Source organism: Thalassophryne amazonica, chromosome 11 (assembly GCF_902500255.1).
Source record: "Thalassophryne amazonica chromosome 11, fThaAma1.1, whole genome shotgun sequence".
NCBI lineage: Eukaryota > Metazoa > Chordata > Actinopteri > Batrachoidiformes > Batrachoididae > Thalassophryne > Thalassophryne amazonica.
The window spans coordinates 116,054,026-116,126,114 of NC_047113.1; the positions used below are offsets into that span (position 1 = coordinate 116,054,026).

A 72,089-nucleotide genomic window follows, 5' to 3' on the forward strand; every position below is an offset into this window, starting at 1 on the left:
ACGTGGCGCCTGAACAGGGACTTGACAAAGAGTTGTTGGGTCCGAGGAAGAATCCTGGCCAAAGGCTTAATCATCCCAGAGATGTAAAACAAGGAAGAGAAGCACACGTGTGGCTGCTGGATCATTAAAATTAGGATGAGAAGCAGATGAGTAAGCCTGCTGGATCATATCATCAAGAAAGCAGGTATGAGAGCTATACCATGCTAAATCGTGATCTGCAAGAGAATGTAGAGTCACCACCCCGTGAGGATTCCTGAGGGAAGATGCAGGAAAAGGACTGATTGAAGAGGAGCAGTTAAGCTGAGTCCCGAAGTCAGCGTTGAATAGCCAGTTAGTCTGTCACTTATCCCTGACTCAAAGCGATTAAAGAGGCTTTAAGAGGCAGATGACTCGAGACGACAAAGACCATAGCTGCAAAGGTCAAGGAAGACAGCAGTGGCAGAATCGACAATCTCAGCAACTGAGAGACAAAAAAGAGAGAAGATTATAATCGCTGAATAACAAGTTTAGTATTGAAGACAAGCAGTAAAACATGGCTGAACAAGAGTTAATTAACATACCAACCCCTGATGAGCCAATTGTAAATGGGGGCAAGACTGAAAATTCAGAAGAGTCCTTAACAGACCCTCATCTACCTCATGGGGTAGTGTTATATGGTCAAGGATATGATACATGGGCCGACTCCATCCAAACATATGTTCAAGACCGAAGTGTGGAACCGAATGAAGACCTTTTTAAGGAAGAGATGGACACGGCCATGAGCAATACAGGGGTGTACTATCCAGGTCTCCAGGAGGAAGGACAAGTGCTGGTGGTTCTGGCATGCCCGCCGGTTCCGAGAAACAAGAAAGAAGTCAAAATGAGGCTTGAGTGGTGGTATGATTCCCTGGAAAGTACAGTAGTGTTCAGAATAATAGTAGTGCTATGTGACTAAAAAGATTAATCCAGGTTTTGAGTATATTTCTTATTGTTACATGGGAAACAAGGTACCAGTAGATTCAGTAGATTCTCACAAATCCAACAAGACCAAGCATTCATGATATGCACACTCTTAAGGCTATGAAATTGGGCTATTAGTAAAAAAAAAAAAGTAGAAAAGGGGTTGTTCACAATAATAGTAGCATCTGCTGTTGACGCTACAAACTCAAAACTGTTATGTTCAAACTGCTTTTTTTATCAAGCCTGTGAATCACTAAACTAGTATTTATATTCAACAAAAATATAAACGCAACACTTTTGGTTTTGCTCCCATTTTGTATGAGATGAACTCAAAGATCTAAAACTTTTTCCACACACACAATATCACCATTTCCCTCAAATATTGTTCACAAACCAGTCGAAATCTGTGATAGTGAGCACTTCTCCTTTGCTGAGATAATCCATCCCACCTCACAGGTGTGCCATATCAAGATGCTGATTAGACACCATGATTAGTGCACAGGTGTGCCTTAGACTGCCCACAATAAAAGGCCACTCTGAAAGGTGCAGTTTTGTTTTATTGGGGGGGGATACCAGTCAGTATCTGGTGTGACCACCATTTGCCTCATGCAGTGCAACACATCTCCTTCGCATCATCCGTGAAGAGAACACCTCTCCAACGTGCCAAACGCCAGCGAATGTGAGCATTTGCCCACTCAAGTCGGTTACGACGACGAACTGGAGTCGGGTCGAGACCCCAATGAGGACGACGAGCATGCAGATGAGCTTCCCTGAGACGGTTTCTGACAGTTTGTGCAGAAATTCTTTGGTTATGCAAACCGATTGTTTCAGCAGCTGTCCGAGTGGCTGGTCTCAGACGATCTTGGAGGTGAACATGCTGGATGTGGAGGTCCTGGGCTGCTGTGGTTACACGTGGTCTGCGGTTGTGAGGCTGGTTGGATGTACTGCAAAATTCTCTGAAACGACTTTGGAGACGGCTTATGGTAGAGACATGAACATTCAATACAGGAGCAACAGCTCTGGTTGACATTCCTGCTGTCAGCATGCCAACTGCATGCTCCCTGAAATCTTGCGACATCTGTGGCATTGTGCTGTGTGATAAAACTGCACCTTTCAGAGTGGCCTTTTATTGTGGGCAGTCTAAGGCACACCTGTGCACTAATCATGGTGTCTAATCAGCATCTTGATATGGCACACCTGTGAGGTGGGATGGATTATCTCAGCAAAGGAGAAGTGCTCACTATCACAGATTTAGACTGGTTTGTGAACAATATTTGAGAGAAATGGTGATATTGTGTATGTGGAAAAAGATTTAGATCTTTGAGTTCATCTCATACAAAATGGGAGCAAAACCAAAAGTGTTGCGTTTATATTTTTGTTGAGTGTAGTTGTATAACCACAGTTTTTCATGATTTCTTCACATCTGCGAGGCATTAATTTTGTTGGTTTGGAACCAAGATTTTGCTGGTTTACTAGTGTGCTTGGGGTCATTGTCTTGTTGAAACACCCATTTCAAGGGCATGTCCTCTTCAGCATAAGGCAACATGACCTCTTCAAGTATTCTGACATATCCAAACTGATCCATGATACCTGGTATGTGATATATAGGCCCAACACCATAGTAGGAGAAAAATGCCCATATCATGATGCTTGCACCACCATGCTTCACTGTCTTCACTGTGAACTGTGGCTTGAATTCAGAGTTTGGGGGTCGTCTCACAAACTGTCTGCGGCCCTTGGACCAAAAAAGAACAATTTTACTCTCATCAGTCCACAAAATATTCCTCCATTTCTCTTTAGGCCAGTTGATGTGTTATTTGGCAAATTGTAACCTCTTCTGCACATGTCTTTTATTTAACAGAGGGACTTTGCGGGGGATTCTTGCAGATAAATTAGCTTCACACAGGTGTCTTCTAACTGTCACAGCACTTAAGGTAACTCCAGACTGTCTTTGATCATCCTGGAGCTGATCAATGGGTGAGCCTTTGCCATTCTGGTTATTCTTCTTTCCATTTTGATGGTTGTTTTCCATTTTCTTCCATGCGTCTCTGTTTTTTTTTTTTGTTTGTTTGTCCATTTTAAAGCATTGGAGATCATTGTCGATGAACAGCATGTTCAACAGGTGCTGGCTTCATCCTTAAATAGGGGACACCTGATTCACACCTGTTTGTTCCACAAAATTGACAAACTCACTGACTGAATGCCACACTACTATTATTGTGAACACCCCCTTTTCTACTTTTTTACCTCCGCCAAGGAGGTTATGTTTTCGGTCGAGTTTGTTTGTTTGTTTGTTTGTTTGTTTGTTTGTCTGTCTGTCTGTCTGTCTGTCAGCAGGATAACTCAAAAAGTTTTGAACGGATTTTGATGAAATTTTGTGGAGTGGTTGGAAATGACAAGAGGAACAAGTGATTAAATTTTAGTGGTGATCCGGACGATCCGCATCCAGGAATTTTTTAAAGGATTCTTCACCATTGCGGGATAGGGGGAATTTTGACATTCTAGTTTCTAACTCCACAAAAACAAGGCAGAAAGGCTTGAAAAAAAATTAGGGTGTAACATAGTCAAATGTTCTATCAAACAACAAAGTTTGGTGATGATCGGATCCGGATTCCAGATCTGGTGATCCAGAATATGCAAAAATATAGGGAAAATAGAAAATGTGTCAGTGTGAGGTGACAAATGAAGCTAGAGATGCACAACTAACACCAAATTGTAGCTGAATCTGTACTGATTCAGTAAGGTGTCATCAGATTTAATGTAGCTTCAAATGTTATGGAGCTAGATCCAGAAGAAAACCGCCATTACCAAAAAATCGTTTTTATACAATGACTTTTGAACTAATAAAGACATAAAAGTGATTCCAAGTTCTAGTGGTATGTTTTCATGGTAAAGTATGTCAAATATAAAGAAAAGAAAAGTGTATGTATCATAATTTTGGTTGTAACACTGAATTGTTGAATAGATCACTGTGCCAAGGAGGGAATCTCTTTAGGGTCAGTGACCCTATGGCCTTGTGTAGCACATGCAACACTTAAAAAAATAGTTCTATTTCAGAATGTACTGTTATTTATTTTGAGAAGTGTTTCATAAATGTTAAAAAATTCCTATATTTGCAGTTTAGTTGAATAATAAATTGAATTTTGTCTCTTATTTGTTTTTGTCTATAAGCACATGCAATATCAATATCAATGCTCAGATGACAGTAGATTCTGGGAAAGGTGCAAGTTGCAATAAACTGTGATGCCAAGCGCTAAGGATACATGCTATCCAGTCACAGCAGATGAAACTTTTTTTACTACTGCACTGTAAAAAAAAAGTTGAGAATACTTCAAATTTGCAGGCAACAGTCTGCACTAAGACTTTTATGTTGTGCCAATGATGAACCATATACTATAACATATATTTCATCATCGGCAAGTCGCCAGTCAACCCATCAGTTTGGGCGAACCAGCAAGGGACCACTACGCCAGGTTGGTGCTGGAGGACCCAAAGGATGAAGATTCTTACATTGCCAGGGCATGAGCCGGGCTGGACAAAGGCCAAACGTTGGTTCAGGTGAGGCATGCTGAAGCAGACAATCTCACCGCAATGTTAAGTCAGGGTATTGAGGGAGGTTAATAAAGGTAGAAGAGGAGAGATAACCTTCATAAAGATGCCAATAGATGGAATGACAGTCCCACAGATGGATGCGGTAGTAAAGAGCTGGGACCTGGAACAACAGTTCTATGAAGAAAAAAAGGAAGAAGGAAAGCACACCAAAAGCAGGACAAAGACCGGGAGGGGGGGGGGGGGATCCCACACCTAGACCGCCCCAGTCTCAACAGTATCAAGCTTCACCTCAGCAATATCAAACGCCGCAGAAGAATAATCAAAGACCAACATCTGGACAGTGGAACTCCCGACCGAGAAATCCACCAAATCCATCACAGCAACCACGACCTGACAATGACCCTGAAATTGACTGTTCAGCCAGCTCCCATCTCCCTCACTCACTACCCCCCACTCTCAGTATCACTCCACCCTGTTTCATGGACATGGACATTACATCCCCCCATCCCCCAGCTCTGCCTATGGTCTCCACTCCCATCATCCAGCGCACCGCCACCACATCTCCACTGATGGACACAGCTGGCTCACCAACCCCCACTGCCTCTATCCCTCACCCCACCCCCTCACCTCTGCTACTGGAAACAACTTACCCACCTACAATCACCGCAGACCAAGTGAGAGGGGCACTAAAAAGACTCAAATCCAAGGCGGCTGGCCCTGATGGCATCTGTGCAAGACTGCTAAAGACATGTACAGAGGCATTAGCTGCGTCACTTCATCACCTGTTCAATAGGAGTCTGCAGGAAGGCAAGGTCCATACACTGTGGAAAACTTCATGCCTGATACCAGTTCCGATGAAAGCACACCCTAAAGAACCCAATGATTACAGACCGGTTGCCCTCACCTCACACCTAATGAAAACATTCGAACGTGTGCTGCTGCATAACCTTCTCAAAACCCAGGTATGTCACACACTGGATCCTCTGCAGTTTGCCTACCAAGAGAACGTGGGAGTGGAGGATGCTATCCTGTATCTTCTTCACAGGGTACACTCTCACTTGGACAAGGGTGGCTGTGCTGTGAGAATCATGTTTTTTGATTTCTCCAGTGCTTTCAACACTATCCAACCACTGCTGCTGAGAGATAAACTGGTGCGGATGGGAGTGGAGCCTGGCCTGGTAACCTGGATCACAGATTACCTCACCGAGCGGCCCCAGTTTGTAAGACTGGGAGACCTTATATCTGAGATGGTGGTCAGCAGCACAGGAGTGCCACAAGGAACGGTGCTCTCCCCGGTGCTGTTCACTCTGTACATGACTGACTTCAGCTACAATTCTGTGACATGCCACATGCAGAAGTTCTCGGACGACACTGCAATTGTGGGGTGTATCAAGGACGGTCAGGAAGAGGAGTACAGGGGACTGGTGGAGGACTTTGCGGGATGGTGCCGAACCAATCAGCTGCACCTGAACACCACCAAAACCAAGGAAATGGTGGTTGACTTCAGGAGATCCACCCCGCCTTCGGTGCCTGTTTCTATTGAGGGAGAGAATGTGGAGACAGTCTGCACTTACAAGTACTTAGGGGTGCACCTCAACAATAAACTGGACTGGTCTACAAACTCAGATGCACTCTACAAGAAGGACCAAAGCAGGCTCTACTTCCTCAGAAAGCTGAGGTCCTTCAATGTCTGCAACCGACTCCTGCTGATGTTCTAGCAGTCTGTCATAGCCAGCGTGCTCTTCTATGCTGTGCCGTGCTGGGGTGGTAGCATTAGGAAGAGAGATGCTGGACATCTGGACAGACTGGTGAGGAAGGCAGGTTCGGTGGTGGGCATGGAGCTTGAGACTCTCACTTCAACAGCTGAGAACAGAACCCTGAACAGACTGGACTCTATAATGGACAATCAGAAACACCCCCTTCACACCATCTTCACTAACCAGCTGAGTCTGTTTAGCCACAGACTCCGTGCCCTCTCCTGCAGGACAGACAGGCTATGAAGGTTCTTTGTCCCATGGGCCATTCAACTGTTTAACAACACACAGAAGGACACTAAGAAGGACATCATCATTGGGGACTGGACTGCCGAAGACCCCATGTCCTCCAGTTATTCAAGGATGCTAAGTTTTCACTACAAGACACTAGAACAGTTTTTACCCCACTATTTTTCACCACCAGGGACGGTTGCACTGCACTATCTAGGATAATCACTGCACTATGGAACTCTCATGAACATTGGACATACTTCTTCCTTGCTTATCAAAAACAAAGACTGCGAGATGCCTGAGCTGGCCCAGTCCCGGGATACCTCTAGGCATGTGTGTGTGTCTGTGTGTGTGTGTGGGGACTGTGCAATACCCTTTTTACTTTTTACTGGACTGTGAAGTTGTGACTATTGAGAAATCTTCACTCCTATCATTGCTTAGTACACTTAACACTGCTTTTTGATCACTTTAACTTTTTGCTGAATGTCTTCATGCCCCTTACCAGGATTTTTGTTCTTTGTTGAATACTATTTATGTCTTAGTTCTTATTTAGTTATTTCCCCAAAGAGGAGTATGACAGATTGAAGTCCGCCAAGCATCAGCGGCAGCTGGAGGGCAGAAGAAGTAATGGCTTCAGCGGCGTGGGTTATGCTAGACCATGCCTACTGGGTATGAGATGCTATCTACACTAATGTTGATAGAGAACCATACCTAGTGGACACGGGAGCAGAAGTGTCCATGACCCGCAAAAGCCTCGAAACTAAAGGACACCTGCAGATTCAGTTTGCAAATGGAGCCATGGAGAAAAGACCATTCAGAATATGGAAGGGGGTAATTTGGGTGAAAGGCCCCTTTAATTTAATAACAATCAAGGATTTGAGAGAATTACATCTGCCCAGAAGATTACAACAATCATTGAGGCAGCAAGTTCAGAAAATGCAAGCACGAGTTGTACGAATAAAGACAACTCCGAATGAAATAACTCAGATTAACTGGTATAAGCAAGTGGATGTACCAGCCGTCACAGAAGAAAAGATTGAGGAAAGTGATTTCACTGAAGTAGGAAAAGGAAAGCTGAGAGGAATTATCGCCAGAGCAAATGTAGCACGATTCAAGAATGATTGTGGGGATTTGGGAACCAAATATGTTCACACCATTGAAGGAGGAGTACATCCACCTGTGCGACAATATCGCTTGAACCCAGAAGTGGTTGAAGAGATGCACAAAACAGTGAAAGAATTGGAAGCTCTTGGGATTATTCAAGAAGAATTGAATCCAATCACTAATAGCCCCATACAAGTAGTCAAGAAGCCAGAGTTGGCAGGAGGAGGTTGGAGACCAGTAATCAATTTCAAAGCACTTAACTGATGAACAATAGCCAACAGAGCTAGTTTAATAAATCCCCAAGGCGCCCTAAAAACCCTTCAGATCAAAAAATATAAGTCCTGCATTGACTTAGCAAATGGATTATTTTCACTTTGATTAGCAAAACAGTCACAGGGGAAACTGCATTCACACACAAAGGCAAAAGTTATGTGTGGCAACGACTCCCTCAAGGTTATCGAAATTCACCAAATGTGTTTCAAGCGGCAGTGATGGATATCCTAAAAGACCTGGGAGTGACAGTTTACTTCGATGATGTGTTCATTGCTGCTGATGATGAAGAGGAACACCTGATGCGACTGCAAAAGGTGATTGAGAAGCTTACAGAAGCTGGACTAAAACTCAACCTGAAGAAATGTCAGTTTGAAGAGTTCAAGGTAAACTATTTGGGGTTCCACGTATCTTCAGATCTGGGACTCTCAGAAGGATATCGAGAGAAACTACGTCAGATTAGCCCTTTAAAAACCCCACCAAGAAAAAAAATCAGTGAAATTTTTTTCTTTGCATTTCTTTTACCCTTGGGTGACTCATAAACATAATCAATATTTTTTTCTTCAACAGACCCTGTGGTTTTTAAAATATTGATCTCTACCAAACATTTGAGATGTCACTTAATGGTTTAGGTACATAACTTCATAAAAATACCAGGTACAGCAGATAAATTAAAATAAAATGCTAATTTATAAAGAAAGAAACTACAAAAAATTGTCTGGGGCATTAGATACAGTTTATTTCTGTCTGTATGCCACAAAACACTGCTGGTTTTTATTTCAGCCAATGAAAATATTGCTTCGAACAAGGAAATATTGCATTTTTCTAATTTTCCCATCTTGACTGTATCAGTGTTAAAGTGCAACAGCACAAAATTCTCACATTCAAGGCACTTCTGCTAATATGTAACAGTGCAAAACTCATTTTTACATTCAAAAGAAAAAGAAAATACTGCAGAACAATGGAAACATTTGTTGTTTTTATATCACCACACCTACTCTCTTTTGGTCATGTTTTTGGGGAGTCACGTTTCTGGTGGATTGATTGAACTAATGTTACTTGTTCCCATTTAAACTTTGAAAAAGCATTTACCATAAAACGACAAATTAACCGTTTGGTTAAACATATTTTAAAAAAATTATTAGACGTTTAAGTTTCTGTGTAGGCTCTCAGTTGTCCAGGTGGTTTACCTATCATTCACCTATTGTGCTCTAGTTAGCACTCTCCTAATGACAGGACGGAAGCCTCCCCGGGTCTCAGACACGCTTTGTACCCTGTTTACAATGTGGTACTCAGGTCAAAGCAGTTTCAGTCTTTTGTTCATGGTAATGAGTCATTCACATCATCACGAGAGAGTCGTCAAGGGAGCCATCAGGGGAGGCTTCCGTCCTGTCATTAGGAGAGTGCTAACTAGAGCACAATAGGTGCTAATTAGAGCTATTGTTTAGTCACTAGCCTATAGCACTCAGCCTCTCGGTAGGTGGGGTCTGGTTAGGTTAAAAAACTCCAGCTTTTGTTGGCTTCTGGTTTATTCTTCTCTAAAAGAGTCAAGACAGAAGTCAGACTACCAGAACAAGAATTTTAGCTGAGGAAGCTTCTGTGATTTGAAGCGAAACGTCCTCACGTCAAGCAACCCAGTCCAGTCGAAGATTCCAGCTTCTCTACTATTAGACATTTAATTTAGCTTTTTAGGTGGTATCAAGTAACATAATTCGGTTTAGTAAGGTCTATATATAACACTACCATATGTCAGGAAACTATTCCTGCCTTTCAAAGTTTTACTACAAACAGTCAATATTTCTGAAGGATTTTTGTGTTTCTGACTTCCTGCTTGGAGAGGCAAAGAAGAATACTATTTAGAGAAACAGTGCCCTCTAGTGGATTTCTTTAGCATAACATACGTCAACCAAGTACAAGAGATGGCTCAATCAGGTTAACCTAAGTTAGGCACTTCTCATATTGAGATATAGTGACCCAAAATGTGCTCAACCATATGGTTGAGACGGCCGTTAAAGGGCTAGACCACCTCAATCTGAAAATGACCTACAGAAAATATTGGGGTTATGTAATTACATGAGAGATCATGTTCCACACTATCAGAAATTTGCTAAACCCCTTTATGCTCGTCTCAAGAAGAAACCTGGTAAACAACCAAACAGCAAAGAACCAATGGATCTGGACAGCTACGGACCAAGATCATTTGGAGAAACTAAAGAAAGTTGTCCAAGATGTAGTCAGGCTGGAACCACGTAGCCTGATCACCAGGCTGGTAGCTGAAATAAGCTGTGAGGATGAAGATTCAGTGGTGAAAGTGAGCAATGAAGGAGGGGGCATGGTGACTCTATGGAGCTACACTCTGTCCTTGATAGAAAGAAAGTATCCACCAGAAGAGAAAGAGCTGGTAGTTCTAGCCAGATACTGGAGCGCACTGAAGGAACTCGCTGAAGGCCAAGGGATAAAAGTCATCACCCAAAGCCAAGTTCATCGGTTCCTGAGAAAAGGGACCATTGAGAGTAACAAAGCCACAAATGCCAGGTGGGGAATGTGGGAAGACATCCTGCTAGACCCTGCGCTGAAAAATGGGCCAAAACAACCGGCGACAAAGAAACTGCAGAAGGAACAGCAACCCAAAAACAGCCATATGACTGGACTTTGTTCACCGATGGGTCAAAGAAAGGTACAGACAATATGGCTTATTGGGGCTACATCCTAAAGTACCAAGATAAAGAGAAATATTGACAGAAAGGCTGAACTACAGGCAGTGCACAAGCTGGAGAAGTCACTGCAATACTGGAAGGACTTCTGGAGTTAAACAAGCGAAAAGTAAAAATGGCTAAAGTGATTAAGGACTGTCATGACTATGCACAAGCCGTTAAAGAAGACATCCATTTGGGAGGAAAATGGATTTGAAGGGGCCAAGGGGAAGCCAGTGGCTCATATGGATTTGTGGAGAAAAATAGCAGAGCTGAGGCTAACAATGGACCTAGATGTGGTGCATCAAAAGGCCCATGTGAAAGAAGGAGCACATTGGAGTAGGAACGAAGAAGTGGACCACTATGTGCAGCTGAGAAAGGTGGTCTTTGTCAGGATTGAGAAGTGGGAACAAACCTCGAGAGGAAGGGTAGTTCCAAAAGAGTCCGTGAAAGGAGTGGTGCAGGCTATACATGAAGCGCTTGGCCATGCAGGCACCATTCCCACACTGAAGGAGCTGGAGAAGCTGCAACTTTGGATTGCAGGAAACCAAGTCCGCCGAGTCCATAAGGACTGTGAAGTATGTGGTCGATACAATGCAGGACGAAGAGGACAGAGGGTGGATGGTCTCACCATAAAAAGTACTGTTCCATGGGGATCAGTATGCATGGATGTTGCCGGGCCTATGGGGTTGACCGGTAAGAAAAGAGAAAAGTACCTGTTGGTGCTAGTGGACTCTATGCTGGTCTATGTGGTTGTCAAGCCCATGAGGAAAGCAAACGGCAGCAGTGTGGTCAGCATGTTGGACCAAGTGTGTTCTACTCTAGGGATACCTAAGGAGCTGAGAACGGACAATGGGACTCATTTCTGAAATGCTCAGGTTGACCAGTGGTGCCAGAAGAATGCGGTAATGAGAGTCTACTCACTCCCATACACACCGCAAGCGAATGGAGTGGTGGAACAAACTATTGGACTGGTTAAAAACTGGATGGGGAAAAATGCCAACATGAAGGAGTGGAGTACTAAGCCCCTGGAAATTCAGCAGGCCCTGAATGATCGCCCATTTCCGATGCTCGAAGTGGGGTAGGGTCAGACAAAGGAGGACAAAAAGCAGGAACCAAAGGTACCATTTCATGTTGGACAGAAGGTGTGGTAAAAGCTCAAGACCACCAACCAACACTGCAGATAAACCCAAGTAAGAGACCACAGACACAGTAGTGAAAATACTGGACAGTAATACAGTGGAACTGAAGAAGAAAGGAATCCAAGGAGTGGTGCAGCTGAAGCCAACTACATACTAGACGTAACCAGGAGCTAAAAATCTATGAAGAACAAAGACCGACTAAAAATGGGAAACATCACTGAGCACTGTGTGAAGAAGCAACTGCAATATTTGAAAGCATGTTTTTGGAATCGAACTGCTAATTGCACACCTCAGTATTACATGGTGCTCACCCCAGTTAAGGATATGATAAAGAGAATCACCTGAGTGGCTTAACAACACCTTCCCATGGGTATGGGTAGTTTCTTTGCAGCATTTTAAGGGGAACTTCCCAAAAGGTTACCTGTGGACTGTACAAAGTCTTTGGGGACCACATACATCAAAGTTTTATGTGCAAAAACTACCAACACCTGACAATTTTATGTCTGTACCACAAGGAGACTTTCAGAAGATTGATCGATGTGTGGCAAAGAGAATCTATGACACCTTACAAGAGACAGAATATCATAGTAATCTGGCTGAAGGTGCTGGTAAATCTCCACGATGTCCCATAAATCAAATTAAGAAAAGAAACTGGGTAGCATGGCTCCATAATTGTACAGAAGTACAGCAGAATCAAACTATCAAGGGGACTCTTCAAGCCGGGCAAGAAGGAGCTAAGCGACACTGGGATGTCACATGGTGGGGAATAGAGAAATATGAAGTTGAAGTTTGGGTATTTCCCTGCTTGGATCAAAGTCATAATTACTGGGTTAGATATCAATATATTGCCACAGTCTACTCTAGAGACCGATCCACCTGGCATGGCATTATTTGGGGACCAAAACCTTATGTTACACCGCAACCTTGGAGAATGATCTGTGACAAGACCAACTCCTCATGCACGATATGTCTCGCCCGTTAACACTGTAAAGATCTTCCCGGCTGGGAAGGATATTGTGATGCATACTATAGTGGCGAGTATGACACCTATGGACATCAAACAGTTTGGAAAAAGAACAAAGCTGGTGCATAGAGAAGAGCATTTCCACCCAACGTTGGATGTGCCAGAGCTATTCTTGGTCATGGAATGAAGTAGTGGGTGATATAGTGCCATTTGTTGGTGATGCTATAATAATGCTGGCAGAAGGATATTCCTTCAGAAGAAGTCTATGTGAAGGACAAGAACTTGTTGGCTCCAAATGGTTAGGACAAAATTGGATTTACAATAATGGCACTTGTAAATCACCTGCAGAACACTGGATGCGCTGTGGTTCAGGAAGAAGTGAACATAATTGTTCTTGGTGGGAAAAGATACAGATAGTGGTTGAAGGAGCCATCACCACATTCATTGAAGAAACACAAAGACATTTGCTTGGATATCTTTGGCCATATCTGTTAATCATATTGGGAATTATTATTGCCACAGTAATCGGATATGCACTGGGTCTCGCAGCCACCCTACGCTCGTGTGGGAGGTGAGAAGAAGCCCCTCCTCCGCTAGGGGAGTAGGTATGAAGCTTATAAAAGTTGATGCCTGAACACGCCCTACTCATTTCAACCTGGGAGAGTGGAAGAAGAGGAAGCAGCTACATAACAGCCAGACTTCAAGGAAATAAATAAAACATTAGGGAGCACAATGTCCAATGATACTTATGACACGAATGCTACTATCTTCAAAGTGAGTAGAGTGGAATTTATTGACACTTTCACTGGAGCAGTGCAGCGCAAGAAACCCTGGCTCTGCAAACTCGGGCTTGTCATAATGTGGGGCTTAGGATTGGGGAATATTATCAGTGCTATATTGGCTGTCCATGATTAGTCAGTCACTCCCGCTGTTATGGTTTACGACCTATGATGCTTCTCGAGAACAGCTCCCTCAACTATGGCGGGGATGGCAACGCCACCTCAGTCACACCCCTCTATGGTGGTCATGAGACGTCTCTGGCATTCATCTAAATAACCCTGACAACCTCTTCTGCTTGCTTGCATATAAAAGCTCAACAGTAATAGATTAATATCTCCTTTTACTCTATAGGGAGAAATGAGATGTATTCATTGTCAAGCCACCCTGGAATAAGCGCTCTACTTCTGGGAGGTGACGTCGACTCTGTGGTGCCCCAAATGTTATAAAGACAACTTTACGGTTCAAGTGGCTCGGGGAATACTGGGACGGAAGGATACTTCTTCACTTCAAACTCAGTATCTCCAACCCACTCCACACTTTTTCAGATTTCATGGACACCAATCTGACAGAGGTACAGAGGATCATAAAATGCATGAAAACATCTACGCAGATACGTCTCCAGTGGCTTACATGTACATAAACAGGCTTACCGTGAACACCAGAAACAATACTCTAGAGCACTCGCCACAGCCAGGTCCCAATACTTCTCTCATAAAATTTCTAACTGCATGGGTACAAAACAGTTATTTTCATCAATCAACTCTCTCCTCAAACCTCCCACACACTCCGACACCGATAACAGCACAGATCAGTGTAACAGCTTTTTGGACTTTTTCACAACAAAGGTAGCCACAATTCGGTCTCATCTCCCTGCTACAACACCATCTCACTTCAAACTCAGTATCTCCAACCCACTCCACACTTTTTCAGATTTCATGGACACCAATCTGGCAGAGGTAGAGAGGATCAGAAAATGCATGAAAACATCTACTTGTTCATTGGATCCTCTCCCTACACCACTACTAAAGTCAAACATTACAGCTATTAGTCCTCTAATTAAAGAAATTATTAACCAGTCACTCAAATACGGTCAGGTTCCTCCAGCTCTCAAATCAGCCATTATTCGCCCTCATCTCAAAAAACCCTCACTCGACCCGGAAATCCTGGCTCATTACCGCCCTATCTCAAACCTGCAGTTCCTTTCCAAAGTCCTGGAAAAAGTCGTATCAGTTCAACTCCATGATCACCTCCACACCCATAACCTATATGAAATATTTCAGTCTGGTTTCCGTTCAGCACATAGCACAGAAACAGCCCTGGTCCGCATCATGAACGACCTTCTCATGACTGCGGACCAGGGCTCACCATCTCTCCTCCTCCTACTGAATCTATCAGCCGCTTTTTGTTATGAAAGTGTAGGAACACGGACCCACAACAGGGGGCGCAAATGAACGGACAATGGAGGAGTCAAATAACACTGTTTTTACTGTTGTGAAACAGGCACAACAAATACAACCGATTACAATATGGAGATTGAGCTTAATTACAACGGTGTCGTGTGGGCAGGCTCGACGATAGGAGACGTCTGTCCAAGTCGAACCGGAACCAACCCGATTTCCTCTGCCACCGAACCCCGGGAATACTGGAGCCGCCAAGTCCCGAATTCCCAGGTGGCCACTGCCTCCGCTCGTCGGATCCGGTACTGCTGGCAGGAAACAGAAACAGTCAGGTGTGGATGCGGCTGCACCCAGCAACACGGAGGGTGGAGAGTCCACCTCCACCTCTCGTCAACAACAATCAAGAAATGTAGGAAGGTGAGTACTTATCCAAATGCTGTCTGGTAGTCAGCTGTCCTACAGATAATCAACAAGAATACACTTAAAGTCACACGTATGTGTAGGCTGAGATTGTTACCTCTTTGGTAAGGCGATATCTCGGCAAATGAGGTGGAGATGCCGTCCTGCTGATATACCTCCTTATTGATTGGGATCAGCTGTCTCCAGTGATGGGTGACAGCTGTCATCCTGGCTGCTCCTGTAAGGCGGCAGCGCCCTCCGGTGCCTGGAGCCCGCACTCCAGGCAGGGCGCCCTCTAGTGGTGGTGGGCCAGCAGTACCTCCTCTTCAGCGGCCCACACAACAGGACCCCCCCCCTCAACGGGCGCCTCCTGGCGCACGACCGGGTTTGTCAGGGTGGCGACGGTAGAAGTCGGCCAGGAGGGCCGGGTCCAGGATGAAGCCCTTCTTCACCCAGGAGCGTTCTTTGGGGCCGTACCCCTCCCAGTCCACCAGATACTGAAAACCCCGGCCCATCCGTCGGACATCGAGGAGCCGGCGCACAGTCCAAGCCGGCTCACCGTCGATGATCCGGGCAGGAGGTGGCGCCGGACCCGGAGTGCAGAGGGGTGAGGTGTGATGAGGTTTAATCCTAGAGACGTGGAATACTGGATGAATCCGCAGTGAGGCCGGAAGCTGGAGCCTCACTGCGGCGGGATTGATGACCTTGAGTATCTTGTACGGACCGATGTATCGTTCTTGCAGTTTTGGGGAGTCCACTTGAAGGGGAATATCCTTGGTGGACAACCACACTTCCTGCCCAGGATGATACGTGGGAGCCGGGGCCCGCCGCCGGTCTGCATGGTTCTTCGCCCTCGTCCGGGCCCTTAACAAAGCAGAACGGGCGGCACGCCACACCCGACGGCACTTCCGTAGGTGGGCCTGGACCGAGGGCACACCGACCTCCCCCTCAACCACCGGAAACAACGGGGGTTGATACCCCAAGCACACCTCAAAAGGGGAGAGGCCGGTGGCTGATGACACTTGACTGTTGTGGGCGTACTCGATCCAGGCCAGGTGGGTACTCCAGGCCGTCGGGTGCGCGGCTGTCACACAGCGTAGGGTCTGCTCCATCTCCTGGTTGGCCCGTTCTGCTTGTCCGTTGGTCTGGGGGTGATACCCGGACGAGAGACTGACCGTGGCCCCCAGTTCCCGGCAAAAGCTCCTCCAAACATGCGAGGAGAACTGGGGACCGCGATCGGAGACGATGTCTGATGGTATCCCATGCAGACGGACGACGTGGTGGACTAGGAGGTCCGCTGTCTCCTGGGCCGTTGGTAGCTTCGGGAGGGCCACGAAGTGGGCCGCCTTGGAGAATCGGTCCACTATCGTGAGGATGACGGTGTTTCCCTGGGACGGCGGGAGACCCGTGACAAAATCCAGGCCGATGTGAGACCAGGGGCGATGAGGCACGGGCAGCGGCTGTAGCAATCCCGTTGTCTTGCGGTGGTCGGCCTTGCCCCTGGCGCAGGTGGTACAGGCCTGGATGTAACCCCGGATGTCGGCCTCCAGGGACGCCCACCAGAAGCGCTGCCGGACGACTGCCACGGTTCTTCGCACCCCAGGATGACAGGAGAGCTTAGAACCGTGACAGAAGTCCAGAACTGCAGCCCTGGCTTCTGGTGGGACGTAGAGCTTGTTCTTCGGTCCGGTTCCGGGGTCCGGGTCTCGTGTCAGGGCCTCCCGGACGGTCTTCTCCACGTCCCAGGTGAGGGCGGCCACGATAGCGGACTCCGGGATGATGGGATCCGGGGGATCCGACGACTCCGTTTTGACCTCATCTTCATGTACCCGGGACAAAGCATCCGATCTTTGATTTTTGGTCCCGGGACGGTAGGTGATCCGGAAGTCAAAACGGCAGAAGAACAGTGACCAGCGGGCTTGCCTGGGATTCAGCCGCTTGGCGGTCCTGATATACTCCAGGTTTCGGTGGTCAGTGAAAACCGTGAATGGCACGGACGTTCCCTCCAACAGATGTCTCCACTCCTCAAGAGCCTCTTTCACCGCAAGGAGCTCTCAATTGCCGACGTCATAGTTCCGTTCGGCTGGGGTCAACCTGCGGGAAAAATAGGCACACGGTGAAGGACCTTATCGGTCTTCCCGCTCTGGGACAGCACGGCTCATATCCCTGAGTCCGAGGCGTCCACTTCAACCACTAACTGGCGACTAGGATCGGGCTGCACCAGAACAGGTGCAGACGAGAAGCGCCGTTTCAACTCCTTGAACGCGGCATCGCACCGATCCGACCAGGTGAAGGGGACTTTTGGTGAGGTCAGGGCTGTCAGGGGGCTAACTACCTGACTGTAGCCCTTAATGAACCTCCTGTAGAAATTAGAAAAGCAGAGGAACTGTTGCAACTTCCTACGGCTTGTGGGTTGGGGCCAGTCTCTCACCGCCGCAACCTTGGCCGGATCAGGAGCGACGGAGTTGGAGGAGATAATGAACCCCAAGAAGGACAAAGACGTGCGGTGGAACTCACACTTCTCGCCCTTCACAAACAGCCGCTTCTCGCCCTTCACAAACAGCCGGTTCTCCAACAACCGCTGCAGGACCTGACGTACATGCTGGACATGGGTCTCAGGGTCCGGAGAAAAGATGAGTATGTCGTCTAGATATACGAAGACGAACCGGTGCAGGAAATCCCGCAAGACATCGTTAACCAACGCTTGGAAAGTCGCGGGAGCGTTTGTGAGACCGAACGGCATGACCAGGTACTCAAAGTGACCTAAGGGGGTGTTAAATGCCGTCTTCCACTCGTCTCCCTTCCGGATCCGAACCAGGTGGTACGCATTTCTAAGATCGAGCTTGGTGAAAATCTGGGCTCCATGCAGGGGTGTGAACACTGAATCCAACAGGGGCAACGGGTATCGGTTGGGAACCGTGATCTCGTTCAACCCCCTATAATCAATGCATGGACGAAGTCCGCCGTCTTTTTTACCCACAAAAAAGAAACCTGCACCCATCGGGGAGGTGGAATTCCGGATCAACCCGGCAGCTAACGAGTCCCGGATGTAGGTCTCCATTGATTTGCGCTCAGGCCGTGAGAGGTTGTACAGCCTACTGGACGGGAACTCACTGCCCGGAACCAAATCAATGGCACAATCATACGGACGGTGGGGGGGAAGAGTGAGAGCCAGATCCTTGCTGAACACGTCAACAAGGTTGTGGTACTCCACCGGCACCGTCCCCAGACTGGGCGGGACTCTGACCTCCTCCTTAGCTTGGGAGCCGGGAGGAACCGAGAAACCTAGACACACCCGATGGCAGGTCTCGCTCCACTGCACCACTACCCCGGACGGCCAATCAATCCGGGGATTGTGCTTCAACATCCAGGGAAATCCTAAAACCACACGGGAGGTGGCCTGGGTCACAAAAAACTCGATCACCTCCCGATGATTTCCTGACACCACCAGAGTTACAGGAGGTGTCTTATGCGTGATCGGAGGGAGTAGGGAGCCATCTAGCGCCCGAACCTGAACAGGCGAGGTAAGCGCCACCAGAGGGAGCCCTATCTCCCTGGCCCATCTGCTGTCCAACAGATTCCCTTCAGAGCCCGTGTCCACCAGTGCTGGGGCCTTCAGGGTTGAGTCCTCATAATGGATCGTGACTGGGAGTCGTGTGGCAATGTGGGTGTGTCCCACGTGAATGTCTCGGCCCACCCCTAGCCCAGTCTCTAGGGGCGGGCGTTGGAGTTTTAACCGCTCGGGGCAGTCTCTCACATGGTGCTCTATGGCACCACAAACAAAACAAGCTCCATGGGCCCGTCTCCTCTGTGCATCCGGTGCCCTAAATGTTGCCCTACTCGTGTCCATAGCTTCGTCAGTAGGGGGAGCTGTGGTCCCACGGAGCGCAGGGGCCGTGGAGCGTGGGGAGGGCGGAGCGCGGTCGGAACCGGAAGGGAGAGGGACGGCGCGTGCCCGGCCACGCCCTTCATCTCGTTCCCGCCGACGTTCTTCTAACCGGTTGTCTAACCGTATGACGAGATCGATGAGCCCATCTAAATCCCGCGGTTCGTCCTTAGCCACCAGATGCTCCTTAAGAACAAATGACAGTCCGTTTACGAAGGCGGCGCGGAGCGCAGTGCTATTCCAGCCGGACCTCGCAGCCGCGATGCGGAAGTCGACTGCATAGGCAGCTGCGCTCCGACGCCCCTGTCTCATTGACAGTAGCACGGTTGAAGCGGTTTCGCCTCTATTAGGGTGATCGAACACGGTTCTGAGCTCCCTCACAAACCCATCATATGTCAGAAGGAGCCGTGAATTCTGCTCCCAGAGCGCTGTAGCCCAAGCGCGTGCCTCACCGCGAAGCAGGTTTATTACATAAGCTACCTTGCTAGCATCGGTCGCATACATGACTGGACGCTGTGCGAAGACGAGCGAGCACTGCATAAGAAAATCTGCGCACGTCTCCACACAGCCTCCGTACGGCTCTGGGGGGCTTATGTAAGCTTCAGTGGAAGGTGGGGGGGGTCGTTGGACGACCAGTGGAACATCGCTGTTACGCACAGGGTCGACGGGAGGGAGAGCCGCAGCGGCGCCCAGGGGGCGCGCTTCCACTTGTGCGGCGAGAGCCTCCACCCTGCAGTTCAGGAGGATGTTCTGCTCGGTCATTAAATCCATCCGAGTCGTGAAAGCGGCGAGGATCCGCTGCAACTCACCGATCACCCCTCCCGAGGACGCCTGCGCGTCCTGGTCTTCCATTGGCCGTTCAACAGCCGGTTGACGCCCCTCGGGATCCATGACGTGGCCGAGATATCCTGTTGTGAAAGTGTAGGAACACGGACCCACAACAGGGGGCGCAAATGAACGGACAATGGAGGAGTCAAATAACACTGTTTTTACTGTTGTGAAACAGGCACAATAAATACAACCGATTACAATATGGAGATTGAGCTTAATTACAACGGTGTCGTGTGGGCAGGCTCGACAATAGGAGACGTCTGTCCAAGTCGAACCGGAACCAACCCGATTTCCTCTGCCACCGAACCCCGGGAATACTGGAGCCGCCAAGTCCCGAATTCCCAGGTGGCCACTGCCTCTGCTCGTCGGATCCGGTACTGCTGGCAGGAAACAGAAACAGTCAGGTGTGGATGCGGCTGCACCCAGCAACACGGAGGGTGGAGAGTCCACCTCCACCTCTCGTCAACAACAATCAAGAAATGTAGGAAGGTGAGTACTTATCCAAATGCTGTCTGGTAGTCAGCTGTCCTACAGATAATCAACAAGAATACACTTAAAGTCACACGTATGTGTAGGCTGAGATTGTTACCTCTTTGGTAAGGCGATATCTCGGCAAATGAGGTGGAGATGCCGTCCTGCTGATATACCTCCTTATTGATTGGGATCAGCTGTCTCCAGTGATGGGTGACAGCTGTCATCCTGGCTGCTCCTGTAAGGCGGCAGCGCCCTCCGGTGCCTGGAGCCCGCACTCCAGGCAGGGCGCCCTCTAGTGGTGGTGGGCCAGCAGTACCTCCTCTTCAGCGGCCCACACATCACTTTTGACACCATTGACCACACCATCCTGCTCCACCACCTCAACACTGAAATAGGACTCACTGGCACAACTCTCAACTGGTTTCGCTCATATCTCATGAACAGGACAGAATGTGTTACACTCGGACAATCCAAATCCAAAACCCATACTGTCAGCTGTGGAGTGCCACAAGGGTCCGTCCTTGGTCCAACCCTTTTTACCATCTACATGCTCCCCCTTGGTGAACTCATCCGTAAACACGAGATTTCATTTCATTGCTACGCAGACGACACACAGTTATACATCAAAATGGACTCCACACTCCCCTCAGCTCTGCCGTCTGCCTTTCAGGCTTGCCTGGAGGAGATAGAGGCATGGATGACTGATAACTTTCTCAAACTAAACACTGACAAAACTCAAGTCATTCTCATCGGTACCCCACATCAAACCCAGTCCTCCTCCCTCACCAGTATTCCCATTCTCTGCCACAACATTCCCCTGTCCACCTCCGTCACCAACCTTGGAGTCAGATTTGACCCACATCTCACCTTTGACACCCACATCCGTCACCTATGCAATGTCTCCTTCCACCACCTCAAAAACATAGCCAAACTCCGCCCCTCCCTTTCCCAACCGGATGCTGAGAGGTTGGTTCATGCTTTTGTCTTCTCCAGGTTGGACTATTGCAATGCCCTCCTCGTCGGGACCCCTGGTAAAAAGCTGCAAAAGCTGCAGCACATCCAGAACTGTGCTGCCCGGGTCCTGACAAGGAGGTGCAGCAAGTTTGACCACATCACCCCTGTCCTCAGATCCCTCCACTGGCTGCCCATCAAATACAGAATAGAGTACAAACTCTGCCTCCTGACTTATCAGTGCATGCACGGAACCGCCCCTGCCTACCTCAGTGAACTCCTCACCCCACACACCACTTCAAGATCTCTCCGCTCCACCACCTCCTCACACTGCCTTCAGCAACCCAGGATCAGACTCTCCACCATGGGAGACAGGGCCTTCCAGGTAGTGGCCCCTCGGCTCTGGAACTCCCTCCCAGAGACCCTGAGGGCCCCACAAAGTGTGGAGGCCTTTAAAAAAAAGGCCTAAAGACATTGTTATTTCAAAAGGCCTTTTAGATATCTTATTGTTTGAAATGGTTTTTGAAATCTGTTTTAATTCTGTTTTTAAATCCTTTCTGTAGCACTTTGAGATTTCTTTGAAATGTAAGGTGCAATACAAATAAAATGTATTATTATTATTATTATTATTATTACTTCTTGTCTACCCCAGGTACCAACAGAAGAGTACTTAACCATAGATGTTCAGGCATAGGTGATCTGGCATTCTCTATCATTAGATCAGCTGTGACCTGACGCTATAGTGTCTCCCGAGGGATATATTTATTTCCCTGTGTTTACCAAAATGTGGATGTACCCTGATGGCATGAGACTTTCCACGGCTCATCTTGCTGATGCACATATTGTAGTTATTGGTTCCCCCTTATCAGCAGTTCCACAACAATCCCATCAGCGCACTGCGGAGGTCGGTGTACAAACAGAGATGATGAGATGGTGTCTGGATGCTCTCACACAAGCATTGCTGGAAGAACATACTGGGCAGCCGGAGTCAGAGAACATCCTTACTGAAGCTTTGCATCAAAAGGAGGATACTTTACAGCACACACCTTCACCAATTGCACCTTGTTATACACCTATCACCCCCACTTCACCATGTTCTCCATGTTTCCCCGAAGGATTATCCTCTGGGGAATATGAAGCAACCCCGCCCCAATTGGAACTACTAGTTGAGAGGCCGCTCCTTGAGAACTAGCCCCCTGAGGATGACGACAGTATACAACTGAGTGGAGATGAGTATGTGGTGCTGGATGAATGTCTCCAAATGCCAGTGCCGCCAATCTTGTTGCCGATGATGGATGAGCAAGAGGTGCTCACCCTTCATCCGGATGTTAATGATGGGGATGTCCTAATGGAGCTTTAAGGGGACTGGCAGAGCTTCATGTCATGGAGGGGTGTCAGAGAATATGACTTTAAGCTTGGTTTTATCTCAGCATAAGGTGACGTGCTGTTGGATTAACCTGCAGAGAGTTTGGTACTTTCCAGAAGCAAGTAAGATCATACTGGACTTTTCATTACAAATGGGGATTTCCAGAAGGTGGCTGCAGTGGTGAAAACAATGATGTGTGCTTAAATCATTAAGAGTGTAACAGTATTCTAATCAAATAGAGTATTAATGTGTTAAAATAAAAAAAAGATGTGTTTTATGAATGATTAACATTAATGATTATATGAGTTGTTTTTAATAATATGTAAGAATCAAAAGCAAGGAAGTCAAGCGTTTTAGGGGTAAGAAAATCTGACTTGGAAAATGATTGAAGTTGTAAATATTGATTAATAATGATTGAACCTGTGTTATGATGATTATATGTTTAAAGAATCTAAGTGTAGGCAGACTGGATTGTTTTTAAGAGAAAAACAGGAACTGAGTTGCTGCTGACAGGAAGGGTGTTTAACTGTTAGCTGAGATGGAGGTTTCTAGAAACAGATGACGGAGGGGTGGAGGACTGAGTCAGCGCTCCCTGGTGACTAAGGACAAGAGCATTAAAAAACTGTTGAAAAACAGGAAATGAGGTTATTCTTCAGAACTGTGCAAAGGCTTTTTTACACGGGTGCTGACCAGCCTGTGGTGATCAACTGGACGTTTGATCATCGAGAGTGAGAGTTCTGGAGGTGGAAACATCAAGGACAAAAATTTCTATATGCACACATACATGGACATTCCAGGGAAGGAGCCGCAGATGGAGAAGATAACCACTGGCCGGTGGTCTGTGTGTGATATACGATCTAAGATTTCTCTCTCTGCTCCCAGCGACCCACGGACTGACATTCGGCAGATGGGCGTCGGTCCTGGCCGGCGGCTGCCGGCTGAAGATAAGCCAGCGTTCGGCATAGGGATGTTGGATCTAGGTTCACTTTTGTCAGCTGAAGTACGATTAACATTCGGCATATGGCTGTTGGATCGAGGTTGACTTTTGACAACTGAAGAAGGAATATCATTCGGCATTCTGATGTTGGATTTAGGTTGGCTGTAGTCAACTGAAGAGGATTTTCAACTCATCAATTTGAGGTCAAGGTCCCCTGGCCAGGGAGCGTGATCTCAGATCCTCATACTCTCACCTCCAAAGGACTTTTAGACAATTAGAACAGTCCCCACTAAAGTGAGTGATCAGTTTGGAGTGTTAGAATTAAATAATTTTTGCCAGTCATATTTCTCATCAATTTTCTATTGTCATCTGAAATATAATCCATGTTAACTATGTTTTCTGCACTTGCATAATCTGCAATAAATTCCTAAACTGCAGTTAAAGTGCTGATTCTGGACACTGGATTATTAAATATCCTTAAGGTGTAAAAATTAAGTACATAGGGTGTACAACATCAAACTGCTCTTAAAGGTTGGTCTGGTTTAACGAAAATAAACATATCCCTGAGGTCCTTTGTACGGACCACTGAAAAATAATTCTAGCAATTTTCCAAGAGCCCTGATCCATCAGAGTGAGAGCTGCCATTAACGGACGTGGCCGGCTGGTATCCTAGTTCCAGTGGAGGCTATTCGACCAGAGTGTGAGTCCAGCTTCAGCGGGGTGGACATCCGGATGGAGGCAATGAGCAGCTCAACACATCTCCTCGCCACCAGCTTAATCAGCCTTCGAGCGGACCTTCCGGGTAATACCCGTGGGGGTTTGAGGGTCAGACCCTTCTGACGGAGAGCTGGTACACGACTATATAGAGTGTGCATGATCTTACAGCTGTAAAAGGAGAGTGAACTACAGGTGGTTGTCCATGAATAAGTCTTGCATAACTCAAGAACGTTGAGTTATGCTTGTTCTTGTTGATCAAATCAGATTGTTGGACTGTTTGGGTTTAGGGGTGGTTTCAGAGTAGCATATATAAGATGCCTGGAAGTAGGTTTAGGTTTGAGACATTACACATCGGTTGTAGGTAGCAGACACAAAATATTTGATATTGCTGGAACAGACAATGGGCCATCATCAATTTCACCATCAACAATGTAGTAACAGGTATTAAGTTTGCAAAGCATATCCTTTTATGATTTTTATGGACACGTCTATGGAAACAAGCCACAGTCTCAAGTTGATGAATTTCCCTCCCTGCCACGTAAACTGCACTATCACCATAGTGAAATTTCTGCAATAATTCACCAGCTAAGCTAATGGATTCCACATCCACATTTGTCATAACCCTTGCAGGGTCTCTAATCACCTTTCCATGGTCTGCTGTTAAATCCTAATGTTACCCTCCCTGTAGAGCTCTATCTATGTTTGCAGATAAGATAGTGGCACCATCCCCAGTAGGGTGAAGGCTGTCCGGCATCAGCAAGCCACGGCGACCCCAGAACAAAGGCCAGTTTTCAATAAAACTAAAGCCTTGTTGTCTACAAAATTGTGCAAGCCACCTATTTAATGATGTCAGCCTACTAAATGCCTCATCATTACCCCGGGAGGGGAGAGGACCAGAGACTATTAATCGATGCCGACAAATCTTTCTGGCAAGGTCACAAGTCCTCTCTATGTCCACTTTGCATATGGTTAAGCTTTTTATCTGGTGCTGATTTTTTGTATCTGTTGCAGATGTTTTGTATCTGGTGCAGATGCTTTGTATCTGGTGCTGATGGTTTGTGTCTAGTGATGATGTTTTGAATCTGGTGTAGCTGTTTTGTATCTATGCTGATTTTTGTATCTAGTGCAGATGTTTTGGATGTGGTGCAAATGGTGTGAAACTGGTGGAGATGTTTTGTATCTGTTGCTGATGTTTTGTGTTTAGTGCAGACGTTTTGTATCTTGTGCAAATGTTGTGAAACTGGTGCTGATGCTGTGAAACTGGTGCGAATGCTGTAAAACTGGTGCTTATATTGTGAAGCTGGTGCTGATCCTTTGATAATAGTGCTGATGCTGTAAAATGGGTGTTTATGTTGTGAAACTGGTGCTGATCATTACTTTCACTGTTATGCACATGTAATACACTTAAAAAGTGCACATGCATTTCAATTTCAGCAGTGATTTGTACTCAGATTCTCTCAAATCGTCTCTGTCTGCCATATCATTCTACACAAACTCATGTTTTCAATGCTCACAATTCCATATTTACATCTGCAAGCACACAGCATATCTATTGTACATATCAATATAAAAGGCAGGGGACCTCAGCTGAGTATTGGCTTGTTATTCATTTTAATGTACTGATATTATTGCAGTTTAATCTTTAATAATAATAATAATAATAATAATAATAATAATAATAATAATAATAATAATAATAATAATAATAATAATATGAGCAAAGCATTGCACAGTGGCGCAAATCTCGCTCATGCTATAGGAAGTCCTAAACAGGATTTTGAATCCACAGTAAAACATGAAATGTTCAAATGCCAAACACTTCCTGGATTGACAGACGAGATCCCATGGAATCTTGCAGGAACTCAGTGGCAAGCTCACACTGAAACAGGAAGTGGCAAAATTTCAGTCACTGTGAAACAGGAAATGTCAAATGTTGAACACTTCCTGGCATGGGTGGAGTTAGAGCAGAGGCCAGGGTTTCACTGGACTCCCCTGAAATCTGATTGGGCACAGATGATTGACATGTCACAGCACCACACGTCTGGTTGAAAGAGCTGCATTTTCAAATTAGTGAGTCACATTAACTGCTAGGTTCCTCATGTCCAGTAGTTGGTGCTGTGTACCACTAAAAGTTCTAATCCACCTTTGTAGAAGAAGAAAAATGTTTGCTTCAGATTTGAACTGAACACGTCATTTGAACTATGGACTTCTAATAGAAATAGAAATAGAAAGCCTTTATTGTCATTATACACAGCAAACACAGTCTGCATAGTACAACAAGATTATCAATCAATCAATCAATCAATCAATTTTATTTATATAGCGCCAAATTACAACAAACAGTTGCCCCATGGCGCTTTATATTGTAAGGCAAGGCCATACAATAATTATGTAAAACCCCAACGGTCAAAACGACCCCCTGTGAGCAAGCACTTGGCTACAGTGGGAAGGAAAAACTCCCTTTTAACAGGAAGAAACCTCCAGCAGAACCAGGCTCAGGGAGGGGCAGTCTTCTGCTGGAACTGGTTGGGGATGAGGGAGAGAACCAGGAAAAAGACATGCTGTGGATGGGAGCAGAGATCAATCACTAATGATTAAATGCAGAGTGGTGCATACAGAGCAAAAAGAGAAAGAAACACTCAGTGCATCATGGGAACCCCCCAGCAGTCTAAGTCTATAGCAGCATAACTAAGGGATGGTTCAGGGTCACCTGATCCAGCCCTAACTATAAGCTTTAGCAAAAAGGAAAGTTTTAAGCCTAATCTTAAAAGTAGAGAGGGTGTCTGTCTCCCTGATCTGAATTGGGAGCTGGTTCCACAGGAGAGGAGCCTGAAAGCTGAAGGCTCTGCCTCCCATTCTACTCTTACAAACCCTAGGAACTACAAGTAAGCCTGCAGTCTGAGAGCGAAGCGCTCTATTGGGGTGATATGGTACTATGAGGTCCCTAAGATAAGATGGGACCTGATTATTCAAAACCTTATAAGTAAGAAGAAGAATTTTAAATTCTATTCTAGAATTAACAGGAAGCCAATGAAGAGAGGCCAATATGGGTGAGATATGCTCTCTCCTTCTAGTCCCTGTCAGTACTCTAGCTGCAGCATTTTGAATTAACTGAAGGCTTTTCAGGGAACTTTTAGGACAACCTGATAATAATGAATTACAATAGTCCAGCCTAGAGGAAATAAATGCATGAATTAGTTTTTCAGCATCACTCTGAGACAAGACCTTTCTAATTTTAGAGATATTGCATAAATGCAAAAAAGCAGTCCTACATATTTGATTAATATGCGCTTTGAATGACATATCCTGATCAAAAATGACTCCAAGATTTCTCACAGTATTACTAGAGGTCAGGGTAATGCCATCCAGAGTAAAGATCTGGTTAAACACCATGTTTCTAAGATTTGTGGGGCCAAGTACAATAACTTCAGTTTTATCTGAGTTTAAAAGCAGGAAATTAGAGGTCATCCATGTCTTTATGTCTGTAAGACAATCCTGCAGTTTAGCTAATTGGTGTGTGTCCTCTGGCTTCATGGCTAGATAAAGCTGGGTATCATCTGCATAACAATGAAACTTTAAGCAATGCCATCTAATAATACTGCCTATAGGAAGCATGTATAAAGTGAATAAAATTGGTCCTAGCACAGAACCTTGTGGAACTCCATAATTAACCTTAGTCTGTGAAGAAGATTCCCCATTTACATGAACAAATTGTAATCTATTAGATAAATATGATTCAAACCACCGCAGTGCAGTGCCTTTAATACCTATGGCATGCTCTAATCTCTGTAATAAAATTTTATGGTCAACAGTATCAAAAGCAGCACTGAGGTCTAACAGAACAAGCACAGAGATGAGTCCACTGTCTGAGGCCATAAGAAGATCATTTGTAACCTTCACTAATGCTGTTTCTGTACTATGATGAATTCTAAAACCTGACTGAAACTCTTCAAATAGACCATTCCTTTGCAGATGATCAGTTAGCTGTTTTACAACTACCCTTTTCAAGAATTTTTGAGAGAAAAGGAAGGTTGGAGATTGGCCTATAATTAGCTAAGATAGCTGGGTCAAGTGATGGCTTTTTAAGTAATGGTTTAATTACTGCCACCTTAAAAGCCTGTGGTACATAGCCAACTAATAAAGATAGATTGATCATATTTAAGATCGAAGCATTAAATAATGGTAGGGCTTCCTTGAGCAGCCTGGTAGGAATGGGGTCTAATAGACATGTTGATGGTTTGGATGAAGTAACTAATGAAAATAACTCAGACAGAACAATCGGAGAGAAAGAGTCTAACCAAATACCGGCATCACTGAAAGCAGCCAAAGATAACGATACGTCTTTGGGATGGTTATGAGTAATTTTTTCTCTAATAGTTAAAATTTTATTAGCAAAGAAAGCCATGAAGTCATTACTAGTTAAAGTTAAAGGAATACTCGGCTCAATAGAGCTCTGACTCTTTGTCAGCCTGGCTACAGTGCTGAAAAGAAACCTGGGGTTGTTCTTATTTTCTTCAATTAGTGATGAGTAGTAAGATGTCCTAGCTTTACGGAGGGCTTTTTTTATAGAGCAACAGACTCTTTTTCCAGGCTACGTGAAGATCTTCTAAATTAGTGAGACGCCATTTTCTTTCCAACTTACGGGTTATCTGCTTTAAGCTGCGAGTTTGTGAGTTATACCACGGAGTCAGGCACTTCTGATTTAAAGCTCTCTTTTTTAGAGGAGCTACAGCATCCAAAGTTGTCTTCAATGAGGATGTAAAACTATTGACAAGATACTCTATCTCACTTATTAGTCCTGTGCTACAAATGAGATAGATATGGTGCGACTCAGTACCTCATATAGTCCGTTTTTAGTGCAGATTATTGTTCAACATGGTGATGGTTTTGGGGAAGAAACTGTCTCTGAGTCTATTTGTCCTGGCCTGTATGGACCTGTAGTGCCTGCCAGAGGGCAACAGGTTGAAGAGGGGAAAGCTGGGGTGTGTATTGTCCTTGAGAATGTTCTTGGCCCTACTAAGACAACGGGAGGTGTAGATGGTGGAAATGGGGTGCAGAAGACAGCCAATGATTTTTTGGGCAGTGTTTGCTACCCTCTGCAGTCTCTTCCTGTCAGCTTCAGTGCAGCTGGAGTGCCACACTGACACTGCATAGGTCAGCAGGCTCTCTATAATGGAACAATAGAAGGTCACCAGCGGGGGTGTGCTTAATTGCTCTCTCCTAAGCACCCTCAAGAAGTGTAGTCGCTGCTGGGCCTTCTTGACCAGTGCTGCGGTGTTGACTGACCAGGAGAGGTCAGCAGAGATGTGAACCCCTAGGAACTTGAAGGACTCCACTCGCTCCACGCATTCGCCATTGATGTACAGGGGGGCAGGGGCAGCTTTCTTTCGACGGAAGTCCAGGATGAGCTCCTTAGTCTTTGTGATGTTTAGTGCCAAGTTGTTGGCTGCACTCCACTCGACCAGTTTTTGGACCTCATCTCTGTAGGCCGCTTCATTTCCCCCTGTTATCAGCCCCACCACTGTTGTGTCATCAGCAAATTTAACGATGATGTTCTCCGAGTGGGTCGGGGTGCAGTCAGATGTGTAGAGCGAGTAGAGAAGTGGGCTCAGCACACAGCCCTGGGGGAAGCCGGTACTGAGAGTACGGAAGGACGTAATCACGCCAAACTTATATTGGTGAGTAAACGACCATATTTTATGCCAGAAATGAGGTCCAGGTTGTTAAAAGCAGCATTTCTCCTTTAATTCGGGTTGCCTTATATACACGTTTAAGCTAACAGACAGCAGCTGGTTCATACTCTGTTGGCTTATTAGTGTAGCAGATAACTGAAACAGTCCTTCAAATGGTGATACAAGCATCAAATTCAGCACAAATACACCTTATAAACTACACTTTAAAAAAAAAAATGACTGTCCACGTGAATTTTCAATAGGCAGCCAAGTAGGGTCAATTGAATTTAAGGGGTGAATTGAATTTAAAAATGCTCCAATCAAATTGAAAACTACACCACATTACTTGTCTGATCATAACGATTCTAAAAAGGTAAAGTTTGGACAATCTGTGACTGAATGTTATGGAGTTTTGGGGTAAAAATGGCAAGAATGGTGACAAAGGTCAGTTTCAGTTTGTACAGGGGTCAAAAGATAAAGTGGCACCAATTTTGGTAAAAAGTGATGTCAATTATTTGTTGAGCTAATAGGATTAATGAATGGAATAGTTTTGACAGTGTTGAATGCTTGGTCTCCAAAGTAAAGGTCAAATAAGGCCAATGTTCATTTGATTCTATGACATGTGACATATGTTACCCTGTAACATGAACTAATCATGACACATGATGCAAACTGTTACTTTTTAAAACCCTTTTTAAACCATGTAATTTAAGTCCTTCAGACTTTATTTTGAGTAAATGCTTCAGGGGAGCATTAGCATGGCAAAAACCTTTCAGCTTCTGGGGGCTCTGCCTCCCACCTTTTGAAGCATTTTCTTTTTTTGCTTTTTAGCCGACTCCCCTCATTACAGCTCTTAACCCCCTGCCACTTTAAGCATTTTTTTTTAATGTAGATGTAAATTAATATTCAATGTTTTTGGCTAGTTGACAGTAGGGCTGTACAATATGGCCAAATTATCATATCTCAGTATTGTCATATCAATTGTCATGTAAATGTCACTTATATACATTCTGTCCATATTCTTGAGCTGCTTAGGTGGGTAGGGAGAGCTCCCATGGGACACAAAAAGCTTTTCAACCTACCATCCCTGGTTCTCAAGACCAGGCACCTAAGTGACTCTACTCTCTCTCTCTTTTTTTTTAAAAGATATTTAGGTGTACCTTAGTAAACACTAGTAGAGTTCCACCTTAGATGTGGAATGTATAATAGAAGATATACCTTACTGAATTTTCATATCAATATGATATACGATATGACTATGATTTGACACAAAGTGCAGCAACAGTGAAAATTAAACCTTCTTAAACCAAACAGTAATAATACCACACTCATTTTGCACTCATCATAAGGTTAGGATACTGTGTCCTCCAAAAGTATTGGAACACTTGGAATTTCACACATTTTAATCTGTTTATGCCATTTTAAATACAAGAAATACAGAAAAATAAAGAATAAAAATTTCTAAAATTATCTTCCTCAAACTCAAACTGAAAGCAAATCTCTAAAACTTGATAAAACCTGTAAATAATAATCAGATTTAGTGCCAGTTTTCTTTAAGTCAGGGGGTGGAAACATGAACATTTCCAAGTCACGGAATATGTCTTGGACTTTTTTACATCAATTATGAAGAAATACAAAAGTTTATTTCACCAAAACATCAAATCTAGTCTTTCATCTCAAATGTACTTTCTGCCAAATTGTAGCTGAACTTTCAGGTCTTCTTTTTAAGAAAATCCTCCTCTACACCACTTCATCAGGAAGCTGGATTTTAGATTTTAATTAATTTATATCAAGATTTTAGAAAAAACTAAACTAAACTAAACAAATTAAAATGTGTGAAATATCAAGTGTTCCAATACTTTTGAGGGCAAATGAGAAACACTGAGGAGCAGCATCTTACATCTCACATATATAGTGCAGCAGAAAAGAGAATATTTAGAGTGGAATCCTGCAAATGGTGATACAAGCATCAAATCTGGCACAAATAATCCACAAACATGAACTCTTAATAAAACTGATTGTTCACTTGAATTTTCAAGAGGCAGCCAGGTAGGGGTCAATTGAAGAATTGCACAGGGGTCAAAATTAAAAGATGCTCCAATCATACAGAAAACTACACCACATTATTTGCCTGATCATAAAGATTCCAAAAAGGTATAGTTTGGACAATCTGTGACTGAATGTTATGGTGTTATGTGGTAAAAGCAGCAAGAATGGTGACAAAGTTTCAGTTTGTACAGGGGTCAAAAGTTAAAGTTGCTCCATTAATTTTGCTCCGGCTACATTTGTGCAGAATTTGATGCTTGTATCGCCATTTGAAGGATTGTTCAAGTTATTTGCTGCACTAATAAGCCAACAGAGTGAACCAGCTGCTGTCTGTTGGCTTAAACATGTGTATATATAAGACCCCCTGAATTAAAGGAGAAATGCTGCTTTTAACAACCTGGACCTCATTTCTGGCATAAAATATGGTCGTTTACTCACCAATATAAGTTCAAATGACGTGTTCAGTTCAAATCTGAAGCAAACATTTTTCTTCTTCTACTAAGGTGGATTAAAACTTTTTGTGGTACACAGCACCAACTACTGGACAGGAGAAACATAGCAGTCAATGTAACTCACTGATTTCAAAATGCAACTCTTTCAACCAAACGTGTGGTGCTGTGACATGTCAATCATCTGTGTCCAATCAGATTTCAGGGGAGTCCAGTGAAACCCCGGTCTCCACTCTAGCTCCACCCATACCAGGAAATGTTCAACATTGGACATTTCCTGTTTCACTGTGACTGAGAGTTCGGCACTTCCTGTTTGAGTGTGAGCTTGCCACTGAGTTCCCGTGAGATTCCATGGGATCTCGTCTGTCAATACAGGAAGTGTTTAACATTTGAACATTTCCTGTTGGAATGTGGATTTGAACTTTGGCACTTCCTGTTTAGGACACCCTGTACCATCAGCGAGCTTTGTGCCGCTGCGCAAAGCTTCGCTCATATTATTTACAGGTTTTATCAAGTTTTAGAGATTTGCTTTCAGTTTGAGTTTGAGGAAGATAATTTTAGAAATTTTTATTCTTTCTTTCTTTCTTTTTTGTATTTCTTGTATTTAAAATAAACAAATTAAAATGTGTGAAATTCCAAGTGTTCCAATACTTTTGGAGGGCACAGTATCCCAACAAGTATGATGAGTGCAAAATGAGTGATATTATTACTGTTTTGTTTAAGAAGGTTTAATTTTTGGTGTTGCTGCACTTTGTGTCAAATCATAGTCATATCATATATCATACTGATATGACAATATTGAGATATGATAATTTGGCCATATTGTACAGCTCTACTGTCAACTAGCTGAAAATGTTGAATATTAATTTACATCTACATTAAAAAATGCTTAACGTGGCAGGAGGTTAAGAGGGCTGTAATGAGGGGGTCAGCTGAAAAGCAAAAAAAAAAAAAAAAAAAAAAAAGCTTAAAAAGGTGGGGGGTTGGGGGCAGAGCCCCTACAGAAGCTGAAAGGCAAAAAGAGGAAAATGCTTAAAAAAAATGGGGGGTCTTGGGGGGTGGAGCTCCCCAGAAGCTGAAAGGTTTTAGTCATGCTCATGCTCCCAAGAACCATTTTACTGAAAAAAGTCTGAAGGACCTAAAGAACATGGTTAGATGGTGAGGAGCTTTTCAAGGCATGTGAGAGGCAAATAAAAAGGCAGGGGGTCTGGCAGGGGGCCCCGAAGCTGAAAGGTTTTTGCCATGCTAATGCTCCCCTGAAGCATTTACTCAAAGTAACGTCTGAAATACCTAAATGACATAGTGAGATGCTGATGAGCTTTGCTCGTTCATGTCTGTGACACACACACACACACACACACACACACACACACACACACACACACACACACACACACACACACACACACACACACACACACACACACACACATATATATTCACAATAGTAATAATAATAATTAATATTATTATTGGTAGTAGTAGTAGTATTGTTATTATTATTATTTGCTCATGGTTTGTTTGTTTGTTTGTTTGTTTTTTCATATCAAAATTCTTCACACGTACTCCTTTGGGAAAAGGTGAGGACAGTATCTGTATGATCTTCTTCCTCTGTTATGTCTTTGTAATGTATGCAGAATGAGATTTTGCATTATCTTGTTGGAAAATGCATGCAATTGGAAAAGATGTCATCTTGAAGGCAGCGTATGTTGCTTTTATCTCAGTTTACTTTTCCACTTTAATGCTGCCCTCACAGAAGTGTAAATTAACTTTACCAATGGCACTGATACAAGCCTGGCTTTTGGACATGTTGCTGATAACAGTCTGCATGGTCCTTGTTATCCTTGGTCTAGATCACACAGCATTCATTTCTTCCAAAAAAGATCTGCTTGACAATGGTTTCCCAAAGTATTCTCTTGCCCATGTGGCAATATCAGCTATTGATGCATGGTGATCCTTAATGCAGAGCAATCTGAGGGACTGAAGATCACAGGTATGCAGTTTAAACTTGCATCCTTGCCATTTATGCACTGAAATTCCTCCAGATATTGATGTTATACACTGTTTAATGATATTATACACTGTCTGGAGAAAAGTTTACATCCCCCTGTTCTTCATGCCATGTGTTGCCCCCTTTAACATCAGTGACAGCTTAGGGTCTTGTGTTGTCGTTGTGGACGAGGCTCTCTGATGGTGAAGCTGCCACTGAATATGTCTTGGACTTTATTTACATCAGTTATGAATAAATGCAAAGAGTATGACACTCTATAGTAAATCTGTGTGCAGCAGCCAGTTCTCAAAAACTGAAGAAGAGTGAGGAGAGACACCAAGACACCCAGACAATCCAGAAGAAGTTATAGGCTTCTTTGGCTGTGACTGGAGAAACTGTGTACAGTATAAATTTTGTCTTTTGCATCACCACTCTTCACTTCATAGTGAAGTAGAGCGGAGAAGAATTTTTGTTCACCAAAACAGATCAAATCCAGGCTTCCATCTCAGATGTACCTTCTGGCAATTTGTCGCTGAACTTTCAGGTCTTCTTTTTAAGAAAAACCTCCTCTATATCACTTAATCAGGAAGCTGGATAACTGGTGATACAAAATGCAAAATTTGCACTATGCACAATTTCTCCAATCATAGCTACAGTCACTCAGGCTTTTTTTTTTCAGCATCATTATTGAACAGAAATTGGACATGAATGTTGTTATTCATGCTCTTTAATTGTCTGGTTAGAGTTTTATCGCTTTGATAATATGTTACATCACACATTAGAGCTGCATTAGTCAGAGACACAAAGCTGTAAAATTCCTCTGCACCACTGTCAGCACGGTAATGAACATCAGCCATCACTTCACAATAGCAATCGCACACAACACAGGCTGGTTTCTGCCACTGTTAGCTCCATTACATCTCCATACATGTGTCATTTGACAGTTGGGCCTGACATGTCTCTCCCTGCTCACACAGTGGCAGTGCAGAATAAAGTGAGGCTCTCTGGTTAAGTATTAGCCTGTCAAGAAAAAAAATGCTTTACTCCTGTCCTGTCTTATTTCTTTAAAGTAACACTCTCTGAGGTCATGTGTTTTTTTTTTGGGTTTTTTTTACAGACACCATGTTCTACTTTGGGGAAGTGACAAAATGTCTCATTGGGAGTTTGCTCTCACAGACAGAAACACGAGTAGAACAGAACCAGTCACATCGCCTTTATCCACACTGCTGAAACATTCCACAAAAATACCGGTACTGGCACAACCATCCATCCATCCTATATACCCACTTACTCCAGTTAAGGGTGGTGGTTAGCTGGAGGCTATCCCAGCAGTCATAGGGCATGAGGAGGGGTACGCCCACAAACTCGTTCACACACACACACACACACACACACACACACACACACACACACACACACACACACACACACACACACACACACACACACACACACACACACAGACAATTTACAGTTTCCTATTCACCTAACCTGCATTGGATGTGTTTCAGTTTCAGGCACAAAGATTACTTTTGTGGGGTGAAATACAACCCCAATTCCAATGAAGTTGGGACGTTGTGCAAAATGGAAATAAAAACAGAACACAATGATTTTCAAATCCTCTTCAACTTATATTCAATTGAATACAGCACAAAGACAAGATATTTAATGTTCATACTGATAAACTTCATTGTTTTTGTGCAAATATTTGCTCATTTTGAAATGGATGTTTATTGAGTGTTGTTAGAAGGAAAGGTGATGTAACACAGTGGTAAACATTCCACTGTCCCAGCTTTTTTGAAACGTGTTGCATTCATCCATTTCAAAATGAGCAAATATTTGCACAGAAACAATAAAGTTTATCAATCTGAACATTAAATATCTTGTCTTTGTGGTGTATTCAATTGAATATAGGTTGAAGAGGATTTGAAAATCATTCTATTCTGTTTTTATTTACATTTTACACAACGTCCCAATTTCATTGGAATTGGGGTTGTAGCATTCCACTGAAACAGCTCTAACTAAAGTAGTGAATGATCTTCTGCGAGCATTGGACACCACTACGGTTTTGGTGCCGTTAGATCTTAGTGCTGCGTTTGATACCGTGGATCATAATATTTTTCTCGATAGACTGGAGAATCTTTTTGGGATTACTGGAAGTGCCCTTGCTTGGTTGACATCATACCTGTCCAGTTGTTGTCAATATGTTTTTTATAATAACACTACCTCTAACCTTAGTAACATGAGATTCAGGGTTCCACAGGGATCCATTTTAGGCCCCTTGCTTTTCTCCCTGTATGTAGTATCCCTTGGGCGTATACTGCAGCATTTAGGGATTTCCTTTCATCGTTATACTGATGATACTCAGTTGTACATGCTGTCTTCTATCAATGAGAAGCTGGATGTCTAGTAGCTTCCTACTTTTAAACTCTGATAAGACTGAAATGATGGTTCTTGGTCCAGCGAGACATCTGCATCAAGTTGACCAGCTAGCGCTCAGCCTGAGTTCGTGTGTCATACAGCAGCTTTTTTGAAACGTGTTGCAGGCATCCATTTCAAAATGAGCAAATATCTGCACAAAAACAATAAAGTTGATCAGTTTGAACATTAAATATCTTGTCATAATGAAACACGAGTTTCATTATGCTCAGCCTAATATCTTCTATTTTCTTAATATTTTCTTCTTGAAATAATCGAAGTCCTGTGCTGAAAAGGGAGAACAACTAACAGGTGGCTGCCCGTGAATGAGAAATGATACTGTGTCAAACAAGAACTTTGCGTTATGTTTGTTTTTACTGATCAAATCAGAGTAATAGGCCCGCTTTGTGGCCAGTAGTGCATGCTTATAATCTAAAATAGCATCCCGCCACACAAGGCGGAACACCTGTAATTTGGAACAATGCCATTTCCGTTCCAAACCTCCAGCCTTCTGTCTGAGGTCACGCAAGTAACCACTGAACCAAGGTGACTGAGCCTTGGGAAGGCATGGCCTTAAAAGAGGAGGCGCAATCTTATCAAGTGTAGTTTTAATGGCTAAATTTAGACTATCTGCAAGGCTGTCTACTGATTTAGCATTCTCCAAACTTGAAGTTAAAATATCAGGTAGTCTTGCCTCTAGTTCAGTCATAGTTGAGGGTTTAATATGATGCCACAGTAGTAGACAAGTAAACGTGGCAGCCTAAAAGTAAACCTGATAAGTGAATGGTCTGAGACTATAGATGCAAGAGGAAAGATGTTGATATTCGTGACGGCAAACCCACGTGCAAGAACCAAATCCAGGGTATTTCCACTAATGTGCGTCAGGTCCTGAATGCATTGCTGGAATCCCAATGCATCCACAATTTGTATATATGATTTGTTAAGGGGATCAGAGGGCTTATTTATAGGAATGTTAAAGTCACCAATAATCAGAATGTTATCTGCACTAGTTGAAAAACTAGAGATGAACACACCAAATTCATCTAAGAAATCAGAATTGTTTATAGGCCAGGAGGCCTATGAACCGTGACAAAATAATATAGCTGAGCTCCAGTTTTATGACCCCCAACACCTAATGAAGAAAACCTAGATTCATAAATAAAAGCAACACCCCCCCCCCCATCTTGCTTCACACCACAAGACACATGACTAAATGTATATGCTGGTGGGCAGGCCTTATTCAAAGGAACGACAGCTGTGGGTTTGAGCCAAGTTTCAAATAACCCAATCATATTTAAATGATGATCCAGTAGATCATTAATCAATAAAGATTTCGAGGACGGTGATCTGTTGTTAATGAGACCCAGGCTAAGGACCTCAGTGGGGAAACAGTCTGACTGGTCGGAACCCGGCGAAGCAAGCCCAGGTTCCAGGAGTGCCACTGGCGCACATCAATCTGGCGAAGATGTGGACGGCCGGGCTGACCATGTCCTCAAGCCGACTAGGCTTTGACTGGATTCACAAGACACCAGGGCAGGACAAATCCTGCCAGAATTCTGTGCACAGCTCTTCCAGATGCAAACAGCATGCCAAACAGAGCTTCAGCTTCAACAGTCGGCTACTTCATCTCCTGCGGCGACGACGACGCTTTCAGCTGAAAGGCAGTGCAGGAGCCCGGCACAGAAAAGCCGGAACATATGATAAAAATGGGGGCAGAACTTTCTGTCCACCCGCCGTTAACCAGACCGCATCCTGGACCGGGGGCTGGAGATCCAGCAGCATTTGGCGATCATACACCCACAGTGTATGATCACAGCATAAGTTAAAAACAATAAAATAACAAACATGCTGGAGAGCAGCAAACGAGCAGCCAGACACAACGGCACCATCTTGGCACTCCCTCAATTCAACTGATGAGCTTTTTGACTTTGTTCATGTCAGCTTCTTTCACCCTGCTGGCTCAGCATACTACAGCACAGAAGATGGTGCTGGAGACCACTGAGTGATAAAACGTGTAACATATTTCTGCAGACATTGAAAGATCTGAGCCTCCTGACAAAGTACAGTTAGCTCTAACCTTTCTTATGGCCCCTCCACACATAACAGGATTGAGATAGAATGGCACACGAAGCAGGGTTTGAATGGCACTCATGGAAAATTAGAGCCACACTCAAACGCCTCCTACAGCAGTCGCCACATCCATTCAGGCACGCACATGCACTCCATATTTGTGTTCCACTTGCACCTGAATCCCATTCGAATAGTGAGCAAGATGAGGTCGCACTTCCATCTGATCATGTTCACAGTATTTGCACGGCGTGACATACGCACGTCAAACATATCTTGCCGTGGCCGAGGAGCTGCATGAATTCATCGGCCATTTCGAACAATGGCCGAATGGCGAGATCAAGGTAGCCATCAAACAAGCAGCCATATGTCAGCGAATGCTGTGCGAGTGCCCATTCGACCCAATCTCGGCCGGAGTCAGCCAGAGTCCTGGTGCCACCCTAAAACATCCAACACCACTCGCGGGGCACTTAGAAAAGGCACTTAGAAAAGGTGGGGCCTTTCTGCCAGCATGAAAATAAAGAGCAGGTGACCACATTCTAGCTGGCTGTGTGAGTGGTCCCACATTTTGTACATGCCCCAAGAGTGTGTTACCTAGCAACACAAATGGCATGTGAGTGTGTTCCCCCACAACACAAATGACATGGGACTGTGCAGTGCACTGCCCTCCCCCAACACAGATGGCATGTGAGTGTGTGGTTCCCCCCCCCCACACACACACACCACGAGCCTATAGTCGAGGTGTGACTGTGGTTGCGGATGGTGGCTGCAGTGCAGTGTGGTTGCAGTCAGCAAAGTGCGCACAGCTGGATGGCTGTCATGTCCACGATGGCACAGCTGACAGCTGTGGAACACCATGGCATATCACAAACCCACACCACCACAACAGATCCTGTCACACCTTGACAATTTAGCCAGCGTATGCTGACTGTATTAAAAAATTCTGATCCATGTCTAATAAGTTATGGGTAAGTTTTTTGTGATATACGAGGTCTGTTAGAAAAGTATCGTACCTTTTTTTTTTCAATAACCTTATGGATTTGAATCATGTGATTGCATCAGCCAAGCTTGAACCTTCGTGCGCATGCATGAGTTTTTTCACGCCTGTCAGTTGCATCATTCGCCTGTGAGCACGCCTTGTGAGAGGAGTGCTCCACCCCCCTCGTTGGATTTTTATTGCGAGGAAAATGGCTGAATGCTTGGAGCAGCGCTGTTGCATCAAATTCTGCCAGAAACTTGGCGACAGCCAGGTGGAAACGATTCGGAAAATACAGACGGCTTTCGGAGATGAAGCTATGAGCATCATACGGATTAAGGAGTGATACAACCGGTTTAAAGACGGCTGCGTAACGGTGGAGAGCGCGCCGCGCTCTGGTCGGCCTTCAACATGCCAAAATGACAAGATCATTTCCAAAGTGAACGCTGTGGTTATGCGGGACCGTCGTGTGACTGTCCGAGAAATTGTGGAAGAGGTGGACATTAGTACTTTTTCGGCACATTCCATCGTGACAGAAGATTTTGGCATGAAACAAGTGGCGGCGAAATTTGTGCCAAAGTTGCTGACGGCGGAGCAAAAGCAACGTCGTGTTGAAGTCTCACAGGACATGCTGGACTCCAAACAAACTGATCCCAGCTTTATGGACACCATAATCACCGGTGATGAGTCCTGGGTGTACAGGTACGACCCGGAAACCAAATTCCAGTCATCACAATGGAAGCATTCCACGTCGCCACGACCGAAGAAGGTGCGCCAAGCGCGCCGCAATATTAAGGTAATGCTGACTGATTTTTTTTACTCCCGTGGTGTGGTACACCACAAGTATGCACCACAGGGTCAAACAATAACGAAGGAGTATTACAGGGATGTCCTCCGTCGTCTACATGATGGTGTGCGGCGCAGGAGACGGGAGTTGTGGGCCACAGGAAATTGGCGCATCCATCATGACAATGCTCCAGCTCATTCCTCTCACTTAATTCAGACTTATTTGACGAAAAACCAGACTGCAGTGGTTCAACAGGCGCCTTATTCTCCTGACATGGCCCCTTGTGACCCAAAACTTAAAAGATCATTAAAAGGAACATGATTTGAGAGAAGAGAGGACATTATGGCTGCAATGACGGCGGAGCTGCACTCCATTCCAAAAGAGGCTTTCTTGGAATGCTTCCAACAGTGGTGAAACCGCTGGGAGAAGTGTGTGGAGTCCCAAGGAGACTACTTCGAGGGTGATTAGGTATCCAACGCTCCAGGTAAGCCAGTTTTTTTTCCCAGCCAAAGGTACGTTACTTTTCTAACATACCTCATACTGATATACATCCTAATATGCTGAGCACCTCCAAAAATATTAGGCATGCTGAAAATTTTCAACGTATGCCAATGTATGAGTCATACGTCCCGCACATGTGGGACATGAGTTGTAGGTATGCTGTGTGATTGTTGACATGCGTTTCTTGTAATTTACCTATAAGTTGAAATACGTCTAATGCTGTCCACTGATTGGCTGAAAGCTGAGACCTCATGTGAATGGACTGTTTCAAATATTAAACCATTCCCACATGGAGTAAATATACTCAACAAAAATATAAACGCAACACTTTTGGTTTTGCTCCCATTTTGTATGAGATGAACTCAAAGATCTAAAACTTTTTCCACATACACAATATCACCATTTCCCTCAAATATTGTTCACAAACCAGTCGAAATCTGTGATAGTGAGCACTTCTCCTTTGCTGAGATAATCCATCCCACCTCACAGGTGTGCCATATCAAGATGCTGATTAGACACCATGATTAGTGCACATGTGTGCCTTAGACTGCCCACAATAAAAGGCCACTCTGAAAGGTGCAGTTTTGTTTTATTGGGGGGGGGATACCAGTCAGTATCTGGTGTGACCACCATTTGCCTCATGCAGTGCAACACATCTCCTTCGCATCATCCGTGAAGAGAACACCTCTCCAACGTGCCAAACGCCAGCGAATGTGAGCATTTGCCCACTCAAGTCGGTTACGACGATGAACTGGAGTCAGGTCGAGACCCCGATGAGGACGACGAGCATGCAGATGAGCTTCCCTGAGACGGTTTCTGACAGTTTGTGCAGAAATTCTTTGGTTATGCAAACCAATTGTTCCAGCAGCTGTCTGAGTGGCTGGTCTCAGACGATCTTGGAGGTGAACATGCTGGATGTGGAGGTCCTGGGCTGGTGTGGTTACACGTGGTCTGCGGTTGTGAGGCTGGTTGGATGTACTGCCAAATTCTCTGAAATGCCTTTGGAGACGGCTTATGGTAGAGACATGAACATTCAATACACGAGCAACAGCTCTGGTTGACATTCCTGCTGTCAGCATGCCAATTGCACGCTCCCTCAAATCTTGTGACATCTGTGGCATTGTGCTGTGTGATAAAACTGCACCTTTCAGAGTGGCCTTTTATTGTGGGCAGTCTAAGGCACACATGTGCACTAATCATGGTGTCTAATCAGCATCTTGGTATGGCACACCTGTGAGGTGGGATGGATTATCTCAGCAAAGGAGAAGTGCTCACTATCACAGATTTCGACTGGTTTGTGAACAATATTTGAGGGAAATGGTGATATTGTGTATGTGGAAAAAGTTTTAGATCTTTGAGTTCATCTCATACAAAATGGGAGCAAGACCAAAAGTGTTGCGTTTATATTTTTGTTGAGTATAAAGGCTTACATGTCTGTTTCAACATCACAGTCTGACGAAAAAGTATATCCCCATAAAACAATGACATCTGAAAATACTTTAATTCCTTGTCGTGGCTGAAGAAATGTATGTCTGTGACAACGGCACTTTGCGCACTTGCCTCCATCAGATCATGGTTTTGACAGTGGCTCTTTGTGTACGTGGGTCCATCAGATCATGGTTTTGACAGTGGCTCTTTGCGTACTTGGGTCCATCAGATCATGGTTTTGACAGTACCACTTTTCACACTTGGGTCCATCAAATGATGGTTTTGACAGCGGTACTTTGCGCACTTGGGTCCATCAGATCAGGATTGGCTGGGCTGATACGGGGCCGGTGCCCCGTCTGCTACAGCTGCTGCAGGTGAATCCATTACTATCTCCTGTCAGCGGAGCCTCCTCTTACCCCCACCGGGCCTCTCTTTGTGCCACAAGAAGAGATGAAAGTCACGGTACCTCATTCATTAAAGGCATCAGTCGATTCTGTCTACATGCGATGAAATAAAAAACAATCCGCAAAGAAATAAAATAAAATAAAAATAATGTTCAAATTACTCGTTTTGGATCTGTGTGGAGTGGAGGTGCCACACGACACCGTGCAAGCACTCATGCTGGTCAATATTTAAGTGTTCCACCTACCCAGATGGAACGTATCCTGCGGGCTATGTTCTCGATTCCTGGAGTTCCTGGCATGTGGCATGCTTGGCACCTTTCTCCATTGAGGACATTGAGGATTTATTCATTTTTGGTCTTATGGTAGCAGGGCTGGTACTTTTTGGCTTATTTTCTACCAGAAAATTGGCAAGACGGTGGCATCAAGAACCACGGCCCCTCGTTTGTCCATCATGATTAACGAGGTTGGCAAGGCAGTGCATTCTCAGACTGTGATGACTCTTGAACTCAGACACAAATTGGATGACAGATGCATGCCTTGCAGTTGAAGTTGAAGATTTCAGAAGCCGATGAATATTCTTAATTCATAATTGGGAATATTCTTAATTCATAATTGGGATTTGGTTGTGCAAGTGGAACTGTTAAAAAGTGTTTTTCACTGCTCAAACCATAACATTACAGGCTTATTAAGCCTGAAGGTCAAATTGTCCAACTGTTTTCCTCCAGAGGAATTTCTTTTTCGGCCTGGGGAACATTGGCTGTTTCTTATCTCAACTCACAAAGATAATAAACTGCTTTTCACAGGACTGAAGCATGCTCCATTCCCTCCCCTCACCCGCCCCCTATTCCCCATCAACACTCCCCTTTCGGGCGCCGGCTAACGTCACTCCTTTCCCCTTCGTCGGGGAAACTTAGTGCACATAAACAATGTCAAATGTGTATGTGCTGTTTTTAATTCTGATGTGTGCCATTATTATGGTAAACAAGTAATAATTGTGGACTAATTGCTGTCTGAGGTAACTGGAGTGTAAACATAATTTCTCCACTGTGAGATCAATAAAGTATAAAGTATATCTCAAACAAAAGGGTTCTCCCGGTGGTGGAAAGAAAAACCAAGCCAGACTTAATCATTCTGTCACATATAATGCCGCACAGCACTGTCCTGAACCACTGTCTGAAAATGGGGCTTTCAGTGTATGTTGGTTAAATCGTGACAGCTACATTAACTTATTACATGTATGCCAGCATATTGGCAGTGTTTTTATCCATCTGGAGTCAACTGGCGCGCCTCTGCATCAAACGTTACACGACCTAATTAAGTGGACCTAACAGCCAATCTGCTGCACTCTGAGTCTACCTTTGAATGTGTGTTAAACGTGCAGTCTTCAACCTTTATACCACTTTTTAAATTTTGTTAACAGGCCTAGTATAACGTGACTTATGAGTATTTTTTATGCCATGTGTTTTCATGAATATTATCGTCATTTTTGATACATGTTTATGTACACACCCACAGCAAAAAGGATCATTTCCTTCTCTGCTGTAGCAGTGACAGTGGTGGGAAGAAACATGACTCCTTTTTTCTTTGGTGGAAAACACAGGAGCTAACCAAGCAGAAGTCACTAACCCCATGCATGTCTAATCACAGCCCATCGACCCCACGTGGTTTTGCTTGTGGGTGCATGCTTTGTGCATGATGCACGCGAACAGAGTTTATTTTCTTACTTCTACTCCCTCTGCCTGTAGCAACACAAGTAGAGCCAAAACAAAACAAGAATTTAGGCATGGAAGACTCCATTAAATTTTGGAGGTGATCCACATCTGGATTGGTGAACATCAGAAATGCGGTGACAGTTCATGACTTTATTTATGTATAAATATCAAGTATGATTTACTCTTGGGGCACCATGGTGTGTTAGTGGTGTGCATTGTAGTTTCACAGTGACAAGATCCTGGTTCAAATCCAGCGTGGTTCTTTCTGTGTGGAGTTCTCATGTTCTCCCCGTGTTTGCGCAGGTTTGCCTTAGTGTACTAATAAGCAAGGGGCATTTATTGAAGCAAAGTGTGGGACACGTGCAAGACTGATAGCCCCCACTTTCCATCAAGCTCAAGATGAGCATGGGATTTTGTATTTTTAGCATGTCACAACACGTATGTAGTTGGCAGAGGTAGAGGTACATGTAGCTATGTGCAACATGAAAGGATCTGCAAACATCCTTTGCATTGGAGTTATGGACCAGTTTAGAGGATTGCCTTGCTTCAGTGAAATGCTGGCTGTTGAGCAATTTCTTACTTTGAATTTGGAGAAGACCAAAATGATGGTCCTTGGTCAAGTGAGACATCAACACCAGTTTGACCAGCAGATGCTAAACTTAGACTCATGCATCATACATCACACTGACGAAGTGAGGAACCTTGGAATGACTTCCCATATTGTCTTTTGATCTATATATCAGAAAAATAACAAGGACTGCTGTCTTCCACTTGCAAAATATAGAGAAGATTCATCCCATCCTGTCTATGGCTGATGCTGAGACCCCGATTCATGCATTTGTCTTTTCTAGTTTGGACTGCTGCAATGTTCTGTTTTCTGGTTTACCGTAGTCCAAATTTGCTCAAAATGCTGCTGCCAGTATTTTGACAAGAAGCAGAAAGTTTGACCACATTACACCCATTTTGGTGTCTCTTCATTGTCTCTGTCAGGTCGGATTTTAAGCTGCTCTTACTAACTTATGAATATATACATCAGTGGTGTCCGAACTATTCCAGAAAGCGCTGAGAGGGTGCAGGATTTCTTTGCAGTCACCTTAGTATTCTCTCTGTTCTCTGTCCGTTTACTGTTGGTGAACTCATACCTTAGGTGGAGTTATTTCTGACTGACTGATTCTGCTGGTTTTTTCTCTGTCTGAGACAATAACGACATCCTTGAGGGATACTGGACCCGCACCCCATGGTTCCAGACTAACATCAGGATGTCCTGCCTGTTGCACCATATCTCTGGGGTCACATCATCCATGAAGGCTTTCTTTGGTGATCTCACCTTTGCTATTTCCTCAGAGCAGTCTGCAGATCTCAGTAGCATCTCCCTCAAACACCAGGATGAACCAGGTGACAGATATAGTGCAGCCAGCTGCAATCCCACTCTCCAGTCAGTGCCACTTAGTTGTGAAGTCTTCAGTCGAGAATTGCAACTGGAAGTTACCATGGTAATCTTTCCTGATGTCTTGCACCTCATACGGGATGTAAAAGAAACCCATTGCTTTCATCAACAGTTCACGAGGTGCAGATCCGTAGGCATTCACCAGATCCAACCAGACCACACACAGGCTTTCTTTGGTTTTCTTGGCCTCCTGGATTGTATTCCAAATGGTGAAAGCATGTTCAATGCATCCTGGGATCTCTGGTACCCCAGCTTTCAGCACATTCTCATCCACATTGCCGTTCCTTTGCAGATATGCCACAGTCCTCTTCACACGTATTCCCATGAAGATCTTGCATGCCATGTTGATGATGGAGATAGGTTGAAGCCGCCCTATATTCTCTGCATTCTGTTTCTTTGGTAGGTACACACCTTCAGCTCTGCACCAATCTTCAACAAGGTCCTTGTCTTCCCACAAGTCTCTTACCTGTCACAGTACTTGTACACAGAGCTCCTTGTAGGACACACAGTCTCCTCCAGGTGCACTTTTGGCTCTTGCTTTCCTAACAAACGCATCCACTTCCTTCTCTCTGACTGGTCCAAGCTGAAAGCTCATGCCATGGGTATTAAGACGTTTGAGACCTCTCATGTCTGGCAGCAGCTCAGCCCTTTTCAGATTGCTGTACGTCTGCTTAACGTGAGTATCCAGCTCCTCTTTTGTACACTTCAACTTCCCACTCCGTGCCTCTGTGAACAATTTCTTAGTTGCTTCGTATGGATTCTTCACATCCTCTTCCACCTCCTATGTCTTTCAATGTCTATTGTTCACTGTTGTTACCTAAGGGCCCTGTCCCACTGGCGTTTAGCAGGATTTGCATATGGATTGCGCACAAAATTGGCCCATATTCGTCAAACATCCGCAATATCCATGTAACATGCCTGTATGAGTCGGCCGTCATCCGAACACGCCCGTGATCATCCGCAGAGGCACGCATGTTCGCAGCCAGGATTTTTGAGCTCTTCAAAAATCTGAATGCGGATAACATCCGCCTTACATACTCCATACATACTCAATTCATACACAATACATACTCACTCTGTGTGCTGTATATCTGCCGTTAACCGCTGATATCCGCAACTGACGGGGATTTGCGACTTGGCAGCGGACCGGGACAGTGTGTAAAACAGATATATATCGTGCCCATCATGTCCACATCACAAACTCAAATATGTTGTAGCGACTGCATACAAATTGGCCACGAATAAAGCGTTTTTATTACATCTGCTTTGGAGCTGATTTGCAGACAATCTGTGAATGCATAACAAATACGTCACATAACCCAAAGTACTATATGTGGCAGAAAGCGACATACCTGCTAGTCAGCGCCGGTCTGGCTGTGTAAATCCACAAAGATGTAGCTGCTGCAATACAGGACTTTTATTTAACACCAACAAAAGGAAGAGTTGCTGTTTATCCACAACTCAAGCTGAAGTCTGTTTTCTGTGACACTCTCAAAAAAAAAAAGAAAAAAAAAAACACTGTCTCACACCCCCCCTCCCACTCCCCAAACTCATGAACAGTTAACCCTTGCATGACAAAATGAATATTAACTCTGTGATCAACTTGTCCAAGTCCAGCAAATGGCTGTATTCAGAGGCTCCAGAGGCTGTAATGTTGGTGTGAATAGTGATGCAAACAGCCCGAGTGCACTTCTTTTATGACCGCAATGCAGATGTCGTGCACGCGCAACACATGCAAGATGCATTCATAATACACCCTTAATACTGCCGTGATAACACTACATGCGTTATATAACTGTGATTGTTCATCATATATTCTCTATATATTATTAATATAGCCGTAATTCATACTGGGACATTTGCCATTTTTAGCCATTTTTGTTGCGGACGACAACGAATGCCCGCAATTTGTGTACTCAATTCATGTGCAATTAATCCTCTCCCCAGTGGGACAGGGGCCTAATATCCCTTACCTCTCGTTCACACTGCCTCCAGTGTTACGGTTGCAGGGTACGGATGCGGGACCCACAGAGAATCCAAGTCATTAAAAAGATACAAACCTCTCAGTGGCTATGGAGCTCTGCGGTTGTGGTTACCAAAACCTGCGGCACTGCAGATTTTTCCGCAAGTAGTCTATCCTTGCGGGCTGCCGGAGCGCTCCACATCAAAACAGCAAGTGTAGTCTTTGGACCTGTTGCTGGAGTTTGCCGCAACTCCGAACAGCAGACAGGGGGGTGGTGTGAGTGGCCTGCTGCGGTGCTTACCAAACCCACAGACTCGGTAAGCGCATCGGAGGCAGTGAGAGCGAGGGGTACGTTCTCCAAAAAATATTAGTCCTTTAAACTTTCCACTTTCGTGGCATCATCCTTGACCCAAAATACATAAACATACCAAATGGCAAATGTCAGCTCTCCCCAGTGTCCCCATGATTGAAGTTACACACATGCATGCATGTACACAGAGGCCACTTGGCTTTTAACATATAGACTGAATTGAACTTGAATTGAATGCCTGTAAGAAGGAGGTGACTTATAAGTCTCTTCTAGACACACCTGCATGAGGGGGTGAGGATGAGAGATGGGGGATGCCTGCAGGATGGGGCTATGAAAGACTCTGTGTACACACATGCTCTACACAAGTTAACCCCCCCCCCCCCCCCCCCCAGGAAACACAGCCATTTGTGGATACTGCCAAATCCATCCACCCATCCATTTTCTTCCGCTTCATCTGGAGTCGGGTTGCGGGGGCAGCAGCTCAAGCAAACCCGCTCATACCTCCCTATCCGCATACACCTCCCCCAGCTCCTCTGGGGGAACCACGAGACATTCCCAAGGCAGCTGAGAGTCCCTCCAGTGTGTCCTGGGTCTTCCCTGGGACCTCCTCCCAATTGGACGTGCCCAGAACACCTCTCCAGCGAGGCATCCAGGGGGGATCCAGAAAAGATCCCCGAGCCACCTAAGCTGGCTCCTTTCGACGTGGAGGAGCAGCGGCTCGACTCTGAGCTCCTCCCGAGTGACTGAGCTCCTCACCCTATCTCTAAGGGAGCACCCAGCCACCCTGCAGAGGAAACTCATTTCAGCCACTTGTACTCGTGATCTTGTTCTTTCGGTCATGAGCCAAATCTCATGACCATAGGTGAGGGTCGGAACGTAGATTGATCGGTAAATCGAGAGCTTTGCCCCCCTACTCAGCTCTCTCTTCACCACGACGGTCTGATCCACAAATCTGAATTGACAAATCACAACTTTTTTGGGGGTCATTTGTGGAAAGTTGTATATTAACCCTCTGGGGTCCGAGGGCATTTTTTGGACAGTTCACTCGCCTGGCATAAATGTTTTATTATTGCTGTTAACAGCTCTCCCTGGATCCCACAATCAAATTTTATGTCTCTTCTTTTTTTTCAGGACAACCTGTGGTTTCAGAATATATATGTTTTTGTTGTGTTTTATAAGTGTAATAATGGTTTACAATCAAAAATAGGCAAGGAAAAAATAAAGTGACAAATAATTTTCCACACACATTTATTCAAAACACACAGCAAACTATAATAAACAACTGTTTTGACACTTTATAAAGGTAATTTAAGGTCTTGTGTGAAAGACCATACAACAAAAAGGTTCAAACAATAAATACAAATGCACATTTTGAACAATATATACAAAATGGTCTATGCATTTTGTTGTCCATTGATATGGTAAACAGTGCTTTACGCAGAGAAAGCAACAGAGTTATCCAATAACATTCACGTGCAAACTAGTGGAGCAATCCTGATAGTTACACACTCTCTGTTTGAGCACGTGAGATTGTCATCAGAGGCTTTCCGTGTGCTCCTGCTTTCACTGATCACTGTGCGTAATGGCGCAGGGTGCACTGAGTATGTACTTGTACTCACTGGAGCACCCAGGGGGATATTCAAACGGGCCAACTAGTAACACATCACTCCTGAAATTGATCTGTGGCTTTTCATATGAGGTAAATCTGCCCTATGATTGGATTTTGGAAAACCATGTGACGGTGAACCAATTCCAATTGGACACTCACATTGTGCAAGTCATCACACAGCTTCTATGAGGAGTACAAAGGTGGCAGATGGCTGGCTCAAAAGTCCACAGAGTTAAGTTTTCAGTAAAAAAAAAAAAAAAGTAAGCTTCTATCTCATATCATTAAAAAGTTATTTATAATTTAGTAAAGCTTGGTCTTAGCCATCGTATACGACAGCGTCGGCCCCAGAGGATTAACAAATGACATGGAGTTGACCAGAAAGATTATGAAATGTCCTTGGTTTATACTAACTGCAATGAAACAGCAGTTTAAGTAAATGTACGAATGCACTGCTATTTTTCTTCTTCTTTTTTTTTTTTTTTGCACTTCGCCTATTGTCCATACTTTTACGAGGGCTGTCCATAAAGTATAGGTCCTTTTTATTTTTTTCAAAAACTATATGGATTTCATTCATATGTTTTTACGTCAGTCATGCTTGAACCCTCGTGCGCATGCGTGAGTTTTTCCATGCCTGTCGGTGACGTCATTCGCCTGTGAGCACTCCTTGTGGGAGGAGTCGTCCAGCCCCTCGTCGGAATTACTTTGTCTGAGAAGTTGCTGAGAGACTGGCGCTTTGTTTGATCAAATTTTTTTCTAAACCTGTGAGACACATCGAAGTGGACATGGTTCGAAAAATTAAGCTGGTTTTCAGTGAAAATTTTAACGGCTGATGAGAGATTTTGAGGTGATACTGTTGCTTTAAGGACTTCCCACGGTGCGAGACGTCGCTCAGCGCTCTCAGGCGGCGTCATCAGCCTGTTTCAAGCTGAAAACCTCCACATTTCAGGCTCTATTGATCCAGAACGTCGTGAGAGAACAGAGAAGTTTCAGAAGAAGTCGGTTTCAGCATTTTATCCGGATATTCCACTGTTAAAGGAGATTTTTTTAATGAAAGACGTGCGGACGGGTCCGCGCGTCGGGACGCAGCCGGCGCGGTGTGGCGGCACAGGAAAAACACCTCCGTGTTGATAACCATTTGTAAAATCCAGGCGGCTTTTGATGGCTTTCAGTGGAGTGAGTATATGAGAAATTGTTTAACAGCTGGACATGTTCCAACTTGTCCTTAAGGCTTTCAACAGAGGTGTTTTTCCTGTGGCGGAGCGTCGCGGCGGCTGCGAGCCGATGATACCCAGCTTTATCTGTCCATGAAGCAGGATTGTCTTACAGACATAAAGACATGGATGACCTATAATTTCCTGCTTTTAAACTCAGATAAAACTGAAGTTATTGTACTTGGCTCCACAAATCTAAGAAACATGGTGTCTAACCAGATCCTTACTCTGGATGGCATTACCCTGACCTCTAGTAATACTGTGAGAAATCTTGGAGTCATTTTTGATCAGGATATGTCATTCAAAGCGCATATTAAACAAATATGTAGGACTGCTTTTTTGCATTTACGCAATATCTCTAAAATTAGAAAGGTCTTGTCTCAGAGTGATGCTGAAAAACTAATTCATGCATTTATTTCCTCTAGGCTGGACTATTGTAATTCATTATTATCAGGTTGTCCTAAAAGTTCCCTGAAAAGCCTTCAGTTAATTCAAAGTGTTGCAGCTAGGGTACTAACGGGGACTAGAAGGAGAGAGCATATCTCACCCATATTGGCCTCTCTTCATTGGCTTCCTGTTAATTCTAGAATAGAATTTAAAATTCTTCTTCTTACTTATAAGGTTTTGAATAATCAGGCCCCATCTTATCTTAGGGACCTCATAGTACCATATCACCCCAATAGAGCGTTTCGCTCTCAGACTGCAGGCTTACTTGTAGTTCCTAGGGTTTGTAAGAGTAGAATGGGAGGCAGAGCCTTCAGCTTTCAGGCTCCTCTCCTGTGGAATCAGCTCCCAATTCAGATCAGGGAGACAGACACCCTCTCTACTTTTAAGATTAGGCTTAAAACTTTCCTTTTTGCTAAAGCTTATAGTTAGGGCTGGATCAGGTGACCCTGAACCATCCCTTAGTTATGCTGCTATAGACTTAGACTGCTGGGGGGTTCCCATGATGCACTGAGTGTTTCTTTCTCTTTTTGCTCTGTATGCACCACTCTGCATTTAATCATTAGTGATTGATCTCTGCTCCCCTCCACAGCATGTCTTTTTCCTGGTTCTCTCCCTCAGCCCCAACCAGTCCCAGCAGAAGACTGCCCCTCCCTGAGCCTGGTTCTGCTGGAGGTTTCTTCCTGTTTAAAAGGTTGTTTTTCCTTCCCACTGTCGCCAAGTGCTTGCTCACAGGGGGTCGTTTTGACCGTTGGGGTTTTTACGTAATTATTGTATGGCCTTGCCTTACAGTATAAAGCGCCTTGGGGCAACTGTTTGTTGAGATTTGGCACTATATAAATAAAATTGATTGATTGATTGAAAGACATTCCTGCAGTTTAACTAATGGGTGTGTGTCCTCTGGCTTCATGGATAGATAAAGCTGGGTATCATCTGTGTAACAATGAAAATTTAAGCAATGCTTTCTAATAATACTGCCTAAGGGAAGCATGTATAAAGTGAATAAAATTGGTCCTAGCACAGAACCTTGTGGAACTCCAATTCAAGGAGAACATGCGGCTAAACATGTCATCCCGGTCCGATTGGGGTGGGGCCCAGAGAAAACTATAGAGTCCGACATTGTTTTTGCAAAGTTACACACTGATTCAATGTTAATTTTAGTGACCTCCTATTGGCGTAACCGGGTGTCATTACTGCCGACGTGAATTACAATATTACCAAATTTATGTTTAGCCTTAGCCAGCAGTTTCAAATTTCCTTCAATGTCGCCTGCTCTGGCCCCCGGAAGACAATTGACTATGGTTGCTGCTGTCGCTAACTTCACATTTCTCAAAACAGAGTCGCCAATAACCAGAGTTTGATCCTTGGTAGGTGTGTCGTCGAGTGGGGAAAAATTGTTAGAAATGTGAACGGGTTGGTGGTGTACAGGGGGCTTCTGTTTAGGGCTACGCTTTCTCCTCACAGTCACCCAGCCGGCCTGCTTTCCCGGCTGCTTGGGATCTGCTGGGGGGCAGCTAACGGCGGCTAAGCTACCTTGGCCGCACCGACTACAGGGGCTTGGCTAGCTGTAGGATTTTCCAAGGTGCGGAGCCGAGTCTCCAATTCGCCCAGCCTGGCCTCCAAAGCTACGAATAAGCTACACTTATTACAAGTACCATTACTGCTAAAGGAGGCCGAGGAATAACTAAACATTTCATACCCAGAGCAGAAAAGTGCAGGAGAGACAGGAGAAGCCGCCATGCTAAACCGGCTAAGAGCTAGTAGCTGCACTAAGCTGCTACTAGTTATTATTAGCTAGCTACTATTTCTTGTGAATTAAGTAGCAATGATAAGGCTAGATATAGTGAAAAGATTGCAGAGTGTGGGGGGGATCGATCCGTACAGCAATCTAGTCAGTTTTGAGGACGATGTGTGTCTGTGGCCATCAATCAATCAATCAATCAATTTTTTTTATATAGTGCCAAATCACAACAAACAGTTGCCCCAAGGCGCTTTATATTGTAAGGCAAGGCCATACAATAATTATGTAAAACCCCAACGGTCAAAACGACCCCCTGTGAGCAAGCACTTGGCTACAGTGGGAAGGAAAAACTCCCTTTTAACAGGAAGAAACCTCCAGCAGAACCAGGCTCAGGGAGGGGCAGTCTTCTGCTGGGACTGGTTGGGGCTGAGGGAGAGAACCAGGAAAAAGACATGCTGTGGAGGCGAGCAGAGATTGATCACTAATGATTAAATGCAGAGTGGTGCATACAGAGCAAAAAGAGAAAGAAACAGTGCATCATGGGAACCCCCCAGCAGTCTACGTCTATAGCAGCATAACTAAGGGATGGTTCAGGGTCACCTGATCCAGCCCTAACTATAAGCTTTAGCAAAAAGGAAAGTTTTAAGCCTAATCTTAAAAGTAGAGAGGGTGTCTGTCTCCCTGATCTGAATTGGGAGCTGGTTCCACAGGAGAGGCTTATTGTGGTGGAGGGTGGACTTTTTTCTGGTTCCGGAGCACAGCGGTGTTCTGCTGTATCTGTTAGCTGTTTGAACTGAGCTGTTTGAGTTCTTTGAATTAACAGTCTTTTTCAAGACTTTTTTACTTTTTCACCGTGCTCCAACGCCTAAAGAAGACCTCTAACGGTCGAAGCATCGCGACGGAGCTCTTTTATCAGCTAACCTTCATCAGCGTTGGCAAGCTAACTAGCTTGCTAACGCTTTCGTTTTTATTTTTATTTTATTTTTTAGCACTGTTGTCGTGCTGCTCCACAGCCTGTTCAGTGGATTTTTATTTTATTTTTAGCACTGTTGTCGTGTGTTACCTGTGCTGTTCCACAGCCTGTTCAGTGGATTTTTATTTTATTTTTAGCACTGTTGTCGTGTGTTACCTGTGCTGTTCCACAGCCTGTTCAGTGGATTTTTATTTTATTTTTTAGCACTGTTGTCGTGTGTTACCTGTGCTGCTCCACAGCCTGTTCAGTGGATTTTTTTTTTATTTTTTGGCACTGTTGTCGTGTGTTACCTGTGCTGCTCTACAGCCTGTTCAGTGGATTTTTGTTTTGTTTTTTTGGCACTGTTGTCGTGTGTTACCTGTGCTGCTCCACAGCCTGTCTAGTGGATTTTTATTTTATTTTTTTTAGCACTGTTGTCGTGTGTTACCTGTGCTGCTCCACAGCCTGTCCAGTGGATTTTGATTTTGATTTTATTTTTTTGGGCGCTGTTGTCGTGCGTTACCTGTGCTGCTCCACAGCCTGTCTAGTGGATTTTTATTTTGTTTTAGCACTGTTGTCGTGCGTTGCCTGTGCTGCTCCACAGCCTGTCCAGTGGATTTTTATTTTTATTTTAGTTTATTTTTTAGCACTGTTGTTGTGCGTTACCTGTGCTGCTCCACAGCCTGTCCAGTGGATTTTTATTTTTATTTTATTTTTTAGCACTGTTGTTGTGCGTTACCTGTGCTGCTCCACAGCCTGTCCAGTGGATTTTGATTTTGATTTGATTTTTTTTTGGCACTGTTGTCGTGTGTTACCTGTGCTGCTCCACAGCCTGTCTAGTGGATTTTTATTTTATTTTTTAGCACTGTTGTCGTGCGTTGCCTGTGCTGCTCCACAGCCTGTCCAGTGGATTTTTATTTTATTTTTAGCACTGTTGTCGTGTGTTACCTGTGCTGCTCCACAGCCTGTTCAGTGGATTTTTGTTTTGTTTTTTGGCACTGTTGTCGTGTGTTACCTGTGCTGCTCCACAGCCTGTCCAGTGGATTTTGATTTTGATTTTATTTTTTTGGGCGCTGTTGTCGTGCGTTACCTGTGCTGCTCCACAGCCTGTCCAGTGGATTTTTATTTAACGCTGTTGTCGTGCGTTACCTGTGCTGCTCCACAGCCTGTCTAGTGGATTTTTATTTTGTTTTAGCACTGTTGTCGTGCGTTGCCTGTGCTGCTCCACAGCCTGTCTAGTGGATTTTTTTTGTTTTAGCACTGTTGTCGTGCGTTACCTGTGCTGCTCCACAGCCTGTCTAGTGGATTTTTATTTTGTTTTAGCACTGTTGCTGTGCGTTACCTGTGCTGCTCCACAGCCTGTCTAGTGGATTTTTATTTTGTTTTAGCACTGTTGTTGTGCGTTACCTGTGCTGCTCCACAGCCTGTCTAGTGGATTTCTATTTTGTTTTAGCACTGTTGTCGTGCGTTACCTGTGCTGCTCCACAGCCTGTCTAGTGGATTTTTATTTTGTTTTAGCACTGTTGTTGTGCGTTACCTGTGCTGCTCCACAGCCTGTCTAGTGGATTTCTATTTTGTTTTAGCACTGTTGTCGTGCGTTACCTGTGCTGCTCCACAGCCTGTCCAGTGGATTTTTATTTAGCGCTGTTGTCGTGCGTTACCTGTGCTGCTCCACAGCCTGTCTAGTGGATTTTTATTTTGTTTTAGCACTGTTGTCGTGCGTTGCCTGTGCTGCTCCACAGCCTGTCTAGTGGATTTTTATTTTGTTTTAGCACTGTTGTCGTGCGTTACCTGTGCTGCTCCACAGCCTGTCTAGTGGATTTTTATTTTGTTTTAGCACTGTTGCTGTGCGTTACCTGTGCTGCTCCACAGCCTGTCTAGTGGATTTTTATTTTGTTTTAGCACTGTTGTCGTGCGTTGCCTGTGCTGCTCCACAGCCTGTCCAGTGGATTTTTATTTTTATTTTATTTTTTAGCACTGTTGTTGTGCGTTACCTGTGCTGCTCCACAGCCTGTCCAGTGGATTTTTATTTTTATTTTATTTTATTTTTTAGCACTGTTGTTGTGCGTTACCTGTGCTGCTCCACAGCCTGTCTAGTGGATTTTTATTTTATTTTAGCACTGTTGTCGTGCGTTACCTGTGCTGCTCCACAGCCTGTCTAGTGGATTTTTATTTTGTTTTAGCACTGTTGTCGTGCGTTGCCTGTGCTGCTCCACAGCCTGTCCAGTGGATTTTTATTTTTATTTTATTTTATTTTTTAGCACTGTTGTTGTGCGTTACCTGTGCTGCTCCACAGCCTGTCTAGTGTCGGATTCCCTGTTTGGGAATCCGCTAGCTTAGCGTAGCTACTAGCTCTTAGCCGTTTTAGCATGGCGGCTTCTCCTGTCTCTCCCGTGCTTTTCTGCTCTGGGTGTGAAATGTTTAGTTATTCCTCGGCCTCTTTTAGCAGTAACGGTACATGTAATAAGTGCAGCTTATTCGTAGCTTTGGAGGCCAGGCTGGGCGAATTGGAGGCTCGGCTCCGCACCGTGGAAAATTCTACAGCTAGCCAGGCCCCTGTAGTCGGTGCGGACCAAGGTAGCTTAGCTGCCGTTAGTTCCCCCCTGGCAGACCCCGTGCAGTCGGGAAAGCAGGCTGACTGGGTGACTGTGAGGAGGAAGCGTAGCCCTAAACAGAAGCCCCGTGTACACCGTCAACCCGTTCACATCTCTAACCGTTTTTCCCCACTCGACGATACACTCGCCGAGGATCAAACTCTGGTTATTGGCGACTCTGTTTTGAGAAATGTGAAGTTAGCGATACCAGCAACCATTGTCAATTGTCTTCCGGGGGCCAGAGCAGGCGACATCGAAGGACATTTGAAATTGCTGGCTAAGGCTAAGCGTAAATTTGGTAAGATTGTAATTCACGTCGGCAGTAATGACACTCGGTTACGCCAATCGGAGGTCACTAAAATTAACATTGAATCGGTGTGTAACTTTGCAAAAACAATGTCGGACTCTGTTGTTTTCTCTGGGCCCCTCCCCAATCAGACCGGGAGTGACATGTTTAGCCGCATGTTCTCCTTGAATTGCTGGCTGTCTGAGTGGTGTCCAAAAAATGAGGTGGGCTTCATTGATAATTGGCAAAGCTTCTGGGGAAAACCTGGTCTTGTTAGGAGAGACGGCATCCATCCCACTTTAGAGGGAGCAGCTCTCATTTCTAGAAATCTGGCCAATTTTTTGGGATCCTCCAAACTGTGACTGTCTAGCGTTGGGACCAGGAGGCAGAGCTGTGGTCTTATACACCTCTCTGCAGCTTCTCTCCCCCTGCCATCCCCCTATTACCCCATCCCCGTAGAGACGGTGCCTGCTCCCAGACCACCAATAACTAGCAAAAATCTATTTAAGCATAAAAATTCAAAAAGAAAAAATAATATAGCACCTTCAATTGCACCACAGACTAAAACAGTTAAATGTGGTCTATTAAACATTAGGTCTCTTTCTTCTAAGTCCCTGTTGGTAAATGATATAATAATTGATCAACGTATTGATTTATTCTGCCTAACAGAAACTTGGTTACAGCAGGATGAATATGTTAGTTTAAATGAGTCAACACCCCCGAGTCACACTAACTGTCAGAACGCTCGTAGCACGGGCCGGGGCGGAGGATTAGCAGCAATCTTCCATTCCAGCTTATTAATTAATCAAAAACCTAGACAGAGCTTTAATTCATTTGAAAGCTTGTCTCTTAGTCTTGTCCATCCAAATTGGAAGTCCCAAAAACCAGTTTTATTTGTTATTATCTATCGTCCACCTGGTCGTTACTGTGAGTTTCTCTGTGAATTTTCAGACCTTTTGTCTGACTTAGTGCTTAGCTCAGATAAGATAATTATAGTGGGCGATTTTAACATCCACACAGATGCTGAGAATGACAGCCTCAACACTGCATTTAATCTATTATTAGACTCTATCGGCTTTGCTCAAAAAGTAAATGAGTCCACCCACCACTTTAATCATATTTTAGATCTTGTTCTGACTTATGGTATGGAAATAGAAGACTTAACAGTATTCCCTGAAAACTCCCTTTTGTCTGATCATTTTTTAATAACATTTGCATTTACCCTGATGGACTACCCTGCAGTGGGGAATAAGTTTCATTACACTAGAAGTCTTTCAGAAAGCGCTGTAACTAGGTTTAAGGATATGATTCCTTCTTTATGTTCTCTAATGTCATATACCAACACAGAGCAGAGTAGCTACCTAAACTCTGTAAGGGAGTTAGAGTATCTTGTCAATAGTTTTACATCCTCATTGAAGACAACTTTGGATGCTGTAGCTCCTCTGAAAAAGAGAGCTTTAAATCAGAAGTGTCTGACTCCGTGGTATAACTCACAAACTCGTAGCTTAAAGCAGATAACCCGTAAGTTGGAGAGGAAATGGCGTCTCACTAATTTAGAAGATCTTCACTTAGCCTGGAAAAAGAGTTTGTTGCTCTATAAGAAAGCCCTTCGTGAAGCTAGGACATCTTTCTACTCATCACTAATTGAAGAAAATAAGAACAACCCCAGGTTTCTTTTCAGCACTGTAGCCAGGCTGACAAAGAGTCAGAGCTCTATTGAGCTGAGTATTCCATTAACTTTAACTAGTAATGACTTCATGACTTTCTTTGCTAACAAAATTTTGACTATTAGAGAAAAAATTACTCATAACCATCCCAAAGATGTATCGTTATCTTTGGCTGCTTTCAGTGATGCCGGTATTTGGTTAGACTCTTTCTCTCCGATTGTTCTGTCTGAGTTATTTTCATTAGTTACTTCATCCAAACCATCAACATGCTTATTAGACCCCATTCCTACCAGGCTGCTCAAGGAAGCCCTACCATTATTTAATGCTTCGATCTTAAATATGATCAATCTATCTTTGTTAGTTGGTTATGTACCACAGGCCTTTAAGGTGGCAGTAATTAAACCATTACTTAAAAAGCCATCACTTGACCCAGCTATCTTAGCTAATTATAGGCCAATCTCCAACCTTCCTTTTCTCTCAAAGATTCTTGAGAGGGTAGTTGTAAAACAGCTAACTGATCACCTGCAGAGGAATGGTCTATTTGAAGAGTTTCAGTCAGGTTTTAGAATTCATCATAGTACAGAAACAGCATTAGTGAAGGTTACAAATGATCTTCTTATGGCTTCGGACAGTGGACTTATCTCTGTGCTTGTTCTGTTGGACCTCAGTGCTGCTTTTGATACTGTTGACCATAAAATTTTATTACAGAGATTAGAGCATGTCATAGGTATTAAAGGCATTGCGCTGCGGTGGTTTGAATCATATTTGTCTAATAGATTACAGTTTGTTCATGTAAATGGGGAATCTTCTTCACAGACTAAAGTTAATTATGGAGTTCCACAAGGTTCTGTGCTAGGACCAATTTTATTCACTTTATACATGCTTCCCTTGGGCAGTATTATTAGACGGTATTGCTTAAATTTTCATTGTTACGCAGATGATACCCAGCTTTATCTATCCATGAAGCCAGAGGATACGCACCAATTAGCTAAACTGCAGGATTGTCTTACAGACATAAAGACATGGATGACCTCTAATTTCCTGCTTTTAAACTCAGATAAAACTGAAGTTATTGTACTTGGCCCCACAAATCTCAGAAGCATGGTGTCTAACCAGATCGTTACTCTGGATGGCATTTCCCTGATCTCTAGTAATACTGTGAGAAATCTTGGAGTTATTTTTGATCAGGATATGTCATTCAAAGCGCATATTAAACAAATATGTAGGACTGCCTTTTTGCATTTACGCAATATCTCTAAAATCAGAAAGGTCTTGTCTCAGAGTGATGCTGAAAAACTAATTCATGCATTTGTTTCCTCTAGGCTGGACTATTGTAATTCATTATTATCAGGTTGTCCTAAAAGTTCCCTAAAAAGCCTTCAGTTGGTTCAGAATGCTGCAGCTAGAGTACTGACGGGGACTAGCAGGAGAGAGCATATCTCACCCGTGTTGGCCTCCCTTCATTGGCTTCCTGTTAATGCTAGAATAGAATTTAAAATTCTTCTTCTTACTTATAAGGTTTTGAATAATCAGGTCCCATCTTATCTTAGGGACCTCATAGTACCATATTACCCTATTAGAGCGCTTCGCTCTCAGACTGCGGGCTTACTTGTAGTTCCTAGGGTTTGTAAGAGTAGAATGGGAGGCAGAGCCTTCAGATTTCAGGCTCCTCTCCTGTGGAACCAGCTCCCAATTCAGATCAGGGAGACAGATACCCTCTCTACTTTTAAGATTAGGCTTAAAACTTTCCTTTTCGCTAAGGCTTATAGTTAGGGCTGGATCGGGTGACCCTGGACCATCCCTTGGTTATGTTGCTTTAGACGTAGACTGTGTTTCATAATTATTGTATGGCCTTGCCTTGCAATGTGGAGCGCCTTGGGGCAACTGTTTGTTGTGATTTGGCGCTATACAAGAAAAAAGTTGATTGAAGTTGATTGATTGAGAGGAGCCTGAAAGCTGAAGGCTCTGCCTCCCATTCTACTCTTACAAACCCTAGGAACTACAAGTAAGCCTGCAGTCTGAGAGCGAAGCACTCTATTGGGGTGATATGGTACTACGAGGTCCCTAAGATAAGATGGGACCTGATTATTCAAAACCTTATAAGTAAGAAGAAGAATTTTAAATTCTATTCTAGAATTAACAGGAAGCCAATGAAGAGAGGCCAATATGGGTGAGATATGCTCTCTCCTTCCAGTCCCCGTCAGTACTCTAGCTGCAGCATTTTTAATTAACTGAAGGCTTTTTAGGGAACTTTTAGGACAACCTGATAATAATGAATTACAATAGTCCAGCCTAGAGGAAATAAATGCATGAATTAGTTTTTCAGCATCACTCTGAGACAAGACCTTTCTAATTTTAGAGATATTGCGTAAATGCAAAAAAGCAGTCCTACATATTTGTTTAATATGCGCTTTGAATGACATATCCTGATCAAAAATGACTCCAAGATTTCTCACAGTATTACTAGAGGTAAGGGTAATGCCATCCAGAGTAAGGATCTGGTTAGACACCATGTTTCTAAGATTTGTGGGGCCAAGTACAATAACTTCAGTTTTATCTGAGTTTAAAAGCAGGAAATTAGAGGTCATCCATGTCTTTATGTCTGTAAGACAATCCTGCAGTTTAGCTAATTGGTGTGTGTCCTCTGGCTTCATGGATAGATAAAGCTGGGTATCATCTGCGTAACAATGAAAATTTAAGCAATACCGTCTAATAATACTGCCTAAGGGAAGCATATATAAAGTGAATAAAATTGGTCCTAGCACAGAACCTTGTGGAACTCCATAGTTAACTTTAGTCTGTGAAGAAGATTCCCCATTTACATGAACAAATTGTAATCTATTAGACAAATATGATTCAAACCACCGCAGCGCAGTGCCTTTAATACCTATGGCATGCTCTAATCTCTGTAATAAAATTTTATGGTCAACAGTATCAAAAGCAGCACTGAGGTCTAACAGAACAAGCACAGAGATGAGTCCACTGTCCGAGGCCATAAGAAGATCATTTGTAACCTTCACTAATGCTGTTTCTGTACTATGATGAATTCTAAAACCTGACTGAAACTCTTCAAATAGACCATTCCTCTGCAGATGATCAGTTAGCTGTTTTACAACTACCCTTTCAAGAATTTTTGAGAGAAAAGGAAGGTTGGAGATTGGCCTATAATTAGCTAAGATAGCTGGGTCAAGTGAAGGCTTTTAATTACTGCCACCTTAAAAGCCTGTGGTACATAGCCAACTAACAAAGATAGATTGATCATATTTAAGATCGAAGCATTAAATAATGGTAGGGCTTCCTTGAGCAGCCTGGTAGGAATGGGGTCTAATAAACATGTTGATGGTTTGGATGAAGTAACTAATGAAAATAACTCAGACAGAACAATCGGAGAGAAAGAGTCTAACCAAATACCGGCATCACTGAAAGCAGCCAAAGATAACGATACGTCTTTGGGATGGTTATGAGTAATTTTTTCTCTAATAGTTAAAATTTTGTTAGCAAAGAAAGTCATGAAGTCATTACTAGTTAAAGTTAATGGAATACTCAGCTCAATAGAGCTCTGACTCTTTGTCAGCCTGGCTACAGTGCTGAAAAGAAACCTGGGGTTGTTCTTATTTTCTTCAATTAGTGATGAGTAGAAAGATGTCCTAGCTTTACGGAGGGCTTTTTTTATAGAGCAACAGACTCTTTTTCCAGGCTAAGTGAAGATCTTCTAAATTAGTGAGACGCCATTTCCTCTCCAACTTACGGGTTATCTGCTTTAAGCTACGAGTTTGTGAGTTATACCACGGAGTCAGACACTTCTGATTTAAAGCTCTCTTTTTCAGAGGAGCTACAGCATCCAAAGTTGTCTTCAATGAGGATGTAAAACTATTGACGAGATACTCTATCTCCCTTACAGAGTTTAGGTAGCTACTCTGCACTGTGTTGTTATATGGCATTAGAGAACATAAAGAAGGAATCATATCCTTAAACCTAGTTACAGCGCTTTCTGAAAGACTTCTAGTGTAATGAAACTTATTCCCTACTGCTGGGTAGTCCATCAGAGTAAATGTAAATGTTATTAAGAAATGATCAGACAGAAGGGAGTTTTCAGGGAATACTGTTAAGTCTTCTATTTCCATACCATAAGTCAGAACAAGATCTAAGATATGATTAAAGTGGTGGGTGGACTCATTTACTTTTTGAGCAAAGCCAATAGAGTCTAATAATAGATTAAATGCAGTGTTGAGGCTGTCATTCTCAGCATCTGTGTGGATGTTAAACTCACCCACTATAATTATCTTATCTGAGCTAAGCACTAAGTCAGACAAAAGGTCTGAAAATTCACAGAGAAACTCACAGTAACGACCAGGTGGACGATAGATAATAACAAATAAAACTGGTTTTTGGGACTTCCAATTTGGATGGACAAGACTAAGAGACAAGCTTTCAAATGAATTAAAGCTCTGTCTGGGTTTTTGATTAATTAATAAGCTGGAATGGAAGATTGCTGCTAATCCTCCGCCCCGGCCCGTGCTACGAGCATTCTGACAGTTAGTGTGACTCGGAGGTGTTGACTCATTTAAACTAACATATTCATCCTGCTGTAACCAGGTTTCTGTAATTATTATATAATTTACCAACAGGGACTTAGAAGAGAGAGACCTAATGTTTAATAGACCACATTTAACTGTTTTAGTCTGTGGTGCAGTTGAAGGTGCTATATTATTTTTTCTTTTTGAATTTTTATGCTTAAATAGATTTTTGCTGGTTATTGGTGGTCTGGGAGCAGGCACCGTCTCTACAGGGATGGGGTAATGAGGGGATGGCAGGGGGAGAGAAGCTGCAGAGAGGTGTGTAAGACTACAACTCTGCTTCCTGGTCCCAACCCTGGATAGTCACGGTTTGGAGGATTTAAGAAAATTGGCCAGATTTCTAGAAATGAGAGCTGCTCCATCCAAAGTGGGATGGATGCCGTCTCTCCTAACAAGACCAGGTTTTCCCCAGAAGCTTTGCCAATTATCTATGAAGCCCACCTCATTTTTTGGACACCACTCAGACAGCCAGCAATTCAAGGAGAACATGCGGCTAAACATGTCACTCCCGGTCCGATTGGGGAGGGGCCCAGAGAAAACTACAGAGTCCGACATTGTTTTTGCAAAGTTACACACCGATTTAATGTTAATTTTAGTGACCTCCGATTGGCGTAACCGGGTGTCATTACTGCCGACGTGAATTACAATCTTACCAAATTTACGCTTAGCCTTAGCCAGCAGTTTCAAATTTCCTTCAATGTCACCTGCTCTGGCCCCCGGAAGACAATTGACTATGGTTGCTGGTGTCGCTAACTTCACATTTCTCAAAACAGAGTCGCCAATAACCAGAGTTTGATCCTCGGCGGGTGTGTCGTCGAGTGGGGAAAAACGGTTAGAGATGTGAACGGGTTGGCGGTGTACACGGGGCTTCTGTTTAGGGCTACGCTTCCTCCTCACAGTCACCCAGTCAGCCTGCTTTCCCGGCTGCTCGGGATCTGCCAGGGGGGAACTAACGGCGGCTAAGCTACCTTGGTCCGCACCAACTACAGGGGCCTGGCTACCTGTAGAATTTTCCACGGTGCGGAGCCGAGTCTCCAATTCGCCCAGCCTGGCCTCCAAAGCTACGAATAAGCTACACTTATTACAAGTACCGTTACTGCTAAAGGAGGCCGAGGAATAACTAAACATTTCACAGCCAGAGCAGAAAAGTGCGGGAGAGACAGGAGAAGCCGCCATGCTAAATCGGCTAAGAGCTAGTAGCTACGCTAAGCTAGCGGATTCCTAAAAACACGCAAAATGAATAATGTGTAAATAATTTAGAGGTGATTCAGCAGAAGGAGTGCTTTAGTTAAGGCACGTAAAGATTACACTGGGAAACAAATCGTAATCTACATAACTAGATCAATCTAACTGCGCAGATTAAACAGCTAACAGATACAGAAAAACACCGCTGTGCTCCGGAACAGGAAGTGATACAATACCGCAGTGAGAGCCAGCCATCAGTGGACTACACCGACATTGTTAATTATTTAGTTTTGACTACGAGCTTTGTAACAGGTAAACAAATGAAAGCTTACAAAAGCCTTTCAGCCTATAATTTTTTGTATCTGGATGGGTTCAGAACATCACTGTGAAAGTGACAGAGATAGAGAGGAGGATTGTGTTGGCCAGGGTCAGTACATGACCTCAGTACAGAAACTCATGGAAAAATGTTATACCTGCAAATGTCACTCACTTTATACATGCTTCCCTTAGGCAGTATTTTTAGACGGCGTTGCTTAAATTTTCATTGTTACGCAGATGATAGCCAGCTTTATCTATCCATGAAGCCAGAGGACACACACCAATTAGCTAAACTGCAGGATTGTCTTACAGACATAAAGACATGGATGACCTCTAATTTCCTGCTTTTAAATTCAAATAAAACTGAAGTTATTGTACTTGGCCCCACAAATCTTAGAAACATGGTGTCTAACCAGATCCTTACTCTGGATGGCATTACCCTGACCTCTAGTAATACTGTGAGAAATCTTGGAGTCATTTTTGATCAGGATATGTCATTCAAAGTGCATATTAAACAAATATGTAGGACTGCTTTTTTGCATTTACGCAATATCTCTAAAATCAGAAAGGTCTTGTCTCAGAGTGATGCTGAAAAACTAATTCATGCATTTATTTCCTCTAGGCTGGACTATTGTAATTCATTATTATCAGGTTGTCCTAAAAGTTCCCTGAAAAGCCTTCAGTTAATTCAAAATGCTGCAGCTAGAGTACTGACGGGGACTAGAAGGAGAGAGCATATCTCACCCATATTGGCCTCTCTTCATTGGCTTCCTGTTAATTCTAGAATAGAATTTAAAATTCTTCTTCTTACTTATAAGGTTTTGAATAATCAGGTCCCATCTTATCTTAGGGACCTCGTAGTACCATATCACCCCAATAGAGCGCTTCGCTCTCAGACTGCAGGCTTACTTGTAGTTCCTAGGGTTTGTAAGAGTAGAATGGGAGGCAGAGCCTTCAGCTTTCAGGCTCCTCTCCTGTGGAACCAGCTCCCAATTCAGATCAGGGAGACAGACACCCTCTCTACTTTTAAGATTAGGCTTAAAACTTTCCTTTTTGCTAAAGCTTATAGTTAGGGCTGGATCAGGTGACCCTGAACCATCCCTTAGTTATGCTGCTATAGACGTAGACTGCTGGGGGGTTCCCATGATGCACTGTTTCTTTCTCTTTTTGCTCTGTATGCACCACTCTGCATTTAATCATTAGTGATCGATCTCTGCTCCCCTCCACAGCATGTCTTTTTCCTGGTTCTCTCCCTCAGCCCCAACCAGTCCCAGCAGAAGACTGCCCCTCCCTGAGCCTGGTTCTGTTGGAGGTTTCTTCCTGTTAAAAGGGAGTTTTTCCTTCCCACTGTAGCCAAGTGCTTGCTCACAGGGGGTCGTTTTGACCGTTGGGGTTTTACATAATTATTGTATGGCCTTGCCTTACAATATAAAGCGCCTTGGGGCAACTGTTTGTTGTGATTTGGCGCTATATAAAAAAATTGATTGATTGATTGATTGATTGATTTTTTCATATTATAGGCCAATCTCGTTGTTACCATAGTTTTCTAAAATTCTGGTAAAAATATTTGTAAAGAGGTTGAACGATTTTATAGAAAAACATCGTATACTTAACGAACAGCAGTATGGTTTCAGAAAAAATCAAACAACTTTTTTGGCTTTAATAGACATTGTGGAACAAGTTACAAATGCAGTAGAGAAGAAGAAATACACTGTTGGGTTTTATTTTACTTACAGAAAGCGTTTGATACTATTGATCATACTGTATTATTGGAAAAATTACAGATGTATGGTATTAGAGGACTGGCCTTTAACTGGATAGCTAGTTATTTACGTAATAGATATCAGTGTGTTCACCTTGGTGGGATAAAATCTGAATTTTTGAGGATTACATGTGGAGTGCCCCAGGGGTCAGTTCTCAGGCCATTATTGTTTTTGCTGTATATTAATGATATAGGTTTGGTTTCTAAGTCTTTGAGTTGTATTTTGTTTGCTGATGATACAACTGTGATTGGTAGTGGAGATAATTTGAGACAGCTCTTGGACTTGGTGGAGAGGGAACTGCAAAAATTTAAATACTGGTTTGACTCTAATAAATTATCACTTCATTTTGGTAAAACTAAGTGTATTATATTTGGAAATAAGCCTAGAAATTTAAGCAGTAAATTATTGATGAATGATATTGAAATTGAAATTGTATCTCAAACTAAATTTCTTGGAGTATTTGTTGATGACAAGCTCAGTTGGAGAACTCATATAAAACATATTGAGTCCAAAATATCAAAAGTTATTGCTATCTTGTACAAAGTACAATACTTTCTCCCCCAACATCTGTTGGTTTCATTGTATCACTCATTACTTGTCCCTTATATGACTTACTGCATTGAAGTTTGGGGAAATACATATAAAACAAATACTAATCCAATATTTCTGTTGTGTGGCCGCTGAAGAGGAGGTACTGCTGGCCCACCACCACCAGATGGCGCCCTGGTTGGAGTGCGGGCTCCAAGCACTAGAGGGCGTCACTTATCAGCACCAGCTGTCACTCATCACCATCACTATAAAGGCCGGACTGCAACTCCACCTCCTCGCTGAGAAATCAGTTACCGAACAAGGTAACCTTCTCTGCGGTGATTATTATTGTAACTTAACAGTGGTCTGTGTGCAGCCGTGTTCCTGCGAGGTCTATTAAAGGCTGGATTGGCGGACAGTGAGAGGACGACCGTCTTCGTCTCTCACTCCATCCAGGAAGGAGACCAACAGGAGCTGCACGGGTGATATTGTATCTGGAGGTGGAGGTTCTCCCTCCCGGAGGAACTATTCAGGGAACAATTACGTCTTCACACACCCACCATTAACTGTTTCTGTTTCTGCCAGCAGTACCTGGTCTGACAGCTGGAGATGGTGGCCACCTGGGACCCAGGACTTGGCAGCTCCGGTGTTCTTCAGATCCGTTGGCGGTGGAAGCCGTGTGGGATCCAGCTCTTCTCTGAACAGACGTCTTCTATCCTCGAACCTGCCCACACGTCACCTTGTGTATGATTGACTGTACTCCTCAACTGCAATTGTCTGTATTCCATTGTGCAATTCACAACATTAAATTGTTACTTTTTGGCTCATCCATTGTCCGTTCATTACCGCCCCCTGTTGTGGGTCCGTGTCACTACTCCTTCCCAACAATTTCTGTTACAAAAAAAGTATAAACCATATCGTGTAAAAAACCATATCGTGAACCAACAAATTCACTGTTTGTTCGTCTTCAGTTTTTGAAATTTTATGACTTGGTTGATTATTTTACAATACAGATAATGTATAAATTTAAAAATGGACTCTTGCCTCATCATGTCCAAGAGCTGTTTAAAATGAGAGAGTCCAGTCATAATTTGCGTGGAACTTTGGTGTTTGATAGAAGAAAGATTTGAACTACTGCTACTCGTAACAGATTTGAACTACTGCTAAAAGTCATTGCATTTCCGTAAAGGGTGTTCGAGTGTGGAATGACTGTTTAGATTCTATTAAAGTATCTAGTACATTGGCTTGTTTTAAAAGACTGTATAAAAATAATATATTAACTTGTTATAGTTTGTGTAATTAAGTAAATTGACTGTGTGGATATTTTTTTGTTTTTTGTTTGTCTGTTGTATTACTTTGTATGTTTCACTGTGTTACATTGCTGACTGGTATTTTTTTTTTTTTTTTTTTTGTGTTTATTTTTGTTTGTACACACAAACTGATGTACGGGGTGGGCGTTTAGAAGCTTTTTGCTTCTGCCCACACCCTTTTAGCCGCACTAAACTGGTAAATTATTTGAGTGTTTTCATTTTTGTTTTCGCTTGACTTGTTTTGTAAATGAGAGATTTTGTTCATGCATGCTGAATAAATCATTCATTAATTCATTCATCAAACCATCTTCACTGCATTGGTGCATTCTGATTCGGCAACTACTGTGGATTTGTGGTAATAAATACCACCTCTTCACATAAAGCCAAATAAAGAAAAGAACATTCTAAAGATGTCTGTTTCTGTACATGTGACAGGTGAACTGCTTTTAATAAGCCACCATTTCAGCACTGGAGCTGTCTACTTTTTTCCTTTCATCCTCTTTCTCACAGTGTGCAAAAGATCTTGGTGCCTTCAAGACAAAAAAATAAATAAATAAATAATTGTCCAACCATGAACTTTACTTAATGCTGAATTTGGTCTGTGCAAATGTGATCATGTCTGTGATGGTGTTTAAATAACTGTGATGATGACTGGGTGGTAGTTTATGTGTAGCAGGTCCAGATGATGTTAGAACGACTGTAATCTGAGTGTAACGTGTGTTAAAAGATGGATTTATAATTCACCAAAAATCCATCCTCAGTTATTAGTTACATTATATGATTTTTGGTATGTCTTTGACTACTTGTTTTGCATAAATTTTATTTAATTTTTTATTTTTGTTTTAATTTGGCGGTCTCCTGCAGTGAGTCCTGAGAAGCCCTGAGGCTGTGGTGAGGAGAGGTTGGTCTCTGTGCTGGCTCCTGTTCAGTAAGAAATGAAACACAGTTTAAATGTTAGAAAATGGTTCTGGCTTTACGAGGGTAGGCTGAAAAGTTCTAAGGCTCACTATAATGCAGTTAATGCATTACTCCTTCATGGGGAGCCTTAGAACTTTTCAGCCTACCCTCGTATTTTGTTAGACTCACAGTTCATATATGAATTTCATACATGTTTAGGACTGCGTTTTTGAAGTGTATGAAGTAACCTGCAGCACTACGTTTTGCATGCTAATTTCATGATTTCAGGCTATATGGGGTCATTATTTTAGTAAGAAGTATTTGCAAATGCATATTTTGATCGGTGTGTATATACAAATCCACAAATGCATATAGTAATCTGTGAGCATGTATTTTGATCTGTGTTTGTGTAAACAGATCCACAAATGCGTATAGTAATCTGTGTGCGCATATTTTGATCTGTGTTTGTGTAAACAGATCCACAAATGCGTATAGTAATCTGTGTGCGCGTATTTTGATCTGTGTTTGTGTAAACAGATCCACAAATGCGTATAGTAATCTGTGTGCGCGTATTTTGATCTGTGTTTGTGTAAACAGATCCACAAATGGGTATAGTAATCTGTGTGCGTGTATTTTGACCTGTGTTTGTGTAAACAGATCCACAAATGCATATAGTAATCTGTGTGCGCGTATTTTGACCTGTGTTTGTGTAAACAGATCCACAAATGCGTATAGTAATCTGTGTGCGCGTATTTTGATCTGTGTTTGTGTAAACAGATCCACAAATGGGTAATCTGTGTGCGTGTATTTTGATCTGTGTTTGTGTAAACAGATCCACAAATGGGTAGAGTAATCTGTGTGCGCGTATTTTGATCTGTGTTTGTGTAAACAGATCCACAAATGGGTATAGTAATCTGTGTGCGCGTATTTTGATCGGTGTTTGTGTAAACAAATCCACAAATGTGTATAGTAATCTGTGTGCGCGTATTTTGATCTGTGTTTGTGTAAACAGATCCACAAATGGGTATAGTAATCTGTGTGCGCGTATTTTGATCTGTGTTTGTGTAAACAGATCCACATATGGGTATAGTAATCTGTGTGCGCGTATTTTGATCTGTGTTTGTGTAAACAGATCCACAAATGCGTATAGTAATCTGTGTGCGCGTATTTTGATGTGTTTGTGTAAACAGATCCACAAATGCGTATAGTAATCTGTGTGCGTGTATTTTGACCTGTGTTTGTGTAAACAAATCCACAAATGTGTATAGTAATCTGTGTGCGTGTATTTTGACCTGTGTTTGTGTAAACAAATCCACAAATGCGTATAGTAATCTGTGTGCACGTATTTTGATGTGTTTGTGTAAACAAATCCACAAATGCGTATACTAATCTGTGTGCGCGTATTTTGATCTGTGTTTGTGTAAACAAATCCACAAATACGTATAGTAATCTGTGTGCACGTATTTTGATGTGTTTGTGTAAACAAATCCACAAATGCATATAGTAATCTGTGTGAGTGTATTTTGATCTGTTTGTGTAAAGAGATCCACAAATGCGTATAGTAATCTGTGTGCGTGTATTTTGATCTGTGTTTGTGTAAACAAATCCACAAATGCGTATACTAATCTGTGTGCGCGTATTTTGATCTGTGTTTGTGTAAACAAATCCACAAATACGTATAGTAATCTGTGTGCACGTATTTTGATGTGTTTGTGTAAACAAATCCACAAATGCATATAGTAATCTGTGTGAGTGTATTTTGATCTGTGTTTGTGTAAAGAGATCCACAAATGCGTATAGTAATCTGTGTGCATGTATTTTAATCTGTGTGTGTAAACAGATCCACAAATGCGTATAGTAATCTGTGTGCGTGTATTTTAATCTGTGTGTGTAAACAAATCCACAAATGCGTATAGTAATTTGTGTGTGTGTATTTTAATCTGTGTGTGTAAACAAATCCACAAATGCGTATACTAATTTGTGTGTGTGTATTTTAATCTGTGTGTGTGTAAACAAATCCACAAATGCGTATAGTAATCTGTGTGTGTATTTTAATCTGTGTGTGTGTAAACAGATCCACAAACGCGTATAGTAATCTGTGTGCGTGTATTTTGATGTGTGTTTGTGTAAACAGATCCACAAATGCATATAGTAATCTGTGTGCGCGTATTTTGATCTGTGTTTGTGTAAACAAATCCACAAATGCGTATACTAATCTGTGTGCGCATATTTTAATCTGTGTGTTTGTGTAAACAAATCCACAAATACGTATACTAATCTGTGTGCACGTATTTTGATGTGTTTGTGTAAACAAATCCACAAATGCATACAGTAATCTGTGTGCACGTATTTTGATCTGTGTTTGTGTAAACAGATCCACAAATGTGTATAGTAATCTGTGTGCACGTATTTTGATCTGTGTTTGTGTAAACAAATCCACAAATGCGTAT

At 43.5% G+C, this 72,089-nt stretch overlaps 1 long non-coding RNA gene across 1 annotated transcript; it reads right to left on the reverse strand.

Moving 5' to 3' along the window:
- Positions 1-22,763: 22,763 nt before the first annotated feature.
- LOC117520611 lies at positions 22,764-45,747 on the reverse strand. Its single transcript, XR_004563704.1, has 3 exons — positions 45,596-45,747; positions 30,223-30,226; positions 22,764-22,774 (listed from the first exon to the last, which is right to left on the reverse strand). It is a non-coding gene; the product is annotated as an uncharacterized LOC117520611 (long non-coding RNA).
- Positions 45,748-72,089: the final 26,342 nt, after the last annotated feature.